The 70,323-nt window shown below is 49.7% G+C and overlaps 2 protein-coding genes across 6 annotated transcripts; both read right to left on the reverse strand.

The window, feature by feature from the left end:
* Window positions 1-534: 534 nt before the first annotated feature.
* On the reverse strand, window positions 535-46,446 carry CCDC13 (coiled-coil domain containing 13). 2 transcript variants are annotated; one of them, XM_016163339.2, is made up of 16 exons: window positions 46,368-46,446; window positions 38,611-38,837; window positions 36,610-36,758; window positions 32,903-33,045; window positions 31,234-31,323; window positions 27,391-27,507; window positions 26,090-26,194; window positions 23,927-24,088; window positions 21,164-21,340; window positions 19,448-19,654; window positions 17,201-17,340; window positions 16,660-16,743; window positions 14,399-14,521; window positions 6,266-6,420; window positions 3,674-3,788; window positions 539-3,113 (listed from the first exon to the last, which is right to left on the reverse strand). In XM_016163339.2, exons 2-16 carry the CDS (start codon window positions 38,829-38,831, stop codon window positions 2,954-2,956), a joined length of 2,148 nt encoding a protein of 715 aa, XP_016018825.2. In that variant the 5' UTR covers window positions 38,832-38,837; window positions 46,368-46,446; the 3' UTR covers window positions 539-2,953. The 2 variants fall into 2 exon arrangements, with proteins under 2 accessions (XP_016018826.2, XP_016018825.2); XM_016163340.2 differs by lacking the exons at window positions 38,611-38,837; window positions 46,368-46,446 and adding an exon at window positions 38,014-38,265 and having other exon boundaries at window positions 535-3,113.
* Window positions 46,447-53,606: 7,160 nt separating this feature from the next.
* On the reverse strand, window positions 53,607-61,215 carry HIGD1A (HIG1 hypoxia inducible domain family member 1A). Of its 4 annotated transcripts, none has more exons than XM_016163336.2 (4): window positions 61,127-61,215; window positions 56,042-56,156; window positions 55,260-55,394; window positions 53,607-54,592 (listed from the first exon to the last, which is right to left on the reverse strand). In XM_016163336.2, exons 2-4 carry the CDS (start codon window positions 56,136-56,138, stop codon window positions 54,543-54,545), a joined length of 282 nt encoding a protein of 93 aa, XP_016018822.2. In that variant the 5' UTR covers window positions 56,139-56,156; window positions 61,127-61,215; the 3' UTR covers window positions 53,607-54,542. The 4 variants fall into 4 exon arrangements, with proteins under 4 accessions (XP_016018822.2, XP_016018823.2, XP_016018821.2 ...); XM_016163337.2 differs by having other exon boundaries at window positions 56,042-56,152; window positions 61,127-61,209; XM_016163335.2 differs by lacking the exon at window positions 61,127-61,215 and adding an exon at window positions 60,940-60,959 and having other exon boundaries at window positions 56,042-56,152.
* Window positions 61,216-70,323: the final 9,108 nt, after the last annotated feature.

Here is a 70,323-nt window from a genome sequence, read left to right on the forward strand (position 1 = left end):
CCTGGGGGCCGGGAAGGTCATCTCAGGGCCCCAGGCACAGATGGTGCTGCTCTGGAGGGTCCCCGGGCATTGCCTCGAACAGACCAGGCTGCCCCCCTCCCCACTTGGCCCGCCCGGGCTAGCTCCTTCAGACACCCTGCCCTTCGATAACCCCTCCTTCCTTTAAAAATCCTGTTCCCAGGCTCACCTGGGCCTTCCCCTTCCACCCTCCCCCACTCACACCTTAGGGAGATGTGGACAGCCCCCTCCCCACCCAGATCTGGGCAAGGAGCCTGGGAGCTGAAGCAGGGGAGATGGGAGGCTCTGAGGTGCCACATTCTGTCTCGGCAACCCCTAACCCCACCCCCACCCTGTACCCTCCCACCCCACACAGCCCTCTGTTTCCCAGGCCTCTCCGACAGGACCAGGAGCTCATGAGAGAGAGAGCTGCAGCAAGTCAGGTTCACCCGGGGTCCCTCACAAGTCCCGAGAGGCTGGCGCGCAGTCGGCACTCGCCGATCCCGATGGCGGGCCGCTGGGTGGACGGGGGCCTGGGACTCACCCGGCACCCTGTGCCTGGGGCAGAGGAGCTGTTCGATAAGCACTTGTTGCACTAATAGAGGTAGTACTAAGGGCTAACATTTATTGAGCGCTTTCTGTGTGCCAGCTGCTACTCTAGCCCTTGGCACTTTTTCATTCAGTGACTCCTGAAGAGGTGGTCTGATCGGGGATGGAGCAGACCTGGTTTAAGCAAGCTGGGGCGCTGATGGCAGGTGCCAGCAGACGCGACAGGGACCCCTGGCCCATAGCTCCACAGCAAAGCTCCCAAGGTTGCCCGTAGGATCTGCAAACTGTTAACAGCTGTCTTTGTACCCACCTCTGGCCCAAGCGAGGACTGAATGCCCAGACCGATCTCCGCAAGATGCCAGCTGATCGGTTTACCCAAAAACGTGCAAACTAGATTTACTATGCCTCACTGAACTTTGCCCCCCTTTCTTTGACATAAATTCTGTTTTTATCTCTGTGGACCGAAATCAATCTGTCGATACATGTCCCTTGTACAGAAGTAAACAGCAAGCTAATAATCAGTTAAATGTCTTTGAGTTATTCTTTGACACCAATGGCAGCCCTGGAGGAAGGGGTCTATTATTGTCCCCATTTTACAGATGAGGACGTGGAGGCTCAGAGAACTTGCCCAAGGTCGCACAGTTGGTGAATGGGGAACGAACTCTGTCCCACTCACCCCCACCTGTTCGGACCCTGTGACGGGGTGCCCCTTGCTCTCTCAGATGCAGCCCCGAGACAGGAAGAACAGCATCTGAGGTGACCCTGAGGAAGGACGGCTGGTCCTATGCCTGTTTCCCTCCTTCAGGGACTCCACGGAGGGCCAGAGCCTGCACCCCCACAATCCCGGGGGTCCCCAGAGCCAGCCGGGGAAGGCGGGTGCCAGCTATCGTCCTGGTGTTGGGACTGCGCTGGGCCCACTCCTCACAATCACACAGTCTCCTCCCCGCACCGGCCCTCGCCCTCTCTCTCTCTGCTTGGCGGGAATCAGAGAAAAGCTCATCCCTCTCAGGGGCCTTGGGATCCATCAGAATCACGTCTTTGTCCTGACGGCCTTCCCTGGTCTGCCGGGCAGTGTCGACCCATGCAGGGTGAGGGGCTCCCTGACTGGGGGTTCGGCACGGAGTCCCTCCACAGCCCTGTCCCGAGGAAGGGCCTGAGCAGACAGGGTCCCAGGAGCCCCGGGGGGCTCCCCCCGGAGAGGGGTGTTGTCCCGGTATGTGCACCCCTGTTTGTGAGCCACTGCACCAGTGACATGGGGACTGTCATTCATGCGCGGGAATGCGCGTCTACAGCCACGCACCTGCTGCGTGCGCGTGGGCCTCCGTGGGGGGCCTGAGTGTGGGGTCGGCCCTGTCTGTGGGTGCACGTGCGTGTGCGTGTGCACGTGCCGTCGGTGCTCCCGGGCCTGGTGTTTGTGTACGTCCGTATCTGCATGTGCACAGGCGTGGTCAGGGTGTCTGGGTCATGCCTGGGGGCTCTCCGGCTGCAGCTCTCCCGGCTCACCCCTGCACTGCAGCGAGGGTGGTGCACGCACTGGCTCAAAAATCCTCCTGCCCGCAGCTCCAGCCCAGTCCCGCCTCTGCCCCCTGCCACCAGCCGCCACCGGCCGCGGCCTCTGGAAGCACGTGGCGGCGCCTCTTGGAGCAGCAGGCTGGGAGTGGAGCTGCCCTGGCTCATCTGCTCAACTGGAGGACCCGGCTTCTGGGGTCAGGGTTAAATATTAGCTCAGCTTCTTTCTGTGAGCCTCAGTTTCCTCATCTGTAAAATAGGGTGACAATCCCCTGGGTTACTAGAGGACTAGATGGGGTGAGGTCTCTACCGTAGATGCTCACTCACTGGGAGCTGCAGTGATCGTGAAAAGAATCATTATTATTACAAGTCCGAGGGTCTGCGTCTAAGGAAGAGGCCTGAGGCGTGGGCCGACAGGTGGCTTGGAGTGTGGTGCCCCAGGTCTGCAGAGCGTGGGGATGGCCACGGATGGAGCCACGAGGCCGGGAGAGGTATAGGGACGGGGCGGGGCTGGGTGGCCTGGGGGGTGCTCCCAGCCCCGAGCACAAGGGCTCTCCTGTGCACATGGAGCCACGTGGGCAGGCGGGGGCCCCCTGGCCCTAGGACAAGGGCGATAAGCACCTGCCCGGGGGACGGCATCAGTCCACAGCTGGCTTGTTGTCCCAGAGCTCTTGCTGGCCCTTCCCTGTCGCAGCCACATCTGCCCGGGGCTCCTCCCTTGGCCTCTTGGCCTGACATGTTGGCTCTGTCGCCCTTGCAGGGGGGCCTCTTCCAGGAGAAGGGGCGAGCGGGCCGCTCCAGGTTGGCTTCCGGGAGCGGGTGGCATCCTTCGACAGAGGCCTGTCCTTTCAGGGCCTGAGGCTGCCCAGTGTGGCCGGGATGACACTGGGCCACCGTCCTAGTGCTTGTCCGCCTTCTGCTGCCGCAGGGCCTGCAGGAAGACCCCTTTCACCTGGCCCAGGGTCTCGTGGTACATGCGGAAGTCCTCCTCCTTTCCCCGCAGGGCGCTGCCCAGGGCAGCCTTCAGCATCTCATTCTCCTCCACCTGGATGGCCAGCCTGGACCACATGGAGAGGGGGCTCAGTGCGGTCTGAGCTGGCACATGGATGTACGTGTGTGCCAAGGACCCTGTGTGTGGGGCTGACGGCATGGCTGCTCCTCGGGCCCAGGGTTCTCTCTGGCCTGTCCCCTCCTCCCACAGACCTTTGGGGGAATACCCTGTGGGATTCCTCTCCAGGCCTGCCCGCGGCCCTGCGGCCGGCACCTGTTTGCTCCCCAAATGTTGGCCGCCTCAAGGATGGCACAAGGAGAGGTTCCCCCTCCTTCCTTTCTCATCACTGCATTTGACCTTAAAAGATTTAACTGAGAAAAGTGGATTCAGCAACCCATGCTTAATAAAACTTCTCTTGGGACTTAGGGGTCACCAGTCACGGCTAAGTTTCTCTGCCCCCTGATGGCCAGAGGCTGAATTGCAGGCCTACAACCCGCGACGGAGAAGGATCAGCCTTCTGGGCAAACAGAAGTCCAGGGGCGCGGTGGTGGTGGACTTCATCCTTTTGCCCATCAAAGCACCTCTACCCAGACAACGCCACCCTCAGGAAGACGGGGCGGGGAGCACCTGGTGGTCAGCTCCTCCATCCGGGACTCCGCGGGCACGTTGGAGAGCTGGGCGACGGACGGGTCCTTCCTCTCGCTCCCATTCGGTTTGTGCCTGGCGTTAGAGGCGGGCAGACCTGTGGGGCAGGCAGCAGTGGCCGCGTTCTGTGACGGAGCCATAGCCCGGTGTTATCACTCTCCTTCCCCTCCCCCAGCTCCCCACTTCCGGCTTTTCCACTTGTTGAAACATTATACCTCCTCCAAGGTGCAGGACGAGGGCTGCCGCCCTCCGGAAGCCCTCCCTGATGTCTGCTCAGCTTTCCCCTGGACCCCGGCTTTGGCCTCTGCTGTAGCACACTGACTTTGGACCGGGGTAGTTCCTCTTGTTACTCTCTCCATCATTGTACCTCGTGCCTTTCCAGAAGGGGGCCGGGCCTGAGGTCTGGCCTTCGGTTGGGCCTGAGTCTAGGCTGTCACTTCATCTGATGCCCTCATACCACTGGGTCCTTCCCTCCAGTCCCTCAGATATACATACAGGGGGTCCAGGGGGGCTGGGGCCAGGGACCGTAGAATGATCAGGAAAAAAGATCAAAGCCAGCTGGCGGAGAACTTGGGCACGATCACGGCGTCAGAGAAACTCCACTGAAGACCCCCTCAGAGGTGGTGTAGCCCAGGGGGAATCACCTGGCATCAGCGGACCTGGCTCTCACCCCCTCCTGTGTGGCCTCAGGTAAATCATCAACCTCTCTGCGCTCTGAGGATAGAGGTTCTCGCCTCTGGAACGTTCTGAGACCTGAGTGCATTCGCACGCAGCCCCCGAGACCCCGCGTGTTTGGACCACCCCCTCGGCACCCCCTGACTCCTCAGACCCCCCTCGCTACGCCCCAGCTCCGCGGCCTCCTTGCGATTCCTCCGGCCTCTGGCCAGGCCCCCGGAGCGACGCCCTGGCCCACGCTCTCCCCTCGTGCCTCCGTACCTCTTCCCCCACCGCCACCATCCCTGCTCAGACGTCAACTCCTCGGCCCGCGAGGCCTGCACTGGTCGCCCTGGAGAAAACAGCTGCTCTCTCAGGCAGCGCGTCCCCTTCCTCCACTTCAAGCCACGGCGCCTGCCTCCATCGGACCTGTCGCGTCTCTTACCGGCTTATTTGTCTGTCATCTCCCTTCCCCGCTGGAGTGGAACTGCCGCGAGGGACCACGTTCCAGAATTGGGTCCTCCGCATCTTATAGATTGGGGGCCGGGGTGCGCTATGCTCCGCAGAGGAGTGTTGCTCTGCCTGTGTCACAGGCCAGCAGGTGGCAGAGGCCACATGGGCACTTTTGGACAGTTCCTCCTCACTGTTCAGGCAGGATCAAGGTGATTTTTCCCCGCCATGGCTTAGTCCTCCCTGGCGGGGAGTCTGGCTGCTGGGCGGGAGGTGAGCCCAGGGCCAGGAGACACCATATCCCTAGGGGACCTGCTCCTGATGGTCAGCAGGGCTGCGCCCCAGGACCTTCCTTAACTCGGCCCCTTAGCAGTGCCTGGAAGGCCCCTCGAGTCCTGGGCCCTGCTGGTGAGGAAGACGAGCACAACCCCCCCCTTTGTGTCTCTCTTCTGGAACGTTCTGCTCTCCTCTGGGTGGGAACAAAAGTCTGAGTGTCCTTTGCTGGGGAAGAGATGGGGGTAGTACTGGGGCGCTGAGAGGCAGGCCAGGGGGGGCAGCACCTCCACCCCAGGGTCTCGTGGGGGTTGGGTCGGGGATGTCAGACACTGGAGAGTCTTCCTCCCTGGGAGTTGGCCACCCCAGAAATGGCTTCTGGCTCTGGTGGTCTGCACCCCTAGCTTGCCCGAGCCCCACGAGATGCTAACACGGCTGGTCTGGCGACCAGACCTCGAGCACCACGGGGTCGGAGCAACAGACCTTTAGTTTTGGACGAGTAGACCTCCCCCTAGAACTGGGCATGGCCACACGACTGGGATGGGCCAAGGGGAGGGAAGCAGAAGTGAATGAGCGACTTCAGGGTCGTTTCCTCAAAAGGCAGGGAGCGGGTTGTCCCCTGCCCTCTGCCCTTCCTACTGCCGGTCTAAGCTGAAGCAGCCACCTGAGACCACGAGAGGGAAGCCGAGTGTTGAGGATGGCGGAGCACAAGACAGGGCAGCCCGGGTCCCCAAGCCTGTGGAGGGGCCCCTTCCTCCTTGCTTACGGCTGCTGCAGGGGCCAGAGAGGGGCCCCCTCTTGGTCAGCCACATCTCCTCTGGCCTCCCCGCAGGCCAGCTTTGCCCCAACACCAACTCTGAACAAAGTCGGCCCAGCACAGAGGGGCGAGTGTTAGGGTGGGGGGGGCGGCGGTGGCTGAAGGCATCCAGCGAGGGCGCTGCCACCGTTCACTAAGGGCCTGGGCCACCGGGGCCTATGCTGCTCTGGGACTCCTGGGTCTGACGAGGAGGCCAGAAGAGGACGTGCAGCAGCAGGGGCCGGCAGAGCCCCACCTGGAAGGAGGCCTCTGCTTCCCACCCTTCTCTCTCAAGGCGGAACGGTGCTGCTGACCGCTGACCGGCTGACCGGCGCCTCCATTAGGCCCAAGTCCCTCCTCCTCGCCCCCCGCAGCCACGGGGCCCCTGGTCCAGCCTTTACCTGTTTTGCTCCTGGAAGCCGCCCTCTGAGCGGCCGACGTCCTCCCCGGCTCCAGGCGCATCTTCTCCAGGTGCTGCTCCAGCAGCACGGCGCGCTGCCGCTCCTCCTGCAGCTTCCTCTCTGACTCCAGGAGCTTGCTGTTGCCGTCCTCCACCCTGGCGGGCAGAGAAGAAGGGCTGCCCTACTCCCCGGCAGGCAGGCGCGGCCCCCAGCCCACCTGCTCCGGCTCTCAAAGAGGTGGGCACACCTTGCGCTGGTGGTGGTGGGACTTGTTCTTTATTTTTATTGCGGCAACATAGGAACATGCATTTAAAGATCACGTTGTTCTCTCCAAGGCTTAAAATGAAAACTATCTGGGCCTCCCCACTCCTCCTCACTCCCCTTTCCTGCTTGCCAGAAGCGACCGCTTCTAACACTTTTAGCTGCTTCTGTGCCTATTTACTGCCTTATTTCCACAGATGCTTTTTTTTTTTTTCCCCATGCTGTTATTTTTTAAGGTTTAAATATAATCTTTTGACTTTCTGCCATGCAACATGAGAATTTAGTTTTATTTCTGTACTCTCTCCCCTTACCAGACAGAATTGCCCGTCCGCTTTCCAATGTGGTTATGCTACGATTTTTTTGGCTGAATTAATATTAGGTGGTGTAGTCGTTTTCTATTGCTGCTGTTAACAAATCACTCCAAACGTAACAGCTTCAAACGACACCAGCTTATTATCTCACAGTTCTGCGAGTTGGAGGTTCGGCAGGTTCTGGTGGTTTCTCGGCTCCGAGTTCCAGTGAGCCAGAATCAAGGTGCTCGCTGACCTAGGCTCTTACCTGCAGGTTCTGGGTGGGGGAGAATCCGCTTCCAGGCTCATTCAGGTTGTTGGAAGAATTCAGCTCCACATGAAAGACCGAGGTCCCTTTTTCCTGCTTCTTGTCGGCTGGGGCATTCTCATCTTTTATTTTTCAGTTGAGGCAACCCTTGGTTGACCTCACAGACTGCAAGGGCCTTGTCAGCTTACAAGCCCTTATTTATTTTTATTTTTTATTTTTTTATTGTTTACGCCTATAGCACCTGGTCTTCCTAGGTGGTAGCAATTCTCATCTTTTAGAGGCCACTTGGCCTCCTCCATCTTCCAAGCCAGCCGGGTACCCTTATGCTTTGACTCTCTCTGGCTTCGGCAGCATCTCCCTGACTGACCCCAGCTGGAGAAATTTCTCTGCTTTTAAGGGCTCAAGTGATTAGATCGGGCCCACCTGGTAATCCAGGATAATCTTCCTATTTTAGAGTCCATAAGGATAATTACATCTGCAAATTTGTTTTTGCCATTTAAAATAAAATATTCACAGTCACAACAGCAGAAAGCAAGAGTTAAGGGAGACAAAATCTTGTTTACCACAGAAGGTTACATTAGAAACCTAACGGTTCTATTTTATTTCTTTAATTGTTTGCTTTTTTTTTTTTTGTAGTTATTGCTTTCTGTGCATTACTATTATTACTTTCTATATGCCTGTCAAGAATTTACGGGCCTCGAAGGCCCTGTTCTTTGATTACTTTATGTGAAGGATTTGTTTAATCTCACTGGGGCTGGGGCTGACGTCCTTCCTGTGGCTAGGCGTGGCATGTGAGACTTCTGTGACACTTACGGCTCAGCCAGAAGGCCAGGACTCCCCGAGATTTACCACGGGCAAAGCTTACGTACTCGCACAGATCAGAGCAGCAGCCTGGAAATTCGGTGTTGGAGGAAGTGACCTTTCTGCCTCGGTAGAGAGTCAAGAAGAAACTGAATAGTGACAATTTTGAGCACTAATGACTACTGACACAGAACTGTATGCTCACACAGTGCACGCCACGGACTTCTTCGAGCACGCTCCTTGAAACTCTTTGCAAAAGCCAAAAAACTCCATCCGCAGGTCCTTCAACGGGGGAAGACAAAGTAAATTCCAAAGTCCTACTATGGAATACAATGGAAAATGAGAGAGTCGCACTATTCAACACAGGGGCCGCCGGCTTTGTGTCCACCAAGTAGCTATTTAAATTTAAACGCATGAAAATTAAATAAAATTTAAAATGCCGCCCCTCAGTCACACCAGCCACACTTCAAGTGCTAAACGGCTACTGCATTGGCCAGCACAGAGAGAGGACATCTCATCATCACAAAGTTCTGCTGGTCAGCACTGGTCTAGCGATGATAAAGGAAGAGGCTGTCTATACGCATGAACATGGATAGAGCTCTGAGTCACGGGACTGGAGAAAGGGAGCAAGTGCCGCAAGGATACATTTAATACCTTTTTGTAAATAAGTGATAAATAAAACAAAGTGGATTGACGCAATGAAATACTCTGTAACCGTGAAAAGAATACGTACTGATGCGAAGAGAATGTCTGCAATATATTACTAAGTGAAATATGTAGCCGATTAGGCAAAACATATGATCTGATTTTAAAATGTATGACAAGTTAAAAACTAAAAACAAATATTCATGCTGACATAATCTAGCTGATGAATTAAAGTTGAGGACTATGCAGCAGATATTGACTAGTTAGTTATCTGTGGGAGAGGGGCTTTGATTTTCCTATTACAGATTTCGGTAATGCTTGCATTTCGTTTAAGTTTGTACTCCCTTTGTGATGGGGGAAATAATAAGAGAAAATAACAGCAAACACCATATCATACGCTAAGGCACTTTATGAATTCTTGCAAAATTTAGGAACAGCCACACTCTGAATTTCTCCCCTTCTCCCCAGAACGTGCCTTCCCCATCTTGGTAACTGTCACTGTCACTCGTGCAGTACCTTGGCCAAAAAACGTGGAGTTGCTTGTCTCTTGCCTTTTCTTTCTTCCGGGCCGCTTCCTGCTTCTAATTCATCAGCGGGCCCTGCAGCTTTTCCTCCGAGCGCACACGGAGCCAGGTGCTTCTGGCTCCTCCCCCGCCGCAGCCTGCCCCTTCGATCTCAGGTCCTCCTCAAGACCTCTCGGACCCACTGGTGTTCCAATTGGTCTCTTTTGACCAGTCTTCGTTCTCTCAGATTTTTTTTCTTCTTCTTCAATCATTAACCGCGCTAACCAACACAGCCAGACCTTCGTTTGTCAATGGCTCTGGGTGCGATTCTAACAGCTCTCCGGCACAGTGTGCATCAACCTCATGAAATTCCAAATATTTTTAGAGATTTGCCTTTTTTACTTTGTAACTGATTTCCGTTCTATTTTAAGAGTTAGATCCAATGGCGGTGTGAAGGGATGCATATTAAGAGGTAAAGTCATCGGTAAATGTTTTGATGTTAAAAATTTGCTTTCATGGGGACTTATCATTGTTGGGATGTTGATGAAGAATACTCGGGTAAGGGGGGTCCCCCTACCCAGGAATTAATTTATACAAATGAGGCAAGATCTTTATGAAGACAAACGTACTCAGTATTATACATTACGTACATAAGACCATATACATAATTTGTAAGGAGCTCTTTACAAATGTAAAGAAAAACTAGAAAGAACTCACTAAAAATGTGCAATAGTATAAACAGGTAGTTAACAGAAACGAACATGTAAAAGGCCATAAACGTGAAAAATATGCTCATCCCCACTTTTGGTTATAGCAAGGTAGATAAAAACAACAATGAGATATTAGTGTTTCCTCATTGGTTTGGCAAAAATGTTAAAGATTGATAAAACTTAGTATGGGGAGGGTATGGGGAAATGGTCAATACTTCCTTCGCGTTATTGGTGGGAATGTAAATTGATTCGTTTTAAAAGTGCAATTGCCCATTCGTTATTTGTAAACATTTTAAATGTGCATGTTCTCTGATTCAGCAATTCTACTGTTAGAAATTCATGATACTGATACACTCCACAAAAATATAAAGACCTATTTAGTGCGGGTCCATCTTTTAAGAACAAGTGTGTTATTTTTATAACATGTGCACATATTTTTAATTTTAATTACATATATGTGCATATTTGTGTATATGCATATACACTTATATGCATGCATACTTTTGGATGTGCAAAGAAAACGTTTCGGAAGTTCTAACAGTTCTTTCCTGTGAGGAAAGAGCAATTGGGGGTGGAAAAAAGAGGCTTTTTTGCAATAAGTAAGTATACGTCTGTAGTAGTGAAACTCACAAAACTTCCAATAGCATGAGGCGGGGGTTTTAGTGCGGGTATGAGAGCAGAAGACATGAACTTGGGCTCATGTAAGGCAGCAAGGTGCAAGCGAGTTCTCTGTATAACTCTGGACGCCTCAAAAGCATGCCTTGCTTCTGATAAGAGGACTGAGACAGTGTCCATCTGTGAGCCAGGGAAATGGGAAGGAAGCTTGCAGCCTACCAGGGCCTCAGTGGCGGACAAAAAGTACAGATCATGAGAAAATCGAGCACAAACAAAGCGCTCATGTGTTAAGTAAATTCTAAACCAATAAATTAGCATAAAGCACCAACCAGAGACCATTGAAACCCCCAAAGGTCCATAGTAACAAAAGCAGACCCATTCTGTAGAGTATTATCATAACCTAAGAACTTCCACAAGTAAAAAAAATACACCAAAAACGAAAACACCACAAAACTACCAACCACCCGGGGAGATAATTCACCCAGAGGAGCAGTCAACAGATGCCACTTAGGATGCTAAGTGAAGAAGATAAAAGCAACTTTAAGGGACTAAGTAAGTTTAAAATTATTAAAAAGAGAAAGGCAAGAAATCTTAGTGAAAAAACAAATGCCATCAGGAAGAGAACAGGTGGTTTTACACAAAAAAGGAATGGCTAGCAATGAAAAGATACAGTTATTACAATGAGTTTCATGGCAACTGAAGAGATGGAATGAGCGGAAAATAGATCTGAAGAAACCATCCCGTGACCAACCCAAAATATTAAGAGAGTTTATGAGTAGGGAAAGAATAAGCAGTTCTAACGTATGTTGACTAGGAATTTTAGATGGGAACAAGCCAGAGACAATGGGGAGGGGCACTATATGGATGGACGTCCTCAGATCGGAAAGCACACTCAATTCCTCAAGAGGAAAAATAAGATAAAAAGACCTGGACACATCACAGTGAAACTTGGAACTATCAAGACAGAGAGAATATCTGAAAAAGCAGCCAGAAAGGACACAGGTACAAAGTGACGACCTCGAACTGATAGCACGTTCCTTTTGGCAGCAGTGGATGCTCCTCTGAGCGCTGAGAAAAAGGACCCATCTCTCTGGAACGCTGCGCTCGATTAAATTCTCACTCGAGAGAAAGGCACGACAAAGACCTTTAAAAATCAGCAAAGACTCAGAGCGGGCCATTCGTCTGGCCTCGCTGAAATAAAGGATGCGGTTCCGTTGAGAGAGAAAACGAGCCCAGAAGGAAGATTGAGAGGCAAGAAGCAACATGTTTTCCAAGCACGTTGGCAGAGGTACATGAATATTGACTATTTTTTTTTTTAAGAAGACAAATTTGTAGGGTTCATTTTGGAGGGTTTTAAAAAAATGTAGAAGAGAAATATTAGAAAACAGTCACACAAAAGACACAAGTAGGGACTTCGGAGTCAATGCATTGTCAATTCATTCTGTTGCTCGAGGTGATAATAAAGAAACCTGCCGGCTTCAGACTGGCTGAGTTTTATGTTAAAAGTTAAGGGCGAGCACTGAGAGGAAGACTAGGGATAGAATGGATAACCTTTAGCCTTGTAGAGAAGAGTGGGAAGTAAGACTTGATCCATCCAATCCTGTAACGGAGAAGAACTAAGGGACAAAAGAGCAACAGAAAAATCAAGGCGAATAGAAAACATTAGTTGAGATGACCAATTCCTTTGCAAATATTACAAGAAAGAAAATGGGTTAAACTTTACCGTTAAAATGCAAATTCCCAGATGGAACCTGAAAACAAAGCCAACTCTATGCTTTTTCAGGAGAGACCTAACTTAGCGACTTCCGTCGTGGCGGACTAACCAGACTAGTCCCTCCTACTGTAAACAACTAGAAAAATGGCCAGTAGAAGAGCAACGTTGTCCTCGGACACCGGACATTGGGTGCAGGACTCGAGAGGAGAGAAACAAATGACAGGAACTCTACCGCTGTTTTCAGCCTGTGGCCCCCGTTTGCATAAAGGGGAGCGAGAGGGGATCCCGAGCGGAGCACAAGAGTCTCCCTAGGATGCAGACCTGGGATGGGGGAGTCAGGGCAGGGGTGCTGAGGCAGCCGGGGTTTGTAGGCAGAGTCTGAGAGAGGGGGAAGCTACACAGATCTTTCCCTGGGCAGGGCTGGGACAGACCTTCCAGAGAAAGAAAGGAACAGAGAGTGTGGATCCCTGAGGAAAAAAGGTCCTGTTCTTTGGGGTGAGGAATCCAAGTAGGTTTGGAGGGATCTGAGTGCCGGGGGGCCTGGACCCCCTTTCCTTGTTGAAGTCCAGGGAGAGAGCAACGCCCCAGAAGAGGAAAGGCCAGTGGTCTTGGGGAAGCCTCATAGAGCTCCCCCGACCCCCAGAATGATGGAGCAGCAGGATGAACCCCAAAAGGTCAAGGGTGTCAGCTGAGAATCACATGCACACGAGGGTGAGCACCTCCTCAAATTCCGAGCCCTATGCCTTGCTTGCTCGCCTCACCCTAAGCCTAGGTCTGCGTGAAGAGGCCGTGGAAGGCGAGATACCACGTGGAGAGAGAGGCCATGTGAAGGAGAACCGAGGCACCCCGCAGAGCTTCCAGCTGGACAGGGCCATGTGAGTGTTCCTAGCTGGCGTTATGTGAGGCAGCATCACCCAGGGAACCCACAGAATCATGAGAAATAATAATCCGGCGTGTTTGGAACCACTACGTTTGGGGTGGTTTCTTTGGCAGCAATAGAGAACTGAGTCACCTTGGTTTACAGGGCCCTCGAAACTCAGGGGGCAACTCAAAGGACATGGGAGAGGAAGCCTGGCTAGAGTATGTTTCTTCCAGCTGCTAGACTGGAGGCTGGTACTATCTATTGTGTTCCAGTTAATAGGAAAAGAATTACTGTTAATTTTCTCATATACCTGAGTATGTCTGAAATTCAGATCCTCTACGTTCTATGGGAAAAGGAAAGAATTAAAGCTGACCGCTCTCGCGGCCGGGGAGCGGCCATCTGTTGACCACTCCCCAGTGGCCGTAACTCCTTCTGTGCTCACGGCGCTCCTTTCTCGTCTTTGGCAAACGGCCCCTCCTGCCTCTGTGAGCGCCTGGTGGTCCTTCCAGTCAAGGTGCCTGGCCCGTGTCCAGGGAGGGCCATATGGGCAACCCAGGCCGGCCAGACCTTCTCTCCCACAAACCAGGACTGAAAGCCGCTGGGCCTGCGCCATGCCGGCGACCCAAGGGAGACCCCCCAAGGGCTCCTGCTACCAAGATTCAGGCACCTGCTTGAGCTTCTCTCCTGCTCTGTGCCTCAGGGCCTGCCAGAACCTTCCAAAAATCCGCCCTTCCCTTCACGTAGCCAGAATCGGCTTCTATCGTCTATCACCAGAGAGCCCAGACGGACTTGTGCCATGGCCTGTCAGGGCAGAAACTCAGTGGCAGCCTTTGTATCTTCACTGTGGACGTCACGTGGTTAGGCCACGTGTTGGCCTGGGCACCTGCGTTTCTTGCCAAAAGGGTCACTTGAGTGAGGAGCGCTGACTTATCCCACTGGAAATCTGTCAACAACCCCTCGGAGAAAACTGTCCCTCCCGGTCTGCCGCCTCAGGCCTCACGCTCCCCTCCTCCACCCCAGAGACGTCTCAGCTTCCCAGCTGTCAGCTGCCCTCTTCATCTTGGTAACTCCGGACGACCCTCTAGCCCAGTCTTCCTCCCACCAAACCCTCCAGTGGCGCCGGGGCCGGGGCCATGCTCGCCGTAGACGTGCAGTATTGGTGGGTTAATCTGCCTGATTTAACTACTCCAGAGAGTCCCTCCTCCAGGACGCCCACCTCATGCCAACATGCATGCAGCGGTCCCACTGGGGGCACGTAGGACAGGGCAAACCACGAGTGTGACAATAGAGCCCCAACGTCGTGGGACGTGTGAGTGGGGACCTGGGCTGTGGGAGCCAAACTCTCCGTCAGGGGAGCCCGGGCACGGATGAGGCCTGGTCCCATCTCGGGGGGTGCCCCGTGCCAGGTGTCCGCCCGCAGCCTACGTGGGCCCACGGAGGGTTCCCCTGGACGCCATGTGTTACCGTTTCTGCAGGACGGTGACGAACTCGGTGAGCCGGTCGCGTTCCACCTTGGTGGCCTGCCACAGAGCCTTGAACTCTGTTACCTGCGCCTGCCAGCCTTTTTGTTCTGGGGAGTCCGCGAACCTGGGGGCCAGAGTGGGGGATCGGAGGTCATTCGAGGGGTTACCTGAAGACATTCTTATCCCTGTGATGGTGGGAGACACTGGAAGGACATTCGGGGGTCCTCAGAAGTGGCCGGAGAGAAGGAAGTCAATCTAGTCCCTCCTGGCTCCCCTCCGGCTCCTCCTCCGCCCACCATCCCTGTTCCTGCCAGAGTCTCTAGGCCTCATGCGGTGGCTCCAAAGCCGGACCTCCAAAGCAGGGCTAAAGCCACATCAGCGCCTCTGTCCAACCAATCCCTGTGGGGGCCTGGCCTTAGCCTGGCTGCCATAGCGGTTGGCTTTTGGGGACCTGGGGTGCCCTGACTACCAATGTGGCCCACTGCCCTGCCAATGCCAGCCCACCCCAGCCCTCCCGCCCCAAGCCCAGCCCACGCCAGGGGAACCTGGACACTTGGCTCTGGGACTCGTCTGTTTTCTGCAGCCCTGATGTGGCCCATTGCTGCTCCCCTCGTGACCACTGGGCTGCCTACCGGCCCCTCGCTCGCAGGCTGGGGGCAGGACCCCAGACACCCGGAGCCCACGTGCGAGTCCCAGGCTGCTCTCTGCTTTGCCTTCACCTTTCCCTGCAAGACCCCGGAGACCCTGGCCTTGCTCTTCCAGCACTGGAGGACACAGGCGCACGAGCCCAGAGGCTGACTGGCTCCGTGGTCCGGGGCGGGTCTCCTCCCCTCTGCACAGGGATGGGGCTGGTTGAGATGGGCCCTCAGGACTGCAGGCTCCGAGATGCACTACTCTAAGGCCTTGCTGCTCAGAGTGTGGTCTCTGAGTCGGCGGCTGGGGCATCGCCTTCAAGCTTGTTGAAAACGCGGGACCCCAGTCTTCGGTCCAGAGCTGCCAAATCAGAACCCGCATCTAACCTGGAGATCCCAGGCGATCTGCGTGTGCACTGCAGTTGGAAAAACCCCACTCTAGTTAGCCCTGTGCTCTCGTGTGTGGGGGAGGAGCCTCGGGAGGAGGAAGCCGACCCCCTCACTCCGCCCTTCTCCCCGCTCCCCATCAGAGTCCCCATGCCAGCCCTGATAGACCCGCTCTCCGGGGTCACTCCCACCCTACGGGGCCTGTCCTGTCACCGATGAGATGGAGCTGTGGGCTCCGTGAGGTCAGGGCCTGCACGGTGTTGGGCTCAGTAAATATCTGTGTGTTGTGCAAGAAACAAGCTTGAGAACTAGTAGTCTGCGCAGCCCAGGAGGACACCAGTTCCCGCAACCCTGTGGAGTGCGAAGGTCACAGACACAGAGGCCTGCGAGGGACCTGGAGGGGTCACCTTGTCCACCTCCCTGCTCCTGCTACCGTGACTAAAACCTCGCACAGACAGAGCCGGTCCACCTTCCCTTCGTTGTGAGGACAAGTGTGCCACCGGCTCAGAGTTGGCCCACAACCTCCGTGCCTTTTGCCCCTGGGCTGATGGGGATGGCAACTGCGGGGCTGGCGTCGGCCCGTGACCCCGTGCTGCCGGAAGTTTCTCAGGCACGGAGAGGACCGATTTGCCGGAGCCGCACAGCAAGTCAAAGGTGGGGCTGGTCCCACTCAGAGGCCCCGACCGGAACCTGAGCCGATCTGCCTGAGAGGTCGGCGGGGAGGGGTGGGGGGGCTGGCAGCGGGAGCACGGCTCCGGTGGACAGTGAGCAGGGCTCCGAGGCAGGACAAAGCCGCCCTTTGTCTGTGAGCTGGCAGGAAGAACAAAGGGCCCATTTGAGCCCGAACGCTTCACTGGGGCCAGAGAGCTGAGGGATATCAGTGCCTTAAAACGGGAACGCATATGACGTGAAATTCTCCCCCTAGAGACTGATTCCTGAGGGGCGAGGAGAGATGGGGGAAGGCGCTGGGCTCCGGGCCCTGGGAGGCTCCTCACGTGACCTCTGCAGTAGCCGGAACACCAGACCGTGAGTCAGCGGCCGAGGCCCTAGTTCTGAAGCCACCTGCTCTGTTGCCTTGGACAAGGCATTGGGTCTCCCTCACCCTCCATGTCCTGATGGAACTTCAAAAGAAGCCGTGGACTTGGCCTGGCCTAGGTTTTCCCTCCTTTCCATGGGATGGCAACATGGGCTGAGTGCTCGAGGATGGGCGGGCTGGGGGGCCCGTGCTGACCCGAGTTCTTACCTGGGTGAGGCCCCTTGAGGGCTGGGCAGGGAAGGCCATGTGAGAGCAGACTCCACGAGCGTGTGGCCCAGGCTGGTCACAGAGCTGTGTGAAGGCAGAAGAGGCATGTCACCATAGGGAGGCGGCTGGGAGGGAGGCCAGGGCCAGCAGGGATCGGGGGGAGGCCGAGGAGGGGGCCAGCAGCCCTATGGATGTGCTGCCCTTCTCCCCAGAGCTCTTGCTCAAAACGAGACGGAACCAGGAGCTATCGGGGCCTCAAACAATCCAACACAGGACTGTTAGTAGATCCTGGAAGCAGGTGAGTTCCGAGAGGATTTTATGGGAAGCTGCAACCAGACACTCTTGAAGTAATATCCGGGCCTAACTGCTTCGTCTCAGAGCTGCAGGGCTGATGGAATAGTCCAGGCTCACATATTAGAAGGACAGGCCACGATCATCTTAAAATTGTGCTCTGGCTTCCCACCAGAGGCGACGGGAAACATCCTGTCTTCTGAATAGTTAACATTCGTGCTCCAACCCCCCCAGCCCATTTCCTTCTCACCGAGAAGAGCCGAGCCTGCCACTGTGATCGCCTGCTGAGGCCGGGGGCTTGGTCAGGCCAGGGTCCTCCAGGAACTTGGCGTAGGCGGGGCTGACCTCGGGCTCACTGGACCCCTCGCCCACTCCTTTGTTCCGATGATACTGCAGGGAACAGATGTGGGTTTGATTCTCGGGCCTTTGGCTCAGAGGCCTGGACAAGGCAGGAGGCGGGGGGGGGGGGGGGCCCTGGCTTGATTTGGGGGCTTTCAGGGGATATGAAAGAGGCTTCTTTTCAGGAGCGAAAAGCGAGGCCTGTTTGGGGAAGGCACTCCTTGCATGATAATGGCATCCAATAATGCCTCTCTTCAGAGAGGGAGCTCCATGCCATGAGGATGGTGACTGGGCCAGGAAGCTGTTCTACATTCAGGTCCCAAAGGGAAGTGCAGAGCAGATCAGGGACTGACTCTTGAGCGGGCCCACCCATCTGGGCAGGCCTGCCCCTACGTGGATGAAAGCCAGGTGTGACCTGAGGCCAGCTGCCTTCGTCAGCTGGAGACACTTGGATCTTCCACACACGGGGCGCCGGGGCGCCGGAGAGGCCAGCAGGGCCTCAGCAAGGGCCAGCAGCCTTGGGGGGAGGCTGGGCTCCCCGGGACCCCTTCCCTTCCCCACCCTTCCCCCTTCTGGACAGGCTTGGGTGAAGAAGGGACATTGGAGGATCCCGGCATGCGCTCAGGCTGCCATGAAGGGGTTGGCAGTTGATATGAGCCCTCAACATCCTGGTACATCCCCTAGCCCCAATCATTCTGAGAAGACTCGCGGCGTACACAAACTTGTCTGGTGGGCATTTGGCCCCCATCTGGCTGGTGACCTCTGAAGTGAGGATCAGTCCTCTTTCGTGTGCCTGGGGCCAGGGGAGCGGTGGGGTGAAGATGGTGGAATGGCCCCGGGAGCCCCTTTACACTTCGCGCCCTGGGGCGGGAGGCGGGTGAGAACTGCAAGGCAATGCCCCTGCTCACTGCTACACACGCTCTGTCCCCAGGCCTTCCCCATGCCCCCGGCTGGTGCTCCCTCGGCCTCTGGAGGTGGAGGGCTGCAGGACCAACTGCCAACACCAGCCGACACCAGGCGGGAGCTGGGGCTGGGGGTGCCTGGGCTCCCACGCCCTGTGCTGGACCACGGAACCCTGGGAACAGAGGACGGGGATGCTCTGTGACCCGCCTTTGGCTGTACCAGCCGACCTGGCTGTGAGGCTCCTCCATCACTGGGAAACTGGTATGAATGGCAAGGAATCCTCCCCAGAGGCACCCCCCCCCCAGCATCACCACCACCCCCATGGGGAGGGGCCACAGATCCCATGGCGCCTGACTCCTGGCAGCCCAGGCTGGACCGCTTCAGGAGCTCACGCAGTAGACAAGCCTTTCCTGAGCCTCTGCCGTGTGCTCGGTCCTGCGCCGGGCACTGAGGCACCACGGTTTGCGCCCCCTCGAGGGGAGTTCAAGGGGGAAAATGGGACACGATCGCACGATGTGACAGAAGCTTGGCTCGGGGACGCACAGGGAGTTCGGGGTGCCCAGGAGGGGCACGTGATGCAGAACGGGGCCCCGGAGCTCTCTGGAGGCACTCGCACTAGGTAAGACCTAAAGTCTGAGGAACACCTGGCGGGGCGGGGGCGGTGGGGGAGGAGAGGGAAGGCAGGTACACGGGCCGGGAGTGGGGAGGAAGCAGGGCCAGGTGAGGAGCAAAATGACATCCGTGCGGCCAGAGTGTGCGCGAAAAAGGGAGGGGCGAAGAGAAGATGCAGGCGGAGTGGCAGCGAGGCCTAGTCAGCGGGGGCCCTGCGAGCCGGATGACCAAGTGCGGCCTCGCTACTGCCATCCCGCTGCCTGGAATGTGCATGCGAAGGCTGGCATCGTAGCTGCCATCTTGGGTCATGAGGGCGAAGGCCACAGCTGGGGAGAGAGAAGGGGAGCTGGAGGGAGCCTGGACCCGTGAGGACCGGGCGAGGCTGAGGGGGACGGGGAGCCACAGACGAGTTTTATGCAGCGCAGGGAGACAATCAGGTTTGTGCTGTAGGGAGGAAAGGAGTGGGCAGAACGGGCTGGGGAGCCAGAAGGAAGCAAGGAGCCGAAGTGGGACCGGGTAGGACGTAGTGCGGCCGCATAAAGGCAGGTAGAGAGACGTGGACACGGCCGAGATTTCTCTGGATGGTGGAGGGACTTGTCAGGACCTAGAAATGGATGTTGGGCCGAGCCAGTGCGCTACCCACCTGCACACTGAGCTGCCCGATCTCCAGCTCCAGCTGCCGCACCTTGGCCTCCCGCTCGGCCACCATGGCCCGCAGCTGGGCGATGAGGCTGCTGCTCTGCTGAGCCTCGTTGTTGAGCTGCTGGTCCAGGCGGTGATGGGATGCTCTTGTCTTTTCTTCCTGCAGACTCAGGCTGCCCAGAATCTCCTGTAGCTGCTTCAGCTGGTCCTGGGGGGCCACGCAGGAGGGCAGACGTAGATCAGCCACGGCCGCTGGGTAAGGAAGGACAAGGGGAGAACCCCACCTCCCTGCCACCCCCAGCAACCTGGCCCATTCCCTGCTCCTGCAGTCACCTAACAGTGGGACCCAATGCTCCTGACGCAGGAGGAACAAGCCTCTTGCCTGCCCTCGGGGCGTTTCACCAGGCAGGTGGGGGCCATGCCCTTTCCCTGCCCTCGATTTCTTTCTTCCTGAGATGGGGGCCGAGGACATCCAAAGGGCTTTCAGGACAATGGAAAGCAGCTCGGATGGTGGCTCCTCAGCCAGTGGGGGAGGTATTTGGGTAAAATGGAATTCTGTCCCACTCTGCTGGAAGACCACCCTTGGAGGCAGTCCTGAGACCCCTCGTCAGGGATCCTGCAGTACCTGACTGAGGCCCTGTCCCCTGAAGATGCCCCCCCCAGGACACTCCTGGGCTGGAGACTTCCTGCCCGGGGGTCAGAAGGACCATGATGGTGACTTGGAACAGGTGTGGGCTATTGTCTCACTTCGTAGTGGAGGAAACTGAGGTCCAGAGCCCAGGGAGAGAGACGCTGGTGAACGGCGGGGCTGGGGCTGGTGCGCAGCTCTCGAGTCCTCTTCAGTGACAAGGAATGGGACCTCAGAGGACATCCAGCCCCGCGCCTTATTTAAAAACTGGGAGCTGAGGCTCAGAGAGGAGATGCAACTGGCCTAGGGTCACACAGTGAGGTATCAACAGAGGGAGGCCCAGATTCAGGTCTTCCGTGCCCCGCCCGCCACCCCCCCCTGGTGACATCATTATGGAACAAGGAGGTGTCAAGCCAGGCACGACCGCCCCAGGAGCCTGTGGGCACCACCTGGAGTCCAGAGACAACACTCCGAGGTGCCGGAGGCCCCGGAGAGAAGAGACCAGGCCAAAGTGAAGATGGTTTCGTCACGTTGCTCATCAAAGGTTTCACAGTCCGATGAACCTGGTTTGGACTCAGTCGTGTGGTCTTGGATGACTTATCTAACTAACTGGCGTCTTAGTTTCCTCATCTACGAAATGGGATTATAATATTTGACCCCAGGAGTTACCTTGGTGACGAGCTATTATAAAGCGGACCCCAAGGGCCCAGAAGGGGAGGGGCCCGGTGTTATCACACAGACAAGACTTTGTTCCGGTCCCTCAGTCGTCCCTTCCATTCCTTGATGAAAAATAACCCGGGATGTGATCCCGGATCCTTCGCCCACACCCATGTCTCTCTCCTTTCGAGCGCACAGGCCCAGAGGCTCGTGTGCTCTGGTAGCCTCTGAGCTGCTCCTGGTCCTGGGGTGTGGCTTTGGGGCTGGGGCCCATCGGGTGGCCACGGTGGCCACGGTGGCATCTGGGGACGAGCGAGAGCTCACTGCAGCTGAGCCGAGGCGGAGGCGCAGGTTTCTGGGCCAGGTGGGGGCCCCTTCCGAGTTGGGAGCCGGGCCCCTGGCTAGTGCCCTGCCCGGGCGGCTGGGCCGTACCATGAGGGCATCGATGAGCTCATCGTCGTGCCTGCCCTTCTCCACGAGGGTCCCCATTTGGCTCCTGAGGGTCTTCACTTCACTCGACAGCACTTTGTTTCGGGACCGCAGGCCCTCGGACTTCTTTTTTAGGTCTTCCAGCTCTCTCTGGAGGGCATCGCGCTCGCCGGCAAGTTTCTGGAAACAGAAAGTGAGGTCCCGGGTAGCAGGGCGGTGTGGGACCTCGGCCACAACTGGCCCCTCTCTCCCCCTCACTGGCGAGACCCACGACAGGAAGGGGACTTGTCTAAGGCCACAGAGCATGTCAGTAGAGCCAGGGCCGTGACTCCCAGCCCTTGCCGGAGCACGTGACAGATGCCACCAATGGACGACAGCAATCCCCTCGGCCTAAGAACACAGGTGTCCAGGCAGCTGCCCCTGCCCTGCCAGAGGCAGATATGGGAGGAAACCCACTGGCCAGCCCTGGGCTGTCTCGCCCCCCCTGAACCCCCCGCCGGAGCTGGAGGAAAAGAGAAAAGCCACGCTTTAGCGAGCAGTGCTGAGTCTCGGGCTCAGATGGAAGTGCCTCGCCCCGCCAAGTGGTCGGATGAGAAGGGAGGCCCCGCCTGCCACTCCGCCTGTCACGTCACCCCAGAATGCACCTCGCCTTGGTCAGCCACAACCTGGCCACTCATGTGCTGCGCACCCCTTTGGAATCTCTCATTCATTCATTCCTTCTCGAATATTTCCCGAGGGCCTAATATATGCCCGGCCTTGTTACAGGTGCTGCGGATACAGCTGAGAACGAAACGGACAGAGCCCTTGTCCTCAGGGAACCGACGTCCCCGTGGAGGAGACAGATCATGCCAATTAGCGACAGATGCTCACTGAAAAGTGGAGGAAGGGCCTGGGGGGACAGGCTTCTCTGGACAGGTGGCATCTGAGTAGAGACCGAAGGAGAACGGGGTAAGTGCAAAGGCCCTGGGGTGGAATGTGGGTGGCTGGAGTTCGGTGAGCGAGAGGGCATCAGGGGCAAGGTCGGAGCGGGCAGAGGCCAGATCGGGTAAAACCTCAGAGCCAGCGCTGAGCGACACCGAGGTGGCTTTTGGGCAGCGAGTGATAGAATCCGATTTGGTCTTGAGGGTTAATTATCACCGGAAAAGTGTTTTCAGATCCTGGATGAGGATTAGAGAGAGGAAGGGCAGTGAAACGGGGCGCGCCCGCGAGGCCACGGCTCCCTGTGGGGAGGCCGCCATCGTTCCCCGGCTGCCTGCCCCCTGCGCACGCCGGTGCTGGAAGACGCACACACAGGAAATCGTTTCCTGCCACTCACGCCGTGGCCGGCGGGTGGCCCAACGAGTCCCTGAAATTCCGTGGTGTGTGAATGTGCGAGTCTGAGCCGGGTGCGCCTCAAACCCACACTCCCGTCTCCCCGGAACCCAGTCCCTCTCTCCCCCACCCACCTGCTACGCTCGCCGCAAGTCCTCCAAACGCTTCCTGCTCCTCCCTTCCACGTCTGGTCACTGAGTCCTATACAATCAACCCTCAACGTCCTAGGTGCCTGGCCCTTCTGCTAGGATCCTACTGTTGCGGTGTGGGTCCTTGGTCACGTCTCCCGTGGATTATGGCTTCGGCCTCCCATGCCTCCTCTGACCCAGATCCCATGCCTGACTACCTACATGACCTTTCCAAAATGCACGCGGACCATGTCCCTCCACTACTTAAGCTCTTTGCTGGTTCTCCACTGCCTTCGAGATGAAAGCTCCGATCCCAGGCCAGCACGCAAGGTCCAGCAGGGTCTGCCCAGCTCTCCGGTCTGTTTGCCTCCTTACACCTGATGGTCTAGGATGCTGGGAAGTCCCGTGTGGCGCTGGGCACAGCCTTCTGAGTATAGGGTCTAGCACGGGGCACTCACGCCTGGAAGCCTCCCCGCTAGGCCTCGCAGCCAGGAAGCCCAGGGCCAGGGTTACTGCAGTGCGCCCTCGTGGGCTGCCAGCACCTCCTCCTGCTTCTTCCTCTGCTCTCTCTTTGAGGGAACCCCCATTCCCTACTCTCAGGCCAAGTTTGGGGAGACCGATCCACTCCCCAGACCCGGGGGCCAGTACCTAAAGCTTGACCAATCAAAGGTCCCTGTACCCTGGCTCAGGGAGGGGCATGTGGCCTACGCCAGCCAATGACAATTCTGGGACTTTGTCGGTATCTTTGTGGGGGTCGGCTTGAAGGATAGAAGCTGAGACCCCCAGGAGTCCCCGTGGGAGAGAGTGAAGCTAATCCAGGAGAAAGTGGTGCTGAGACCCAGGCCCCACAACCCCGCTTCCCCCTGGAGCTAGGCCACCTCTGGCCTGTTTCCCTACCCGGGCCTTTCGTCTTAGCCTGGCAGAGTTTGGCTCCCGACACTCCCAATTCAGCCAGCGAGACGCAGGCCCTGGAAGGGCTACCAGCCTCCCACCTCTCTCATCAGCCGGGCGTGCTCCTCCTTCAAGGTCCGTCTAACCCTGGCACACCTCGGGGACTGTGGCACTCTCCCTATCTGCTCACAATGAGCGCTTCAGGTCCAACATCTCCAAAGCGGCCATGACGAGGACGCCCGAAGTCCACGCAACGGGCTCTGGGCGAGGACCCACTCAGGCGGCTCAAGCTCGATCGATGGGCCATAAGGGACATGCTCAGGGGTGACCCCGCCCCCCAGCCCCAGGGGGTCCCCCGCTTCTAAGGCGTCCCTCGAGTCCTTGCAGGGGCGGTCATGGCCCCCGGGGCCCGTGTGTCCCCCCAGGCGTGCCTTACCTCCCAGCCTTCCTGTTTCTCCCTCTCCAGGTTGCGGATCCTCAGCAGGTTTCTCTCCTGCACCGACAGCTTCCTTGGGTCTGGACAGACAGACAGCTCGTCACCGGCTGTCCCCACAGACCGGCTCTGGGTCTGTCCCAACTGTTTCTCAAGCTCTCGGACCTGAGGGCGGTAAAACAACCTCATGGATTGTTCCACATCCCGTCTGCAGTCGGCCTCGACCACCTGGAGGGGCCGCCCTGAGGTGCGGTGGGAGAGCTCACTGGGCAGAGGGCACCACAGTTCCGGATGGATGCGGAAGCCCCACAGCAGAGGGACTGGCGTGCCGAGGGATGTGGCATCTTGAGCAAAACAGGGGCAGAGAAACTTCCGAGTAAATGAGACAAATCTGCCCGTCCCTGAGGGGCTGTTTGAGGCCAAGAAACACATGTGTGGCCCCGGGGACCTGCGAGGGAAAGGAGGTGGAGGGTCTCAGTATAAGGAACAGCTGTCTAAGGGACGGGCCGCTGAGAGGGGTAGTCCGCTCGGGAGGCAGGAGATGCTGCAGACAGACAGCAGGGTTTGCAGGCCGAGAGGCCAGCTCAGGCCTCACTGGCTGTGTGACTGCACACAGATTACTCAGGGTCTCGGGTCCCCCGCCTGTGAGGTGGGCGTAAGGGCAAGCCCTGATTAATGTGGTTAGCAGCATTCAGGACCACCAACTTGCCTGGGCCAGGGAATTCCCAAGCCACTTCCTGAAAGGACAAATCGTGGAGCCCACTCCAGACCAACAAATCAGAGCTCCGGCAGGGGGGTGGGGGGGCGGGGAGGCTGGGAACCCGCATTTTAAACAAGTGGCAGGTCGGTGGCATCCACACAGAACGATGGCTTTACCACACTGGGGTTCAAGTGGGCAGCTTCTAGGGTCCTTCTAACCCTGGTTTCTAGGTCGACAAAATACAAATGATAGAACGAAGGTGGGTAAACCCGAGCCCCGGCAAAATTCACTACCATCTCTGGTAAACGGCCGCAGGGCGGCTGTGAAAGCGCACAGCAGCGCCCTCGTGTGGCGCCGTGTGGTAATGCCACCCAGCGCTAAGTAAAGAACACACGGTTACTTTCAATCATTTATTTTCCCAGCTTAACAACAGCAGTAACTAATGTGCTGCGCGTTTATTACGTCCAGGCGCTGTGCTAGGCGCTGTGCAAACGCCCCATTTCACATACAGCAGCCCCCAGGGGAAGTATTATCGTCTCCGTTTTACAGGTGAGGAGACTGAGGCACGGAGGGGTGATTTGCCCCAGGTCACGGAACTGGTAGATTAGTGTGGCTCAGGCCAGGCTCAAACCCAGGTCTCTTGAACTCCAGGGCCACACACTGGTCACTGAATACAGTCTTTTTGAAACCTTTCCCCTTCATGGGGGCTTCAAGGATGTCACAGGAGACCCGGAGGATAAAAGCCACCCTAGGGCCGTGACCCTGAAGTCCATGAGGTGAAGGCAAAGTGCTTAGCAAGAACCACCTGCTCCTGTGTTTCTTGGTTCGAAGACAAAAAAGAGAAAAACCACCACAGCGAGACTTGGGGTGGTGTTTCCCCATGCCAGGCACTGTGTGGAGAGTTTTACACACATCGAGTCCTTCAGGCCCCCCGACGGCCCTGTGAGGTAGGGACTATCATTATCCGCAGTATACAGATGAAGCACAGAGAGAGGGAGCGTCATGCCCGAGGCCACGGGGCGTGCGCTCGCGGAGAGCTGGGGTTCGAGTCCAAGCCGCTGGGCTCCACAGCACCCCGGGGAGTCTCCACACATTTAGAACACAAAGCGGGAGACAAGGCTAAGTTTTTACTGAGTCAATAAAACTGTCAAAAGCCTACAAGCATCTGGATGAAGCTGGAAAAAGCCTACAAGCACAATAGTCGAGCGAATTTACGTAAACTAGGGGAAAAACATGCCTGGAGTCAAATAAACTGAGCGCGTTGGCATTCGTTAAGTGCCAGTGCCTGGCACATGGTAAGTGTTACATAAGAGCTTGCTCGTTAAATAACAAATTAAATTCAGGCTGGCTGGGGAGAACGCAGAACAATAAAAGTTCTGTGTGTCCGATGCGGGTCAGTGTGGGTCTTCCCTGGGGCACCTCGAGCCCTCCGTTCGAGGCCAGGAGAAGTCTGGCGACTCACTCACCTTGCTCTGCAAAACGAGAATGTGTTGCGCGCGACCCCTCCAGGTGCCTGGTGAGGCCAGGAGCTGCTGAACGCTCACGTCTTCTCCAACCTCGCTGGCCAACACCTGCAGAGGGGCGGGGGGGCCTTCAGTGTGGCCAGGACAGAGCGCCCTCTCCCCCTACCACCCCAGAGCCCCAGTGCTGCCATGTGGTCAGAAGCCGTGCTGGGTGCATGGGGCTCTCAGAAGGCCTGGCCTCTGGTGACCCCGCTCCAAAAGCAGTCACGCCCTCGTCCCCAGCACCGCTTGGCAATGCTTAGTGTAGACGAGGAAGTGCCGGCCACGCCCGGATGGGGCCCCTTGCTCTTGACATTCTGGGATGAGTGGACCACGGAGTTGACCAAAACCTGCTTCCTTAATTCGTTCACGGCCCCCTAGAAACTGAGCTCGTTCTAGATGGCTACAGGAAGGGCATGGCCACAGGGCCTCGCCCTCTGTGAAAAGCCACCGACGAGGGGCCATGTCTGACAGCGGCGCGGGGGCGGGCCTCTGAATGCCGTTCGGGGATGTCCGGTTCCAGAAGGGCCCGGCTTCGCGGCTGGTGAGGAAAGATGCGCGGGTCCCTCCTCATGGCTCTGAGGTGGAAACGACAGGCTGGGCGTGCGCCCCGGGCCTCTCTGCAGCCTGTCATGGAAACTGGATCTGGGAACAAGCCTCTGATGCTTGTTTCCACAATAGAACACTGTTTTGGAAATCTTGGCTGGTCCGAGGGGTTCCAGCAGGGAGGACAAACGCCAGAGAATTCGCTATGTAAATAAAAATAAATAAGGAACTAGCTGGGCCTGCATCCCAAGTCTGAGTATTTTCCTTTGAAAGGGGCCTTTAATGCGCAAACAACCAATTCATTTTCTAATGTTACAGACAGCAGAGGACAGGAGGCGGGTCTTGGCAGGCTCCCAAGTCCAAGGTGGCTTGTGAAGGAAAGACCCAGGATCTACCGTGGTTTACACAGCACGAGGACAGCTCAAGGACCCTCCCTGGGAGGACAGCACTGTCCTCCGCCGGCCCATGGTTGGCCGGGCACCACAGGGCATGTACGCAGGGTCCCTCAGCCAGCCAGCGACCCCGCTCACCACATGGGTCTGCTTCAAGAGCTGCTGGAAGGAAGTTTCTGGATCTGGAGCCTGACCCAGAGGAAGCAGCATGATGCTCACGGGGCTCAGCACTCGCTGGTCCTGAATGGAACCCTTTGTCCCTGCCAGTCCCCGTTCCGATCCCAGCCCCGGCCCTACAAGCAGGCTCGGAGCCTGGCTCTGGAATACCTTCTGGGCCATTCGGAGCTCCTGCTTCACAGATTGCATCTGGTTGCGAAGGTCGGTCATCTTCAGGTTCATGGCTGCCAGCCTGTCCTGCAAGGCCTTCACCTCTGGGGTCTCCGGCTAGTTGGGAAAGATGGCAGGATCAGTCGCTTTTCGCCTAAATGATAGTCATAATCATAGCCCCCATTTGTCCGAGCATGTGCTAGGTGCTGTGCTAAGTGCTCCACGTGGAGCAACTCGTTTAATCCTCAGCCCCTTAGAGATGCAAAGCAGAGGCCCCTGGAGAGTAAGTCCCCACAGAGGGGGAGCCTTTGGAGGAGGCCTGCAGGCTCCATCCGTCCCAAGTACTCTCTGGGTACGGACTCTCTCTGTTGTGCTCAGCAAATGGCATCATAGCTGATCCCTCTTCACTCAGAATAAAGAGAGAACCAGGTTCTTCACAGGTGACCCCAGCTCGGCAGGAGGGCCGCGCCATCCTAACCCGGGGCCTTCCTCTCCTGAAACTGTCGGCTCAGGCCTTGGGCTTCCTTTCCTGGCAATGAGATCACTGAACAGAAATAAGGACCCCATTTAATTCCCAAATGCTCAATTTTTTGCGGCTCGAGGAACTGCAGCGACCAGGAAAACTTCCTGCTGGAACTGTCTTATTATTATTATTTTTTTAAATTCTATTTTAAACTATTTGGATGTAACATTTCCTTGAATGCGCTGCCTGTTTCTCTGTCTTCAACAGAAGTTCCTGAGACTCGCGGCAGTTTGGCATGAGAGGGAGCCCAAGAGTTCAGCCCGTTCAAACCTTTCCACACGTGATGGAAACAAGGTCCGGAGAAGGGAAGTGAGCCGCCTTCAAGTCCACAGCCGGTTGGCCGCGACAGCAGTGGGATCGGAAGCCCCGCTCGTTCCCCTGCAATGAATGGTTGATTCTCCCAATCAAAGCTGTTGCTGACGCCCAGGCATCGTGGCAGCAGGAATGTCGGGGGGCCGGCCGAGCGCCCCGCTGCGCAGCGATGCTGGGGCCGTGTGCTCCTGCCTCAGCGGGGCAGGCGGGCTGGACTTCAGGGAAGCAGGGTGGGGACAGCGGTGGCTTCCCGATCTTTCCTGAGCACAGACAAGGTCCCCCGCGAAGACCGGTGTGGAAGACGGATCCAGGTAGACTGGGTCTGGGGAGTTCCATGGACCCCAAAGGCTCTAGGTAGCCCCGCCAAATAGACCTCGACAGGTGCAGAGAGCATGGCCTCGTCTGGTTTCCTCGTCCCTAAAACACCGCCCTGACCCGCACCACCAGGAGGCTAAATAGAATAGCTAATGTGATCAGAATTTGCAAAGTGGGAACTTACAGGAGATGCAAATGTATCTTTTTTTTTACCCATTTTTTCTGCCTGTCCTTCGCCCACCTGGCTGCCTGCCATCCCTTCCCGTTGCTGCTGGGCACTGTCTTCCCCCTGCTACTTGTGCTGCTTGGACTCTGCACGGGGGTGGGCGGCTACACCCCCGCCTGGGGGATCCCAGGAGTCACGCGCCCCGCCGGCCCTGCCGGGCTCAGAAGCTGTGAGTGTGCCTGAGCCTCCCGCACGCACGTCTGCCGTGACCCCGGTCGGAGTGCGGGAAGAGCACACGGGTGGGGTCTGGCCCGAGAACCCAGGCGGTGACACCCCCTCCGAGCCTCATTTCCTCATCTGTGAAACGCGGGTATTTAAGACCAGCCTCCAGGGGGCCCGTGTGTGTTGACTGCATAACGGATGTGAATGGAGCTGCCCGGGCAGCCTCCGGCAGGGCGTAAGTCGGGGGCCTGGCCTGGCCGGGCTGCGCTGGGCTGGGCTGAGGGTCAGAGGGTGTTCTGGTCAGGGCTGAGCCCACGCACACGAGCCGCCATCACCCCTCTGCTCCCCGCCTCCCGGGCAGCTGGGCCGACCCTGCCTCCCCGCCATTTCAGAGCTGTTTCTGCCCAGAGTGAAATTCCACAGGCTCTGTGGGGGACTCGGGCACGGGCTGTTTTCTCTGAGGGAATGACTGAACCTCATCCGTGGGAGCAGACCTCGCCAGCACCCCTCACGCCGCCGCCCCCCGCAGCCCCACGCGGAGGGCGGCCCGCCCCGCGCCGAAATGAGCCTGCAGCTCCGGCCGGCTGGAGCGTGGGGTGGCCTGCCGGCCTCTGGGCTGCGGCGTGGGCCGCCGGAGCAGCCCGATGAGAGGCAACATCGCTCCGGTTCTCTCTCTGCTCAGAAGGCCCCTCTTCTGGGGGAGGGGCACGTGGTACTGATGAACCGGGACTTGCCGCCCACCCCCCGCCCCTCCGTCAGAAACCCGCCATGCTCCCTGCACCCGCCGCAGAAAGTTGAAACTCCTCCTCCAGCTGCCATCCAAGGCCCCCCTCCATGGGGGAGCCCACCCAGCTTCTCTTGCCTCACGTCCCCCCTTTTCCTCTCATGGGCCCTGAGCTGCAGACACACGTTACCCAGATGACGCCCGGCTAGCAAGCGGAACAGGAATAGCGGGGGCTGCTCCCCGGCGCCCGAGCCTGGGCGGGCACCACTCCTGCCGGATGGCCCTCCCGCGCGGCCCTTCTCCGGCAAGGCGCACCTCAGGAACCGCTCCCCACCCTGCCTCCTAGCCGCCTCGGGCGGAGGGTGTGCTCCCCCTGTGACCTGAGAGCCCCGGCCTCTCTCTGAGGGCCTCGTCTCCCTCCTTCCTTCGGTATGGCTACTCAGCTTCCCTCTTGGACTTCCCCGTGGACAGAGGCCCTGTCTTTGAATCTTCGTGTCACAGGGCTCAGAAAAACCCATCGGGCTCAACAAGTGACTCGATAAGCGGTGTCCCGTCCAGGGTGGCTCTAGCCAGGGGCGTGCAGCTGCTCGATGCTCTGGACAAACCAGGGACAGCTTAGCAGTGTCCCTCGGAGCCAGGAAAGGCCTGGAACACTCAGTCCAGCCCCTGCTGAGGGTGGGACCCCTCCTCTGTCTCCCCAGCAGTGAGACCGGCCTTTGGGAGACACACCCACCCCTGGGATTGGAGGGGCCTGTCGCCTAGCGCTGAGGACCGAATTCTCCTCAGGACAGGCATGAGGCAGCCGGACCCTGGGCTGTAGGCAACAGGGGAGGTGTGGCTGGAGAAGGAGCACTGAGCTGGGAGTCCTGGAGGCTTGAACCCTGGGATCATCCACTGGTCTGGCTTCCCCCGGGGAGGCCTCCTGGGATGTTCTTGAGACTCTGATGCTACTGATTGTCTGGCGTGGGCTCTGTGCCCGCCCCCCCAGTAGCCCACTGAGTCAGATGGTCTTCCTTTCAGGCAGCTGCAATTCCTGCCTCCTGCATTTCATTGGCTTAGTCAAACGGAATCTTGGGGATGAGCCCCCATTCCCAAGAGTCGTTTTTACTCTACAGACTTGCAGCTGCACAAAGGGAAGACTCCTCACAATATGAACTGAACCCCCTCTAAAAGCAAGGGTCCCATTGGGAGCTCCCTGTCCCTGGGTTAGGTAGAGGCCGATGTCTCCCAGTGCAGACGCTATAAGGAGCTGCTTCACAGCCGGGCCGAGAGCAGGCAGCCACGTGGACCAGGCCTCCCCTCCAGGGCCTTGAAATTCGAGGGCTCCAGGGTCCTCAGGCCCCTCCTGACCTCCCTCTCCGGGGGACTGAATCAGAGTTAGAGCCTCACTGGCCTCCACTGGGGCGTTCCAGGCTTGGGGACTGCTCCCTGGTGCCTGCCCTGCAGCTGCTGCGGTGGTCGCACTGGCTCAGCGGTGGGGTGCAGGCGGACCCCGACAGAGGCGCCTACACTCCCACGGCGAAGGGGAGGCCCGGCCCGTGGCTGCCTCGCGGAGTCCCCAGCACAGAAGAGAATGCATACCAAGGCTCCGACTCCCGTCTGGGTCCTGGGCGGCTTGGCTCCTGCGTCGGCGGCCCCCTTGGCCGGCAGCCTGGCTAGGGCCGTCTGCAGCTGAAAAAGCAAATCTCGCACTTAATGCTGAAGCTGCTCAGCAACTGCCGTGCCCGAGGGACACGCTCTGGTGCCTCCGTTGGCCCATCTTGGTGGTGGCCTTTCATCTCACGCTAGGATAATCGGGGGAAGAGCTCTCCTTTACCAACTGCCCTGACGTGGGGGACGGTTTAACGTCTTGTCTGCCGAGTACCCCAGCTGCCCAGAAGGGCACCCCCCAGGATTCCCTAACGGCTTGATAAATAATAACACTGCACCAGGGTCTGCGTTCTAACGACAGCCCCGGCGGGGAGGGCACGGGGGTCGTGCTCTTCACGTTACAGACGAGGAGGCAGCGGCAGAGACACTGAGAAACTTGCCGTGTGGTCTCACGCCCGGCAGCCAAGGCCGCCACTGTGTCCAGCCAGCCAGCCCGCCCTTCACTGGTTTCCCCATTGTTCTTCCCGCAAAGACCCCGCCCTGCCTGACAAGGCGGGGCAGGACCCGCCCCCCCCAGCCCTCGGACCTGATCCTGTTCCATGCTGGCCACATGGCTGTCCTTTCAGGCCTTCTGCCCCAGTCAGGGCTTTAGCCCCTACTGGGCCCTGGATAGAAGCCCCTCCGAATCTGGCCCCTTCCCGTCCTCTAGGGACCCAGTGGGCATGCTCCCTCCTACAGGAAGCCCTGGGGGCTGGTCGGTCCCCCAGGAGGGCAAGGACGGGGTCCGCTTTGCTCCCTGCAGCCTCCCCAGGGCCTGGCACAGAGCCTGCGATGATTCTCAAAATCTCTGTTATAGAATAAAGCAGCTCTGAGTCCATGCCAGGTACGGCGACTGGAGAGGATTTTGGAGAGCAAGAGAATTGGACTGGAAAACCCGGCATCACCACACGCTGCGTGGCTTGAGGGAGCCTCGTAACTGACCTCTTCCAGCCTCGGCTTCTTCAGCCATATAAGGGGAAGCAGTGCAGGTTCTGGCACATGGATTCCGTTCTGGCTCCTCAGGGACCGTGAACCGCTGGGGCGGCTGAGGGGTTTGTGATTAGCAGTCGGGGGGCAGGGAGCAGCAGCAAGAGGAAGATGGACTAGCGGGACACCCGCCGGTGGATCGCTCCTGGCTCCGGCTTCGAATCGGCAAGGGCCCCCTTTAATGTATTTAACCAACGTTTATCCAGTGCTCACTACATGCTCAACCCTGTTCTAAGCACTTTACAAGATTAAGCCATTTAATGCTCAGTAAACCTAGGGTTAGTATTTATTCCTGCACGTGATGGATGGAGGAAACTGAGGCGCGGAAAGCTGATGACTCCCTCGAAGTCACAGAGTGAGTGGGGAATGGAGTTGAGGTTCGCACCCGGGCAGCCAGGCTCCAGGTCCGTGTCCTAACCACGCTACCAGGCCTCCTCTCCGTGACCTGTGTCCCCCTGGCTTCCGGACACACCTTCCCCTCTCAGGATGCGACAAAGACTGAGGAACTCACTGCAAACACTGACCCACGAGCCCTTCAGAAGGACCCCAAGCATCTAAGTGTGGCTCCCTCTCGGGAGGACGGGCCCGGGGTGCTGGGGTCCCCTCCGGAGGGAGGAATGACCAAGGGCCTCACTTCCCGCTCCAGCTCCTGGATGCGATGGCTCAGCTGCTTCACTCTGGTTTTTCCGCCCTCCGACTCTGCCATCAGCACCCGGTTCTTCTTGGACAGCTCGACGATTTTGGTGGCGATGGCATCCCCCGCCATCCCGGCCGTCCCTAAAAACGAAAATGGTGAGATCAGTTAAAAACACAGGCCCACTCCTCAAACTCACTGCACAAAACTAACAGCCTTCACAAGCCCGAGCTGCTTGGTGTGAATGCCCGGGGAGGGGCAGAGGCTCGGGGCAGTGACCGCACACGCAGGCACCCCGAAACCCAGCTCCAGTGAGTGGAGACACAGCCACTTGGAGGTTCAGCACATTCTAGGAAAATTACAAAATCAGGAAGTGGGGTTTCAATTCCACGGGAGATAAGTTTATTGTGCCAGGTTTTCATGCCCTCCTCACTGACAGGGTTACACACCCACACCCTGGGCTCCGCAGCTCTGCTGTGCCCTCCAGTGAGAAGGGCGAACCCCCTCCATCCCTCTTCGCCTGCCTGACTTTGAGATCGGCCAATGGGATGCTGCCAGCTGAGGTGCAGGTGGAAGCCTGAAAGGCACTTGTGTACTTCGATGCTCTCTTTTCGCTTATGCCTTGCCCACGGGAACTCAGCCGGGCCAACCGCCTGGTCCCAGGACAAGGGAGAGAGACAAAGCCGAACGACCCGGGCCAGGCCCCGGCCTAGATCAGCTCCTCCCCAGCTAAGCCCCAGATGTTTGAGCCAAAACAACGCTTATTGCCGAATGCTGCCGAAAGTGTGTGGCTGTTTCTTACACAGAATTTTGGGGTCACACCTAAAAATACAAATGTGTATGTTCATTTAGTAAATATCTATTGAGTTTCTACCAAGCGTTGAATGCTCTGGGTGTTAGGGATTCAATGGCGAGTAAAAAAAAGACTGATTGAATTTACATCCTAGCAGGAGAGACATATAATAAAAGCCAGACGCGTAAACACGTATTGTGATGCCTGGGAGTAATAAGTGCCACAAAATAAACTGAGGCTGAGCTAGGAGCCGAGAGGGTTGGGGGCGATGCTGTTTTACATGCGGTGACCGTCAGGAGAGGCCTCTCTGGGGCGGTGACCGAGCGAACAGAGACTTGGACGAATGGAGCGAGGGGTCGGCCGTGAAGCAGAGTGTTCCCAGCTCGGAACGGCGTTCTGAGCGCAGGCGGTGGCAAGCGCGAGGTCCCAGAGGCAGGAAGGGGCTTGGCGGGTCCGAGGAAGCAGCCAAGGCAGCGGGCAAGGGCGGGAGGCTGGACGAGGGGCCACGGAAGGGATGTAAACAGGGGGCGGGCGCGCGGTGTGGGGCCGGCTGGGTAGCCTTGCCGTCCGTCCATCCGTCCATCCGTCCATCCCCGCCCTCGCCGGAGGGCCGTTTCCCCATGCGAGCAACAGCGGTTTTGGCCAGAGGGTCACCAAGTCCCCCGAACGCTGCTGTCACTCCAAGCGGAGGGTAAGCGGCAGAGATACCTTCTTGGAACTACTTTTCTGACTGGGATGTGCCTCAGAACAAGAGTGAGAGTGACAACCGGTGGCAGGTGAACGAAGGTGCTCGGTGGTTTTCAAATCACTTCCGCCCAGCCTTGCGGAGCTGGCCTGAGCCAGGCAGTGAATAGGTTGCCCTTGGCAACCTCCTGTCCGCTGAATAGGATGAGGACACCTCAGGAGCAAGGGCCTAGGATGCTGGGATGGGCACCAGGTCTGGGGGACGAACAGGCCAGTGGTGGATTCTCTGGGTTATGTCTTCCTCCCAGAACCGGGGAGCATTACAAATCCTGGAACCAGACCTCAGGAAGAGGTCTAGAGAAGCCCCCTCTAGTCCAACGGGCAGGAAGGGGCGCTCAGAGAGAATGGGGAGAACCCTCTGGGTTTTTCCCTCTCGTCTCCCAAACCTGTCTACAGACAAGCTCCACCCTTGAGCTGCCAACCCCTAAGGGAGGGGGCGGGGATGGGGGGGGTCGGGCAGGAGTGAATGAACAAGCGCAGAGATGCTGAACGTCTGGGTAAGTAGAGTAGACCATTTTCGTCTCCTTAAGTTCTTTAAAATATATATAATGGTTGAAAGCAAACACGGTAATACCGTCTGATGGGACCTCTCAATATATATAGAAATAATACAGACAAAACTAACTACGTGGTGGCAAAGTGTCTTCATTCCACTCGAAGTGATAAAATAGCAATTCTAAGTAGACTGTAAAAAGTTAAGTCTGTACACTGTAATCACTAGAGTGATCACTAAAAACTAGTACCACGCCTACGGCCGTACCATCCTAAATAGAGTTAAAAAAAAAAAAAATCCGCTCAACTATAGCAACCATTAAAAACCCAGACTATTGCCTGCCCCGCAGCCTGTCACTCATGGCCTGGTTTAAAAACATGAACCAGGCCAGTCAGACTTTTCTCTTTAAAGCCCGAAGCCAGAAATCAGAAACGGTGACTTCAGAGTGAGGACTGGATTTAAGAGGAGGGGAATGTAAGAGAGATTTGGGGCTGGCGATCAGAGGCCATGAGCAAACTGGCAGAGACGGATAAGAGAGAGAGAGAACTCTCCTGGGGCAGGAGGGAGTAGCCCGGTCTCCCAGGTCACCTGGGGCGGGGAGGGTGTCTACTCTCCTGCCGGAGCCCAATCATCTTCTCTGCAGCCTTGCAAAAGGGCAAGCGGCCCCCTCACTTGGGAACCCTGAGCCAGGTTGAGAGTGTTTCTCTCCCTTACAACACAAAGTCTTCTCTTTGGTGTGTTTTTGTTCTAGACAGAAAAAGCCAAAGGATGGAGGGAGGCACACTTAGCTGTCGAGGGCCTTTGAGACGCCAGATTCCCTTGTTTTTTAATTCAGCGCTGGTCCTCTGCGTGGACCCACCCTCAAAGGCCTTTAAGATCAAAGGCAGGGAGGGATGCTCTGACAGATGTCTGGTGAGGCCTGTTGCTCTCTGGTGACACTGACTTTGTGGTTTATTAGTCAGACACTTGGGAATTGCTCACCGGGCATACGTGGAGCAGAGGCCAAAGATCTCACCAGCTCTGCAGGGCCAAGGTCTAGCTCATAAGTGCAGAGCTAATGTCCAGCCCACACCCAAAAGGCTAAGGTCATCTTAATCGCACAAAGCGAAGGTCCCCACCAGACCCACAGGGCCAGTGTCTCCACTGACAGAGCCAAGGTCTGGCCCGGACCTGAAGGGCCAAGGTCCACTAAAGCTGTGAGTTCTAGGAAGTCCCGTGTCAGCCACCTTTCTGGAGAAGCAACAGCGAATGCTAGAGAGTAAACGCCTGTTCCTACCAGCACTTTTCACGTCCGCAATACACCAGTGAGCCAGAGCACCACGGTTAAGTGGATCCTGCTGGCCCAGTGAACACGCAGCGAGCGTCGTGGAGTGATGAGTCCCAGCGGAGTCGCCAACACTGCCCAGAACGCCCGCCTGCCGTTCTGGGCCTCCACTTCCTGGAGTGCGGGCGTCCTTGGCCTGGTCTTCCCCTCTATCCTCTCTCTCATTCCCAGGACTTGTCTGGACAGCTTGACCGCGCCCGACCCCTTGGCACTCTCTCTGGGGCACCTGCCCTCTGGAACCCGCTGCTTGCTGCGCCGGGAAGGCCCCGCGGCTGCAGGGCCTGGCCCTCAGCACACCCAGGGGCTTCGGGGCGGGGGGGGGGGGGGTGCTGCTCTGACAATGGCGGCGCTACCTGTGAAGGCGAATCTGTCCTCGTCTATTTTCTTCTTGAGGTGTTTGATCTCAAAGTCCCTCTCCTTCAACAGCTTGTACAGTCGCCCGTTCTCATCCGCTGTTTCCCTGAGCTGATGGCGAAGCTGTTCGATCTCATCTTCCAGCACCCTGCAAGGCAAAGGCACCCGGGGTTACTGTTTCTTCCCGGCGACCCACGGGCAGGGATCGGGGCTTCGCTGCCCAGGGCTGTGGTACCTCGTTGGGCACTGGGTGGTGATCAGAACTGGTCTGTACAAAACAGGAAAGCAAAATTGGAAACATCTCAATGAGCAGATTTTAATCTACTGTCCTCAAAACTGAGTGCGTGATTCGGCACACACATGCACACTCTCGCACACGCGCATTTGAAAGGAGAAAGAAGTTTTCAATAACATGGTTTACTATGTTTTCAACAGAGAGATATAAAACCCCCGCTCAGAGAATTCATATTCCTTTTAAGCATCCACAGAACATGCATAAAAAGTGTATTAATATAAGCTACAAATAATAGACCTCATACAGGCCATTTTCTATGATGGCAATTGACTGTAATTAGAAATCAATACTAAAAACATAGCAAAAATACCATAAAAAACAAAACCCTAAACCCATCATATGTTAGAACTTAAAAAGAAAACAAAATAAAACACACATCTAAATTAGTTATGGGTTAAGAAGTAATCAAAATATGTATTATGAAGCATTTAGAATGACTCGACTGCAGAATCAATACATAGCCAAACGTGGGATACTTAGAAGGACATTTATAGTCTTAATTGCATACACGTATTGGAAGAGCAAAGAGGAATGGTCTAAGCCGTAAGTCTTAAGCAGTCGTTCCGCAGGCTTTTTTCAGAACATGAGAAGCATGTGACTGATGCATCTGTGATCACTTCTATTATTACGCACACGACAGGTTCCCCAGAACAGTTGCTCGGGAAGTAAGTCAATCATAGAAGGTACAGGTAACGGTAAGTATGGGGTAACAGCTATTATTATTGTTGTCGTTTTTCTACCAATAGCTCAGGTCTCCACCAATTAGTTTCTCTAATTTGGGGAAAGATCATTTGGAAATGGATCCGGGGTTAATGTTGAGCTAATGTTTAAGAGCCATGTGAATTTTTTCAATGATTGAGAAATCTTTGTTTTCAATATTATTTTTTTCAATTTTTTCCCCAATTAGCATTTTTTAGTAGAACATTTTGAAAACTGAGAAATCATAAGAAGTGGAATTTAAAGATGGAAAAAAAAGATTCTAGGTGAAACCAGAAGCAAAGAGAGAGTTTCCCAACTGTTGGGATTTTTTCGTAATAAATTAACTAGCAGAGAATTTTGTAGCAATACAGACTCCCACTTCTAATAACCGGTATAGATCAATATGCACCTGTGTTGTTGAATTTAGAGCAAAATGAGAAGATTCTGGACTCTTTCCAACTTTTTCACCACCTGTAAAATAGTGAGGAACCCGCAGAGTGTTCCCTTAGGACAGGCAGGCTTGTGCGTTGCTATGCGTCAGGGAAGTGAGATTGGCAGGGACAATGACCTCAGATGAGATCCACGAACCATCGGAGTCAGCCAACCAGCTCCTCAGAAAACCAAACACACTTGCCATGAGAGATGGCATAAGAAAATTCATGTGATTGCTGTACCCTTGAAACTAATATAATATTGTAGGTCAACAGTATTTGCAAAAAAAAAAAAAAAAAAAATTTCTAATTCAAGTGAATATACCGTACGCTTCTGAGTTTCAAGATTTCAACTTGACTTTAAATGGTTTTTAAGCACATTTCTTATCGAATTATTTTCTCAGGAGCACAGATCTATCGGATGCAAGTCTTCAATAACATCCTCCATGTCAAAACCTCTTCGTCTCAGTTTATAAACACGCATCTAATCGACCTTGTTATGAGTCTGTAATCACTTCTCCCCCACCGCCCTACCTCCCTGCAGTGCTCCTGAGAGAGTTCAGATTTGCATTTACCTCTGCTCAAAGTTGTTTTTCAAGTTTTGCTCCCCAGCTTGGAGAAAACTGAGGCCATCGGAGATCTCCAAGGGTTCTTTTTGGTCATCAACTTTGCTGTTGAGACTCAGTTCCTTTTCCTTCTTTTTCTGCATCTGCTTCTGTAACCTTTTGTGCTGCATCTCCTGCATGGCCTTGAACTGGAGCCGCAAGGTGTCCTCAGAGGCTTCGTCTTCTGCCATCTTGCCCTAGAAATAGAAAAAGAAATCTAAGCCGAAGCAACCTCCACAAAGCGCACAATTCCCAAGAACGCTCAGCACACAGCCAGCCCTGTCCGTAGCCGCCAAACCCTGGAGTTTCCTGCTTACCTTTACACGTGTCCTTGCGGAAGCTTAGAGACCCACCTTAACCTCAAATCCCCCAAAAGCCAAAGCTGAGCATCCATCCCTGGTCCTGACTGTGCCACCAGACTTCAAATGGCATCAGAATATTCCTCTATCACTCACATTCAACACTTCACCCCTTCCTATTCTAAAACAGTTCCCCTCAACTCTGGCTGACCATTAGAATCTCGTAGGAGCTCCTAAAACATAACAGTGCTTAGATATATCCCTGAACCAAGGAAATCCCAATTTCTAGGAATGGGCTTGGATGTCATTATTTTTTTAATCGAGGTATAATCGATATATAGTAAACTGCATAAATCCTGAGTGAACAGCTCAACGAATCTTCACATAAGTATACATCCCTGTGGTGACCCCGGATCAAGGTGCAGGGTACTTCTGGCCCCTGCTTGGATTATCTTGTGCCTCTGCAGTCAGTGCAGTCCCCCAAAGTAACCACTGTTCTGGCTTCTGCCACCGAAGATGAGTTTTGTCTATTTTTTTTTTAACATCAATTCCACCGAAGTATGATTTGCACAGAATACAATACACTGATTTTATGTGTGCAACTGCGTTTTGACAAATACATACACCTGTGTAAACCACCGCCACCATCATGATCAAACATTTCTATTACACCAAAAAGCTCCTTTACACACACCCCTCTGCAGTCGATCCCCCAGGGAGTCCCGATCCCAGGCAAACTCTCATCTGCTTTTGGTCACTATAGTTTTGCCTTTTCTAGAATTTCATATAACTGGCATCATACAGTAGGTAGTCTTTGTGTTTGATTTGTTTTTCCTTAACACTATCTTTTAGAGAGTCACCCATGTTGTTGCATCCATCATTAGTTCATTCCTTTTTATTGCTGGGTAGTATTCCATTGTACAGATATATCATAATTTGTTCATACATTCACCTGTTATGGGACACCTAAGCTGTTTCCATTATGGGCTATTATGAATAAAGCCATTATGAATATTTATATCCAAGAAAGTCCTCATGGGGACATATGTGTTTATTTCTTCTATTTGGTAAATACCTGGAAGTAAAAAAATGCTGGGCTGTATGGTAAATTTTTGTTAGCTTTATAAGAAACTGCCAAATTGTTTTCCAGAATCTCTGCACCATTTACATGCCCACCAGCAGTGCGTGAGAGTTCCAGTTGCTCCACATCCTTGCCAACACTTAGTATGGTCGGTCTAAATTTTAGTCTTTCTAGAGGGTATACAGTGGTATCTCAATGTGGTCTCAATTTGCATGTTCATGATTGAGCATCTTTTCATGTACTTACCGGCCATTTGCATATCTTCTTCTGTGACATGTCCATTCACATTATTTTGCCCATTTAAAAAATCGTGTTGTCTTCTTACTGAGTTCCCTATGCATTCTGGATGTCTGCCTACTTTTGAACTTCACATAAATAGAATAACAGAGCATGAAGACTGGAATTTTGAAACGCTCCCCTCGTGCTTTTAAAGCGTAGCCAGTTAAGCATCCCTGACTTAAACCAAACTCAAGTTGCGTCATCCACCCGCAAACCAATTAGCCGTGTCTTGTTGATTCTCCACGAATGTTTTCAGTTCTGCCCCCACATCTCCATTCCCGCTGAGACCCCCATCACTGTCATGCTCGTGGCCACCTCAGGGCATTTGCAGTTGCTGTTCCCTCCCCTGGATTGCTTTTCCCCAGATGTCCACCTTGCTCACTTCTCTCAAATGTCACCTTATCAGAAAGGCCTTCCTCCCCAACCATATTGGAGAAAGCATTTCTACCCTCACTCCCCATGCCCATCACCCTGTCTTGTCTTTCTCCATCACACTTAGCTTCACCTGACACCTTATATATTTGTCTGTCGATGGCTTGTCTCCCTCCCAGGCAGCTGTGTGATTTTCACCACTGGATCCTCAGTGCCTGTACCGGGGCCTTGTGTGTAGCATTTGGTGAATGAGTATTTGGTGAATGAATGAATGATGGATGGTTTTGTCCCCGGGACTGCCAGAACAGGTCCCCACTGCCCTCGCTGCCCTTCTCCCTCTCCCCTCTTCCCTTGCAGTCTAGGCTGCATTCGCTGATGGGATACCTTCTCTAGAGCACAGCCCTGAGCCTGGCAGGCCCCCGTTCTGAAAGCTTCAGTAGATGCCCATCCCAGACTATTTCCCCCTTCATGATGCCAAGTTCTAATGTCACCGTGCTCCTCTGTCCCTATACCTCACTGGAAAAGTCTGATTTGCCTAATTTTGCAAAACTGAGCCAAATTTACTTTTTCTGTAAATATTTTAGACTTTGTGGGCCGTTTGGCTTCTGTTGCAACTACTGGACTCTGCCCATCGCAGTGCAAAGCAGCCGCAGACAAGATGTAAATGAGCGTGTGTGGCTGTCCTCCCTTAAAACTTCACTGCAAAAACAGTGCGCGCGACTGGGGACCTTAGTCTGCCAACCTGACACAGAGGCACTTGACCTGAAAAGGTGTCTAGAGATTGAAGAAAACCCTACTGAGCCCATTATTTGAAAATCTAACTAATAGCATTTAAAAATAAGTTTATCCTGTGATTCCCTATTTTTGCAGATTATAAGAAGGGACCACAGACTTCGTTTTCCAAACCGGGTCACTTTGGAGAGTGAAAGCGAGAGCTATTCATAACCATTTTGGGTGAGCGGCGAGTCGGGAGAGCAGCTGGAAGGCCGCGGCCAGCATGAAAAGCAGTGGTGGACTTGGCTCTGTACTGGCCGTGTGAGTCTAAAACATTCCTCCACCTCTGCAGGCCTCAGTACTCCCTTCAGTAAGCAGAAGGTGATGACGCAGAGGCCGTTGATGTGGTGAGAGGCAAAGGCAAAGGCGTGTGTGTTCATACATTCACCCGTTAGGGGACACCCAAGCTGTTTCCATTACGAGCTATGCTATTACGGATAAAGCCACTATGAATATTTGTATACAAGAAAGTCTTTTGTCAGCTATGCGTTGGTAAGAACGACATGTTGTTATCGTCTGCCCTCCTGGTGGTCGCTCTCGAAGAGTCCTTTCCTCCTCCTCTTGCCCCACATCCAGGCACCCGCTGCCCCTCACAGTGATTCTTACGACCCATCCGCAAAAAGCCTTCCCTGGCTGCTGCGCCCACAGTGGCCAAGCCCCACGACACAGCTGCCTCCGGCGTCCACAGCCACGGTTCCACATCACGAGGTCAGTCACTTCCTCTGCACCTCATCTCCTGCTTACTGCAGAAGTCGGGTGGCATCAGGCTCACCCCAGTATCCCCCCAGTGCCTTCTCATCTCTCTGGCTACCTGCTCCCCATCTTAGCTCCCTGGGTCTCGTCTTTGTCTCTTTAATCTGTACTGCACGTGAGCTTTCTAAAACCAGATCTAACTGGCTCCTGCTTCTGCAAGGCCTTGCCAAGACGCACAGAGGGGACTCTGGCTGGCCCAAGGGCTGCATCGGTCCATAGGTATTTTTGTTTGACTCTCACGGGATGCTATGTTAAGATTTTACTTTGTTTCCAATATTCAAAGATCTGTAGGTTTCAATCAAATCCAGATTTCCAGCTTCTTTTATAAAAGTTCACAGATCTGGCTATTCTGGGCCCATCGTCCCACATGGACGGCAGCTGCTGACAGAGGGCGTTCCCTTTGGGCAGAGTATGTTCTCACCGCTCAGCCATGGTCCCTACCACTCCCAGATGCTGCAGCAGGCACATCAGCTGCCTGTTACCAGTGCCGTAAAGGCTGTTCTCTCTCTTAGACCTGCTGGATTCATCCACTTTCATTTCCCATCGGCCCCTGCAGGTATTTGGGTTGGTGACCCTCATCAGCCACTTGACCTATCTGGGATGTCTTGTTCCCCAGGCATCCCTTCTCCTTCCCACAAACTCCCATCTAGCATTTAGTGCCCTGGTGGCACTCTGTGGACTCCTAGAATCCCCCAGGTATCCATTGATCACTAAACTTACTTCAACATATTATAATTATCTGTGACTCTCTTCATATTCCTTCCTTTCACTAAGAGGCCTCTTAAGGGCTGGGGTCTAATGTCTTATCCATTGTTTAATTTTCGGCATCTCGCCTAGAATAGACCTTCAATTAATATTCATAGAACTGTCATCGAATGAATATAACAGGTGCTCAAAGATGAGAGAGGAATAAATGAATGGGTAAATAAATAAATGAACACAGTAACTTTGTAAAACCTTTTTCCTTTTCTATTTTCAACGTGCACTTGGAGTCACTAGGGAACAAGTACTTCTGAATATACACTGTTTCTTGGGCAAATTACTTAATCTCTCTGTGCTTTAGTTTCCTTATCTGTAAAATGGGATGATAATCATTTTATACTTCACAGGGTGGTTGTAAGGATTAAATGAAAGAATAAATGGAATAAAACGGAGTATCCTTGTCCCAATAAGCCTCTGGGAGAGAGACAGCATGCCCGCGCTGACAGGACATTTGCGGTTTGACTCAGCCCCTGGTGCGTCGGCATCTACTCATGCAGCCAGTGGAGATTTGCATTTCACTTATCTGGGCTATGGCCTGGGCATCTATTTTTTAAAGCTTCCCAGGTGAGTCTAATGATGAGCCAGAACTGAGGATGAAGGGTGGTAAGTGCTTTGAGAGACTGGCTGGGAAGACCCATGTACATGGATAAGAAGGCTCAACATTGTTAACATGTTAATTATTCTCAACCTGATCTATAGATTCAATGCAATCACAATAACAATAAAAAAATCTCACCAAATTACTTTGTAGATATTAACAAACTGATTTTAAACTTTATATGAAGTGGCAAAACACCCAGAATAGTCAATGCAACATTGAAGGAGAAGAACAAAGTTTCAAGGTTGATGCTATTGGATTCAAGACTTACTATAAGGCCACAGTAATCAAGACAGCGTGGTATCTGTGAAATAACAGACCAATAGATTACAAGAACAGAATAGAATAGCCCGGAAATCGACCCATACAAAAAGAGTCAACTGATCTTTTACAAAGAAGTAAAGATAATCCAGTGAAGAAAAAATAGTCTTTTCAACAAAGGGTGATGGGAAAATTGGTCATCCACATGCAAAAAAAAGAAAAAAAAAAGAAAAATTAGACACAGGTTTTTACACTTCACAAGAAATAACTCAAAATGGATCATAAACCTATGTCTAAAATGCAAAGTTAAAAAACTTTTAGAAGATAATATGGAAGAAAATCTAGATGACCTTGGATTTTGGCAATGAATTTTTAGATACAATAGCAAAAGCATGATCCATGTAAGAAAAATTTGACAAGTTGGATTTCATTAAAATTAAAAACTTCTGCTCTGCGAAGGCACTGTTAAGAGAATGAAAAGACAAGCCAGAGTCTGGAAGAAACCCCGTAAAACAAATGTCTGATAAAGGACTGTATCCAAAATACACAAAGAACTTTTAAAACTTAAAAATATTAAAGCAACCCAATTAAAAAGTGGGCTAAAGATCAGAACACAACTCACCAAAGAAGATATACAGACAGCAGATAAGCACATGAAAAATTTAAAATCACATGTAATTAGAAATCACGAATTAAAACAACAATGGCATATCACTACACACCTATCGGAATGGCTAAAATCCAAAATACTGACACCACCAAATGCTGGCGAGGATGTGAAGCAACAGGAATGCTCGTTCATTACTGGTGGAAATGCAAAAACAGTGCAGCTGCTTTGGAAGGCAGTCCGAAAGTTCCTTTCAAAGTTAAACACAGTCCTTCTACGTGATTCAGCAATCATATTTACCCAAATGAGTTGAAAACACATCTACACAAAAACCCGTAAGCAAATGTTTATAGCAGCTATATTCATAATTATCGAAAATCAGAAGCAATCAAGATGTCCTGCAATAGCTGAACAGATAAACTGGTACATCCATACAGGAGAATATTAATCATCAATGAAAAGAAATGGGCTTCAAGCCACAAAAAGACATAAAGGAAACAAATACATATTGCTAAGTGAAGAAGCCAGTATGAAAAGGCTGCTGTATGCCATATGATTCCAACTATATGACATTCTGGAAAAGGCAAAACCACAGAGAGAGTAGAAAGATCAGTGGTTGCAGGGGTTAGGGAAATGGAAGAAAGGATGAACAGTGGAGCACACGGGGATTTTTAGGGCAGTGAAACTATTCTGCATGAAACTCTAATGGTGGATACCTGACATAACCCATAGAACTGTACAGTACAAAAAGTGAACCCTAATGTAAACTCTAAACCTATAACGTTAATAACAACATACAGGATTATCGGTGGTAACAAATGTACCAGATGTTAATAATGGGGGAATGGGGAGAGGAATATGTGGGGACTCTCTGTATTTTCTGTCCGGTGTTCTGTAAATCTAAAACCGCTCAAAGACAGAAAACCTATTAACTTTATTTATTTATTTATTTATTTATTTATTTATTTATTTATTTATTTTTGACATAACGCTAAGGCTGCATGGAAGGAACTCTCGGCTCAGGAAAGACTTAGAACCATGGGACGGGGAGAGTGGCACCCGCCCACCGTCACTTCCTGTGGCCCAGCCAAGATTCCAGAGGCAGTCGAGTGCATAGGGGACAGAGGACAGGGACCAGTGAGGAGGGCTGAGGCCCCATCCGGACATGAGCCTCCCTTGCCCCTAGCAGCCTGACACTTTGTCTTTCTTTTCTTCTTTCTTTCTTCCTCCTTCTCCTTGCCTTTGTTTTGTTTTGGGTGCTCCCCCCCCCCCCCCCGCCCCCGGCCATGTTCTCGTCAAGTATTCCCAGCAACTATGTGGAGTCCTGGGGGTGGAGAGGGAATGGCCCTGCGAAGCCTAGTTGAGCGGCCTGCACAAGGCAGCAGAACAGGGCTCACCTACTGCCAGCCGGGCCAGCGTCAGCGCAGGGGTGGGTTTGGGCTGGGAATGGGGTGAAGATGACTGGTCCTCCCGGCGGGAGTCCCGTTCTGAGGGGCACTCCCACCTTCGTGTCCCCGGTCCCGCGAGGGCTGGCCCTGGGGAGGGAGAATGGGGGAAGCGGGTGCCCCCAGGTCGCGCAGTTTCGGCCCCACCTCTAGGCGCGGTGCGGAGCTCAGTGGCAGAGACCAGAAGAGGGCGCTGGTCAGGCGGACCCGAGGTGGCGTTCCGACTGTGCCACCTACCGACTGTGTGACTTTGGGCAGGTGATCCACCCTTTGAGCCTCACTGATCTCTGAACCGCGCAGAAAATAAGTGTCTGCCTAGAGAGGGGAGGGGGCTGCGTGGAGACCCACGGAAAGAGGCCAGAGAGCCCTCGCTCTGCGTGCGGCCAGAGGCAGCGCGCTCGGCCGAGCGTGTGCGCTCCCGCTCCAGGCCGGGGTCCCCCGCAGTCCCAGGTTCCCCCGCTCCAGCCCGCGCCCTCCCGCACCTCTCTGCACTTACAGCGCTCACTCGGCTCCTGCCTTCTGGCAGCGGCAGCTCTAGCACCTCTTCCCGACGCCTTCTCGCGCTGCCCCGGCAACGGTCACCAGGGAAACCAGCATCGCCGCCCGCGAAACGTCACCACGAGTCTACGGCGGCCTAGAGGGCGCGGGGAGTTCGGAAAGAGAGAGGCTCGGAGGGTCCAGGGCACGACAGTGTGGACATAGGCGCGGCGGGCTGGAAGGGAGCATCTGGTGCCTAAAGTTCGGCCAGTGGTCCGCTTGTGGAACAAGTGTTTTACAAGTTTTGTGGACCGAAGTTCTGCACAGAGATGCACAGTGCGCAGTCCTGCAGGGGGAGCTGAAAAGCGAATGAGCCCATTCAGAAGGTCTTTGAAAGATGTAAACATTGTGAGGACAAGGTCGTGGTGATGAGTGGGGGGGGGGGGGAGGACACAAAATAGTAACTGCTAAATAAATAAAGTTGTATTTTTTTAAAACCAGGCTCAGAAACAAGACTGGGATGGATGCATAGAAATATTAAAAGTTACTATATTTAGGTGCTGGAGTTGCAGTGCTGGGTTTTGATTTTTGCACTTTAGAGGATTTAAAATATAATAAACATGATTCATTGTCATAGTGGAAAACACTTGTATGTTTTTGTTTTTTTTTTTAAAGACACTTACCGATTTTAGTCAGTACTATATTCAGGGCTGTATGGGTGTGGGAGACAAATTTCTGGGAAAGGCTATCCATGGAAGGTTTCCAAAATCTAGCCAGGACTTTGTAATTTGAAAAGCTTCGCGTATCTCATAGTTGATTTTCTTTCGTTTTTTTTTCCCTTATAAGGCATTTACCTATAGATATGCATGAAGATGCCGTATCAAACCGTATTTGGTGAAACTCTAGTACATCATGACCAGAATGTCAACATTGACACAATCCATCTATTTTATTCAGATTTCCCCAATTTTACTTGTATTCGTTTTTGTTAATTTAATTTTATACAATTTTATTACATGCGTACATTCGACCATCAAAGTCAAATCACAAGGACCCCCGCCTGGTCAGACTTTTATAACCACACCTGCTTCCCTTTTTGTCCCACCCCCACCCCAAGTCCCTAACCCTTCATGACTGCCAATCTGTTCTCCATTTCTAAAATTCTGTCATTTCAAAATGTTATGAAAATGAAATAATATAGTATGTAACCTTTGGGGATTGACTTTTTGACTCAGAATAATTCTCTGGAGATTCATGCAAATTGTTGCGTGGCTCAATAATGTGTTCTTTTTTTTACTGCCGAGTGGTTTTCCATTGTATGGAGGTACCAGAGTTTATTTAACCATCTACCCATTGAAGGACGTCTGGGCTGCTTCTAGTTTGAGGCTATTACAAATAAAACTGATATGAACATTCATCTACAGGTTTTTATATGAACCTGTTTTCATTTTTTCTGGAACAAATGTCTAAGAGTACAGTTGTATGTAATTGTGTGTTTAGTTTTATAAGAAATTGAGAAACCGTTCTGCAGAGTGCCTGTACCATTTTGCGAATATTCCCACCAGTGATGTGTATGAGTGATCTAGTTTCTCCACGTCTTTGCCAGTGTTTGATGTTGTTACTATATTTTATTTTAGCCCTTGTAATAGGTATATAGTAACATGTCGTTGTGGTTCTAATGCACATGATAAATATATCGAACATTTTTTTCATGTGCTTTTTGCTGTCTATATATCCTCCTCGGTGAAGTGTCTGTTCATCTCTTGCCCAGTTTCTAACTGTTGAGTTTTCAGAATTCTTTATAGTCTAGGTACTAGTACTTTGTTGGGTAGGTAGTCTGCAAATATCTTATCCCAGTTTATAGCTTGTCTTTAAATTCTCTTGACATGGACTTTCACAGAATAAAAATTTTAAATTATGATTAGGTCCAATTTATCTATTTTTCTTTTATGAATCATGCTTTTGGTGTTCTGTAAGAATTCCTTGCCTAGTCCTGGATCCCAAAGATTTTCCCCTATGATTTCCTAAAAGTGTTAGAGTTTAATGTTTATGATTTACTTTAATGTAATTTTTGTATAAGATTTAGGTCAAAGTTTGTTTTTTTCCCCTATGGATGTCCAATTGCTCCAGTACCATTTGTTGAAAGGTATCCTTTCTCCATTGAATCGCTTTTGAATCTTTGTCAAAAATCAGTTGAGCAAACTCAACAATAAAACCCAATTCAAAAATAGGCAAAGGTCTTGAATAGACATCCCTCCAACAAAGATAGACGGATGGGCAATAAGCACATGAAAAGATGCTCCACACCAATAGCCATTAGGGAAAAGCAAATGAAAACCACAATGTGATACCACTCCATACCCATTGGACGGCTATTATAAAAAAAGAAAGGACAATAACAAGTGTTGGCCAGGATGTGGAAAACCTGGAATTCTTATACATGGCTGGTCAGAGTGTAAAATGATGCAGCCACTGTAAGAAGTCCTGCAGTTCTGCAATAAGTTAAACATAGAATTATCATATGACCCAGCAAATTCACTTCTGAATACTTGCCCAAAATATTAAAGCAGGGGCTCAAATACTTGTACACCCAGCAAATTCACTTCTGAATACTTGCCCAAAATATTAAAGCAGGGGCTCAAATACTTGTACACCAATGTTCATAGCAGCATTATTCATAGTAGTCAAAAGGTGGAAACAACCCAAGTGCCCATCAACAGATGAGTGGGTAAACAAAATGTGGCATATCCACACAATGGAATAATATTTGTCCATATAATGAAATTGATACAGGCTATAGCATGGATGAACCTTGAAAACACCATGCTAAGTGAAATAAACCAGACAGGACAGATATTGTATGATTCCACTTATATATGATTCCACCTAGAACAGGTGAATTCAGAGACAGGAAGTAGAATAGAGATTGCCAGGGGTGGGGTGGAGCAGGAAGGGAAATGGATGGTTATTGTTAAGGGTGTCAAGTTTCTGTTTAGGTGGAAAAAATGGTTCCGGAGGCAGATGGTGGCAATGGTCGCGCAGCATTATAAGTGTACTTAATGCTACTGAAGTGCACATTTAAAAATGGTCAAATGGTAAATTTTGTTGTGTATATTTTACAATAAATTTTTTTTTTAAATTAGTTGAGCATATTTGTGTGGGTCTAACTGTTCTTTTTTCTAATTCCCAGATTAGATCCTTTCTATAGTTCATTGTAGCTCCAATTTTAAAGTGGGACCTTTATCCATGCTTATTTTTCTTTTTAAAGTTAAGGTCAACAGATTTCCCAACTGAAATTATATTCCCTCTCCCACACATAAGTAAATATAAGTGGTTAGCGATTCTGCTCTTACTGAGAAGCAAAACTGAATTAACTGTCAGAAGTAAGAATATCTGGGATTTAATTCTGTGACATTAGTCAAGTCACAAACCCCAACTTTCTTCTTAAGATATCGATAGTACCCGTATGACCATGATAATAAAATGGGTCATGAAAATGTTTTGTAAACCGAAATGCTCTTCAGTTGTCATGTATTATTATACATTTAGATGTTTTGCCTCAAAATGGAAGCAAGCTTTGCTGCAGCTTAAAACCAAGGTTCCATTTGGCAATTTCAGTTCAGAGCTCTTCATTTAATGAACCTCGGCTTTGCAGGTCCAAAATCTAATTTGGTCATTGTACCAAAGTAGGGCTAGACCTACACCAATCATAGCATTAAATGATTGACATGTAAACCAGAACACAAAGCCACCAGTTTACTTTAGGGGATTGTGAAGCCAGGAGTCATCATAAAGATATTTTGGGCGTGGATATAGAGCAAACAGAGGCAAAGTGCCTTGAGATATTTTTGACCCAGGGTTAAGCCTTATTATTCCTCTTCCTAGTCGAGAGCCCTCACGTAGATTTAAAAAATTTTCATTTCCTCCAGGTTTAAGTTCCTTCTTGTTGGAAGGAGTTGTACACACACTGGCCAGTTCCACCTCTTCGACTTGCCGTAGATTTGAGCTTGCTTTATTGCCCACCAGCCTCATAGATTACCCCTCCAGTACACGTCGTTTAATGCCGTTTTGGTCTTAAGTCATCTTATTTTATCCATGTTTGTATATATGGTGATCCCATTCATCATGTTGACTGAGGATTTTCATATATGAAAAAAAATCTGAGATAAAGATTTATAATGTGTGGGGGAAAATACTGGACTTGGGACCTTGATGGGGAGTATGTACGTGTGGTAGAGATAAACATGAAGAAGTATTTCTAAACAGGTATGACTTTATATACCTGCCCTTCCTTCTGGCATGCAGTCTCTCCACGTGACCAAGGGTCTCAAGTCCTGGTTTGTGCCCCCAGCTCCATCACTTTTCACTTGTATGGCCTTGAATAAATTATAGCTTTCCTCATTGAAAAAGTCAGGATGATATGTACTTCAGAGTTTTCGTGAGGAACTAATGGAAGACTATTAAAGCTTTTTACATACAGCAAAGCATTGTACGTTAAGTATTATGATAGTGGAGAATGTGGCAAAATTTAGAAAAAGGTAAAGTCCACCGTGGCCTGGACGAGTACAAAATATCTTTATCAGAAGCAGGATTTGGGGTAGGTCTTTAAGGAGAGCACTGAATTCCCTGGGCGTGGGGGAGGGAAACATTCGGGAACGGAGTAGAGCATAAGCAAAGGTGTCAGGCAGCGGTGAGCACAGGGCCCTGGCATCAGTCACTGCTGGAGCTGGGTGGCAGAACAGGAGGCAAAGGGCTTGGGTCTAGTGGTGGCAACAGGCAGAGGAAAAGGACAAATCTGAGCGATGAGAGACTTTGCTTATGAGGAAGTGGCAGGATTCGGTCCCTGGTTTAGTAGTGATAAGCGACAGGATAAAGGAAAGGGGGTCCTAAGATTTGGAGCCCAGAGTATGACAGTGAGAGATGGAGCACATCACTGACAGAAATGTGTGTTAGTTGGGGGGTTGGGAGGGCGGGGGGGGCATGGAGACCAGCGAGGAAGACACTAAGTATGGTTGCACATGAGCTGGCTTTAGGTCACATAGCTCTGGCTACAAGATACGATGGCATTTCCACCTCACTTTACAAAATTTTAGTCACTGCGACACTTCAGTTACATGGCGGACAGGAAAAAAACCTAACACCTATGTTATAAGAAGCTCAGAATACTAGAGAGGATCTACTCCTAAGTTCCTCTGAGGGGACCAGACGCTGGTGTCCACTCTAGAACCATTATCACTACTGAATTTAGAAGTTCCCTAACTTTCATCTTGCTAAAAGCAAATTCTTTTGCTTCATTTTAGTGACTAAGAGGAAAGCAGGCTCTGCATGTTTGGTTTCCTTTCTCAAATTTCCTCATTCTAAGCGAAGAATTTTCAAACAGGATCACATTTGCAGTTGCACTATGGGACACATGACTTTAAAAGACCTTATTTATGTTTCTTTAGTTTTGTTTTAGTTGAGTAGATATGTTGCCACGGGCTGTAGACTTATACGGGGATTGATCCTAAATTTCAAATCCCTGAAACTCTCTGAACAGCCTTTCCTCGTCTGAGGCAAGAGGCACGGCCTGCACAACAAATCCTCTACTCCAAAATTCTGACAGAGAAGTGGAGGGAACTTAGGGGAAAGTTAAATTCCAACTCTCACCACCAGATGTCACTGTTGCTAACGAGGTGATTTTTTTCTCTGGGGACATCAGGATCCTGAATGTGAAAAAAATGTAAAGTCTACTTATTCTACTTAATTCAACAAAGACTTTTTGAACATTTATACGAACCAGGTACTAATGCCAGGTGCTTTGGACGAAAAAGATCATCATGCCCTCAATCAGACGAGTGGAGAAAGGCTTGGAAGTAATCATTCGCCAGTGTTCCAAGAACATGCAACATTAAACCGAGGAATGTAAACTATCTCAGTGAAATACCAGCGTATCATCTCCTTAAGGCAGAACATCACTTCCTCAGGGATACCTTCTCTGACTCCATCTCAGGGTTAGGCCTCCCAGCCGGATGTTCCTGCTGCATCCTGTACCTACTCTTCATCACGCCTTTTGTAATCACTTATTTAATGCCAGCCTTCCCTGCTCGACTGAAAGTTGTGAGGGCAGGGCTCATGCATCTCCTGTGCTGTTGCATTCCCGGCTTAGCACAGTAACAGGAGAACAGCAACCATTTACTGAGTTTACTAATCTATCAGGTGCTACGCTAAGCTCTTGACATTCACTATTGCATTTCATCTTCCCAACAACCCTAGACCACTAATACTGTCTCCATTTTACAGATGAGGAAACCACGGCCACTCGGCTAGTGGGTGGCAGAACCTAGGTCTGATTCAGTAAAACATAGTGCCAGCCTATTCACCCACTCTAACTTCTCGTTCTTATCTTCAGGCAAGCAATCCCACTGATGATCACTGTCATCTTAACACTTCACTTCGTTCTTCTCTCTATCCTCTGGCATTTGTCTAGACCAATTTCTCTCAAATTAGTATTTATTTAGTAATATACTCATCTATTAGAATGATGATTTTCTGAAACTTGTTCTCAAATTTGTTCTTCTACAGGTGGCTTAGCCTTCAGGAAACAATTGTTAGGACTGCCTACAAGCATCTCCTATAATGTCTATTGGAAGCTGATTTAAGTTCCTAATAATAGCTTATATTTTTAAGCACTTTCTCATAGACTCACATAATGATCTAGCACATAAATAGGACCATAGAAATTACCTAGACTAATCTCTCATTTCATAGCTAGGAAAAGAGTGAGAAAATCCTGATTTGGTCCAGGTTACAAAGTCAGTGGTGAGTCAAGACCATGCGATGACCTCCCGTCTAATTTTATAACTGCTGCCACTCCGGCATTTAACTTCACAAAGGCCAACATTTCAAGTTTCTTTAACACCTGTTGGCATCTACCATTTGATTACTCAGGTTCCAGTCCCAAATCCACAACCTTTTCTAGCGAACTTGGGTTACCTAGATTGTTCATGTCTCAGATTCCTCCTATGAAATGAGGATTGTAGCTCCTACTTCTTAGGGTTGTTAAGAAACGTAAATGACATACGTGAAAAGTGCTTAGAGCAGTGTGTGCCACATAGTTAATGCTCAATAAATGTTAGCCATTATTCCTATTTGGTAATTATTCTTTTAATTTTGGTTCCTACCAAAGGCACAAAACATTCTCTCTTCTGGGAACTTAATTTTTATGCTGCTTTGAGAAATGATTAATTTTTCCAAATTGAAATAAATGCCAAGACATTCGGTATGTTCACTTACTTTAATAACACTACATTTACCATGTTGTCACCATGGAATGTGAATTCAGGTTAGACAAGAGAACTTCACAAGTGCAGAAAAGCCTTATTTGTGTATAGTGTCTGACCAGCTTGTTCATAATTCATTAATCACTTCCATTATAGGTAATTTTTTGGTTTAACATTTGATTCTTACAGAGAAAATAAACATACTGCACACATTCAAAAAGTGTTTTTCATTGCCTTTGCATTAGCACTTAAAATGCATATTTCTATTTCAAGATGACATTTAAAAGTGCTAAACTGGGATCCATAATTAAGTTATTCTCATATGTACAAGTACGATTCTGTGAAATAAATACTATATCTTCCAGCAGCTCTGCTTCAGCATTTCAGATTTGGCTTAAGCGCACAGAACACACAGTTAGTTGTGGAGAAGCTTGTAATGTTATGTGCCATGCACTGTTCTGAAAGGTTCTTCAGGAGCCAACCGGCCCTAAAAACTGAAGTACTCATCCAGTCCAGGAGGCAGGCAGAAAAAAGTTACATTAACTGTAGCAAACAGGATTCCTACACAACATCAAAAGCGTGTGATCTGCAGCAACTGGGAATACTTCAGGACTGCCATGTTGTCTTCTTTAGAACTAATTTCATGAGGAGAATTTAACACAAAGTGGACATTTTACCTCTACCAAGTGCATTTAAAAGTGACATGTTTCTTGTATGCTAATTTGACTCCCCTGAATGACCTAGTTAGTGAACTAGTCATTAGTAATTTAGTCACAAGGCAAAACAAGCCTGCAAGAAAGGAAGCTAATATTCAAATTACCATGTTATTGTCAGATCTGCTCAAAGGATTTATTTTCCACAAAAACATATAACCTCAATATGAGATGTCTAACTATATAGCAAGTACCACGAAGACCAAGGCTGCATCTCTTCTTCTAAGGTTTAGGTTTTGACCAGAATTCCCGATACATGGAATAGGCCATACCTAAAAAAAAAAAAGAATGCTAGTTAAACATTTAGATATAAAGAAAATTAAAAATGGATCATAAAATAGATAAAAGTAGCACCTTTGCTAGCATGCAATATTTATAAGAGGAACAAGACCTTAGGCTGCTTACACTATTGCCTTCTTAAACAATGTAAATTTCTAAAATTCTTTTCAGTTTTCCAAGTAGCTTGTGGCTAACATGACTAGCTCAGACTATTAAACTATTTGTTTTAAAGGACAATCAACATTTATTTGGCACCTTTAAAAGGAGTCACTTTTGCTATACAATACCAGATAAAGTCGATGAATTATAAAGCTAATAAAAACATTAAGATAATCTTTTCCACTTTCAAAAACACAATAAAATAGCAACCATGTCTCTTCCAGATAGTATTTCCAACCCTCTGTGCATGTCTAGACTCCTCAATGAAATTATAAATCAGTGATGGACAGGACTATCTTTGCTTTCTTTTAAACTTTAGTAAGATATATCATAAACAGTACAATTATGTCTATTTTTATTAATTCACTTTTTCCATGAAAATAAATATAAGTGATATTTGCAAACTGCTTCAAAGTTAGCTTAAAGTATCTACTTTGTTTTATGTACAAAGAAATGCATTAATAAGAACCACGAATTTGAAAATTTCCTGTAGGAACCTACCAACAGTCATTGCTCCCACGACAAAGCCTTGGGCTGCCACACGCATGTGGATCAGGTGGATGGACATTTTAGTATTTCCTCTGCTCTTCAACTTATATAATCCATATGCAACGATTGCTGCAAAACCTGCCATTCCTGTAAAACAAATAGTCACGAGTACGTCAGATACACAGGGACAGGGAACGAAGATGATTTCACCATCAATCAACGTAGTTTCTATTATTTTTTATAAGTATACTTTATGAGACCATTAATTAGTTAACATACACACTGAGTTTTTAATTCCTGCCCCCACTCAGAACCAAAAATCCAAAATTGGCAGCAAAGAGTAGGAGATCCAGAAAGTTAAGAGTTAAGATCTTCAAAATGTGGGCTTGTGAAGCAGTAGACAAATTCCTTTAAGAGCGCCAGGGGAATGCTTCCTTTCCATCCTACTTTCCGCTCTGAAGAGAATCAGTGAATATAAGAGAATGTAATAAACGATAACTGTGAGTATATCAGCTTTTTAAAAAATCTTGTGAGTCCTTCTAGCAAATCATGGAAACACGGTGGTCTTAGAGTCCCCTCAACACATTCACAGAAATATGAGTCGATAAAGCAAGAAGTCTAAATACACACAGAATTTTTATAATGAGAGTTATAGCGTGTCAATCTCAACATATTTCGACAACATATAAAAAAATTTTGAAAATAAATGCTTTATAGATGTACTTGATGAATGATCATACCTCGATTGTGTTAAAACATAAAACAGATTATTAGAACGTCAAAGTTAAACTTACCAATGGGGACAAACGGTGCCTCTTTAGCTTTTCGGATAAATTTAGATCCCTGACCTTCATCATACGAAGAAAGAGAAACATCTGTATTGGATGACATAGTGATTGAAGAATCTGTCTGAAAGAGAATTCCCATGAGGTTCTGCAGTGAAAACCAACTAGAACATTAAGTGATTGGATGTACTTCAAATAATCCTAGTTTCCATAAAAATCTGGCATATGCTATCCACGAACTTTAAAACATATTCTTAGAAATCAACTTTATTTGTAATCCATGGCCACCTTTAGGGAGGGTTGTATGTTTTTATACCCCCTACTGTTTTGACGTTTCTCCCATACAACCGATTCCTTTTTAGTCTCACACTGTTAATAAAAGCAAACTAAAAAATTTAAAATTTTTGTCAATTAAAATAGCAGTTATTAATTTTCTATCTTGATCCTTAATCAACTTCAATTGACATTTTTAAATTACTCAAACCAAACTAATACTCCTTATTGCATCTTCAATACCATGCTGAAAATCCTACTAACTACTTAGTAGGATTTAGTTAAGTGTAGTCTTTATTGCTTTCAACTGCAACTGACTTATTTATTCCAACATGTTACCTGGCTTCAGCTCTCACCTCTGAATAGTTTCAAATCTATTCCATTAATCTCTATTATTGATGATGGCTGTCTTTGGGGAAGATTACAGTTAGTCTGAATAGTGAAAATTTCTACTTAGCTCATTATTTACTTCTTTTAAGGACAAAGTTTTTATTTTAAATCTTATTGCTAGAAATGTCTCTTTTTAAACATAATTTATGTTCATTTGAACTTTTAGTTTTTTATGACTTGGGGTTATCGTTTTAACTTCACCTTAGCATAAAATTGAACTACCCCTCAGGGTCTTCTTAATGAATATCTTCTAACCTTTACCTTTCTTCCTTCACACACTTTACATTCCCTGGGCTTCCCTCTTAAAATTCTTTACATCCTTTAATAATAGTATTCCTTTAAGTGGTCCCAAAAGGGGCAAGATACTGGCCCAATCATTATATGAATAAGGGGACAGGAAAAAAATTCCATTTCCATTATCACAAGGACCAAAGTCTTCATTCTCCCTTTTCAGTCATCTTCCTTTACACGCAGCAAAGTTAATGGGTGATTCATCACAATGAGGTAACAACGACTTCAATTTCACCTTAGTCACAGTAACTATGTAAATACTTCCTTCTTCACTAAGCTGATTTTAACTGCCTATAAAATTTACCTACAGATAAAATAAGGGAGTCAAATACAGTATGTAAGTGTACAAGTCTCCGATGTCAATTACAATTAACTCAAGTCAATCGCCCATTCAACTCAACTACCCATGTAAAAGCTTACCTTCACTACTGAGTTTTTCATGTGGATCATACTCGCTTCTCTAACAATAGCTCTCATTCAAAACCTTGCTATTCAAGGGCTGTTAGTAGTGGTTAAGGCTCTCAAATAAAATCCGACTGAGGTGAGGTTTAGGACTTAGTTTAAAAGTAAAATCATCCCTCCAAATCGACATCCCCATTGGGAAGAGTCTAATTCTGTAATTTAACAGAGAAAACAATCTTAATCCAGAGGAGTTGTGCAGTATCACACTAGATAGGAGAAAACTCAGATTAGAACTAGACTTTCTCTCTCTCTCATTCTGTTTTTACTCTATTACCTGCTAATTGAATAAAACCCTACTTAATAAGCTTTTATTATATACAAGATTCGACAAGCTCAAGGTTCAGAATGCTCACTATATATTTACAAAGACATAAATATTGAAATAATTAAATGGTTCAAAAATTATATTTTTAAAAGAAGAGATATGACAGAGTAGATTACTTGCTAGTAGCATAATAGAGACAATGAGAACTGAATTTAGTGTGATGTCTTTTAGCTAAAGTAGGTTAGCAAGTTTCATAGAGAAATATTTGAAATCGGCTCTCAAAAAACTACATAGACAGACTAGATGGAGATTAAGTATATGTCTATTAGTTGTCCTCATAACTAATCATAAACTTCTCAAAGGCACAACTTTTATCAACAATTCTCTTTCCACCTCCCTTGCCAAACCCACATGAGAATCACATTAAACTTTTCATAGCTACCCTGTAGAGCTCCAAGCCTTCGCACAAGCTGGATTCCCTTTACACTTTTCTTCCTTTCCATCTCCTTTATATACTCTCTTTCCTGGCTAACTCTTCTGATTTTTCAGGTTCTTATCTTAATTGATCTTCTCTGAGTTTACGATAAGTATCTTGGTTATGCAGTCCCATAGAACCTTATGTTTTTTCTGTAATAACTTTCTTATAAATGCCTGTTTAACTGTTTTTCTTGTTAGAATCGGTAAAGTCAGGAGGCTGCACTTGCTATAAGATTTTGATAATGTGCCCTGCTTGTTTCTCTCTCCAGTGCCTGGCAAAGTGCTTTGCATATAGTAAGTACGCCACAAAATGCTTGTTGAATAAATTTAAAAGTAATATTTTTCAATAATTAAAATTATTCTCAGGTAATTTATTTAGAAATATTTAGTGAAAACCATAACAATGATATACATTTGTAGAGTTTAATCAGTTAAAAAAATGCCAAACTGTATGGCCTAAGTACTTGTTTGTCTTTTATTCTTATACTGTACCCATGAAAGAAGAAATGATAACCTGAGTAGGTCTCAATTTCTTGCAACCACTAAAGACAAAACTATTATATATCACAATTCATTTTTAAAAATTAGCACCTTCTTTGGGAGATATAAAAGCATGTTTTCTTCTTTTGCCTTAATTTGGGAATTGTCTTTAAAAACAAGAGAGTAGGTAGGTTTTCCTCTGACTCTCATTCTGGATCACTGTAATTGTCTAAGAGGTCTATAAATCAAGTTTTTTCTTCCATTCCTTTCAGAAGGGAGGGGAATGGCGGTCTCTGCCATGTATATGAAAGAACAGGAGCAAATCCATCGATCTCCATTTGTCATCTATGATACAAAATCTAAAGTTTCTATGGGTTGGACATTTGATCTGGCTTTCAGAAAGCAGTACCTGGGGTTAAAAATCAGGGCATGGGGGCATCATGTGGTCATTATTTGCTTTAAGTGACTAATGATAATTTATCTCTGAACCAGGACACTTTGTGTGAACATTTCAAGATAAAGAGGCATATTAAAAATCCAACACATATCAAATTGATCACCTTGAAGTTTCCCAAGCATTCATGATTTCCAGCTGCCTAAACTGCAAATGGTTAGCTTTTAAAGAATCAGAGTCAGTAACTATAAACCAAATAATTTAAGAATAACAACCCAGATGATTAATTCATGCCAACAGCCTTATTTTAGACGGAAAAAAGGGTTAGGAAGGGTTATATAAATTGTTTGACAACAGGAATTCATTTCTGGCAAGGTAGGACTGGAACCCAGCTCTCCTGATACACAGTCCAGCATTTTTTTGATTGATAATATATTGCCAACTGATCAATCTTATGATGTTGGTACATTTTTAATCTGAAAAATATTAAAGTCCATTCCTTAACAGAGGCCAGAATTTATTTTAATTAAATTTACTGTGGTTAATAAAATTATATAGGTTTCAAGTGTACAATTCAATGTCATTGTTTAGATTTATTGGGGAGGCATCTCTTTCTTTGAAGTGTAAAAAATATGTTAAGTCATGCCTAAAATTAGAGTTTCTTCTCGGAGAGAACTATGCAACAATTTTAAAATATTTTTTTTTCACTAGCACCACTTGTAGATTTTTCCTTTATTATCATTTCTTCATCCACCCACAGCAATTGATCCAGACTCTATCAGAAAGTCCAACAAATGCAAAAAAAGGCACCAGTAACCAGATATTCAAAGTCAGTTTGGAATACACAAATTACTCTGTACACCAAGTAAGATACTACTGAAGACCTTTCCAAATGCATAGGAACCTACCAAGAAGATGCATAAGGGAAGATGAGCATCGGGTGACGCAACCGACTGAAGGCTCATCACGGCCTGTCATTTTGGTATACGAAACTATCTAACAACATCCGCGTCAAATTCGCATCGGTCACCTGTCGGCTAGTTTAAAAATGGCTGCCAAGGCTCCTCCCTGAAGATTCTCATTCATATGGTCTGGGACAGGGCCCAAGGAATGTGTATTTTAAGAAGCCCCCTTCGAGTGATTCTGGTGCACACGAAGTAAGAGAAGCTCTGGTATACAGCATTCTAACAGGTTTTCATGCTGGGACCTGGTATGGCTTCAATCTGTCAGAACTTTTCATCCTAACTCGAAAGTGCCTGGATACCTCTGGAAGCACAGATGCCTTTGGCGCGGATTACCCCAAAAAGGGAAACAACCGCTTCCCACACCGGTAATAAAAGGCAAGGGCGAGTTACACTGCGGACTCGTTTGCTATGTTTTGTAATCTCTAACCGGAAGAAATTTAAATTCCGTCACTGAGGCCTTCTTACCTTCCTAGGGAGGGGAAGAAAGGGTGGCGGTGGGTGGGTGGAAACATGGGGTCGGGAAGAAGAGGAAGGTCGTGTGGTTTGACGCCCTCCCCTCAACCTTCCCACCCTCCTCCCCTCTCTCTTCCTGTGACCTTGTCGGGACTGCCTGGCGGAGCGCTCGCCGTCCCAATCAGTCCTCACCCACCGCTCGGCCCCACGCTCCGGGTACAGTCCGTGCTACGGGTTTCCTGGCGCCGGCCCAGCCCCAGCCCCAGCCCCAGCCCCAGCCCCAGCCCCAGCCCCAGCCCCAGCCCCAGCCCCTTCCATCGGTCACTCATGACGCCCCTAACCGCCAGTCTTCCCTTGGCCACGATTCGCTCCACAAGAGTCGGCTTCATCTTCTCGTCGGCTCCGTATCCCCTCACCCGACAGGGCATCAGGCCTTGTCTTTGGATCCCCCACCTACCTGAACCACGAGGTCCAGCAGAGGCCCGCCAGTGATACTTTGCCCACTTCATTCCAGGCCTCGCTCCACTCCCAGGCCCGCGATCCCCAACCCTAAGTGCTCTCAGCTCAGCCGTGCGCGGCCCCACTTCCTCCTGTCCCACTGTCGGGCATCCACAGCTCCCGATATTCCTCCATACTTCACTTACCGAAGACAGGTAGGGCTCCACAAAACTCCAGGCTTCAGGATCCCTCCGCCGCTCGCAGTCTGGCCTGCTTTCCCCGTCCCGCCCACAGCCGGCTCCAGCCAATCAGAAGCCGGGGCCGGCCCGCTCGGTGTGTGCGTGTGCGCGGTGGGTGGGGCGGCCCGAGCGGGCTCCGGATTGGCTGGGGCGACGCGTGGCGGCCCCGTCTCCCGGGCTCTCGCAAAGGGCTTGCGTCGGAGGTGAGCGTTAGGGTTTGAGTGAGGTGCGGTTGTTTGGCTTCTGTCCAGGAGGTCGCTCAGGTTTCTCTCGCCTTTTTCCGCTCGGGCGGCGGAGACCGCGGCGGCCGGCGCCGCGAACGCCGTGTCCCGAGCGCGGGCGGGGCAGAGCCGGGGGTGCGGTTTTGACAGCGGCCAGGCCGTGGAAGGCTGCAGGTGAAGTGACGGCGGTGGCTCGATCCGTTCCGCTCCCGTGGTGGACATCCGCCACGAACGCGCGCTGTCGGCCTTGCGATGGAGCCATGGGGCTTACACTGTAATGAGGGGCAGCCATGAATTGCGGGTCGCTGGAGCCGTGACCTCACTCAGATCAGGGGAGGCAAGTGTCAGAGCCCCCTCGTAACAGTGAACTAACGGGAACAAAGCCCCTGATTTGTTCGTAGAGTAGATAATCAGTAACTATTGGGCGAATTTATGCAAAGCATCAACGACTGTCCCGTGGGGACTATATCTGGGACTAAATTAGAATCTCATAACCACAAAACGAAGTAGATTGGCAGGTGCTCTGTCATACAGGTAGGAGGAACTATGTGCCGTGGACGTAGGATTTTGAAAAGCTTTTGTCTCATAATCGAGTTAAAACGCGTGGAGGAAAATTCACGCTATGTTTGATAAATGAAGAACCTCATCCCTTGATTATGTGTAATGCTTTCAGTTCCTTGAAGGCACATATTTTGTCTGTTTCATCCTTGAACACCGTTTCTGAGTTCAGTAGGAACCAAATAATGTTAAATGAAGAAAAGACATAACAGATGCAGTAACTGGAAGGCTTCAGAAATAAGTAGGGATAACCACGGACTCATTTAAGATCATTAAAACGTTGAAAGAAACTGACACACTTGAATCTGAAAATAAATCAGAAGTCCGTCTCTTTATTCTGTAAATACGAAGGCTACTAGCAGCAGTGACCAAAGCATATTCATTCCGGAAGGGGATTTTTATAAATAAAAATGTTAGCTAATTTGCCGATTTCTAGAGAATGAAATTTAGGGTCAGGCTGACCTTAGTCCCAGGTTGACCACATACTAGCTATGACCTTGGGCTGTACCTCTCAAAAGCACTTTCTGCATTTGTAAAATGAGAATTATAGTAGTGATGGTTAGTTAACGAGATACATGTAGGGTATTAGCCCAGTGCCTGGCATGAAAAATGTTAGCTATTGCTTTAAAAATTCCTGTGCTATACATCACATGGAAAGAGCCAGACCCTGCCCTATTTGTTTGAGAAACGATCTCTTTCTGATCAGTATATAAAAACCGAAGTCTTGATAAACGATGTTAAATATCTGAAACAATCAGATAATGCGGGTTATTCTTTTTTGAAGATCGTTCTGCTACATCTTTATTCTGCATCATGTTGTAAGATGCAGCAGTGACAACTGACAAACTATTATTACATCTTTCATAATATAGACATAATTGGTAACAAATATACAACACATATTATTCCATTCTCCATACTTTGTGTCATTTTGAAGTATAGTTGATGCAGAAGAGTTAAAATTACTTGGGTTCTCGTGTATTAAATTAACCCAACAGTAGTTTATAGAAAGAAAGGCAGCACAAGAAGTATTTATCTGTCTGCTTTGCTAACTTCCCCTCTTTAAAGAGCCTTTGGAACTTAACACATTCAAGTAGGGGTCTTCGCATAATCATATCTACTATAAGAGAAACGGACTTCTAAATTCAGATGTCTCTGTAGGTAGAGCCCCAGCTTAAAACTGCATTACCCTATTTTTTATATCCTTTAAAATACCGTGATCTTTGTGGAATTTTGTTTAAAATATTAAACCTTTTGAGAAAATTGGCAATATCTATGAATATTTTAAAACCAGAGTTCAGAGTCACCTTCAGCAATAACTGATCATGTATACTGTGCTCCCTACTGTACTGGACTCAGAAGTTAAAGACTTCCCTACGGTAATTTATAATCTGATTAGATAGAAGGAACAGGTATAGAAAAACATCAGAGACAGTCTGATAAGTACTTTGAATGGAAATTCAGGTAGATATCATAGCAGTTTCAAAGAAGGCTTCTAGGAGCTGACACTTGAGTTGAGTGGGCTTTGAAGGATGATTAGCATGTAAATAAATTGGGAGACTGTTACAGGAAGGAAACTGGGCAGAGGAATATAGATAAACTCTGGGATTGTAGTTCTGGCATGGAGGGCAGTGACCAGGGAAAAGGAAAAAATGTATAACTAAAGCAGAGTAAGAGAGCAATGGAAAGTAGATTTAAGCTACACTGGAGAGAACTTTAAATGCTAATTATAGAACGAACAGTATTCTGTTAGGCGGCCCTTGAAGGTTTTGGAGCAGGGTGTTGACAAGAGCAGAATGCCTTTGAGGTACTTGATAGTGATTAGAAAGGGAATATCAGTATTACTCAGCCAGAGGATTACAAACTGTTCTTTGTATTGAGGCCACATCCTTGGTCTTAAGGGTGGCTGCTACATGCAGTAGTGTCATCCCTCTACCACCGTGACAAGGACCACTGCTTTGAAGCAGCAGTAGTCCTTACAGGCCAGTCCCCAGCGAGAATTGACTAGGGTCCAGACCGTCATAAAGTACTGCTCTGAAGGGCTACTCATAATGTTACAACTCTATACCTTTTACACTTTGCAGAACCATGGCATAGTATTTACGCTGTTTGTTAACTTCCCAAGCACATTAATTGTGTGTTTTAAGCAGACAAAAAAGTCTCTCTTGGCAAAAAGTAATTGGGCTCCTCCCTGGACTGCTTGTTTAAGTGTTTTATAAGAAACGCTATTGGTTTTTTCCCCTAGATGGAACAACTGATAATCATATCAGACCACCATGTCCCTCTTCTCAGATTTAAGACGGTTTCTGTCTTTCACAATTTTTACATGCCAGAACATTAAGTCTGAAGGTATCTGGTCCATTCCTCTGCCCTTTAGGAAGAATAGTTCTTAAACACAATCTCAAAACTCTTCAGATGGGGAGAAGTCACGACCACTTTTTAAATTGTATAAGAGGCAGTACAGGAATGTTTAAGACCACAGACTCTGGCTTGCGTTGCTGCTTACTACCTCTGTGATAATGAGCAAGCTACTTAATCATTCTGCGCCTCAGTTTCTTCAGTTGTACAGTCATAGGACCTACCCATTAGGCTCTTGGGAGGGTTAAATGATGTGTAAAACCCCAACATTGCATGGCATAAAGTAAGTGATATGTATTTTAATAATTAAGAATAACTGGGTTTTTTTTTTGGTGAATTCCTATAGGTCCTACTTAGCTAACTTATAAACACAATTGATAGTTTCACGTGTGTGTGTGTGTGTGTGTGTGTGTGTGTGTGTGTGTATGCTTTGCATTTTTAAAAGTCTTTTTTTACAGAGGATTTCCATTAAAAAAATCATACATATAATATGCTTACAACAAATATAGAGAAGCACGGAGCTATCAGCACCTTCATTACTTTAGTTTACACTGTCTCTTACATCGTCGGTTTCAGTCAGCCATGTAAAATGTTTCACCTTTTAGTAACCAATGCGGCAGTAGGATTTGTGTTTATGTAGTGATATTTTCTGCAGTGAACAAAAACATTATACTTTAAATATTTAATCTTGAATTGATTTTTCCACTGATGCATTTAGTGTTATTTATTATTGTTCGGGGCAGCATCATTCTTTTTAACAAGTGCCAAGGAGAAAAAATATGGTCGAGTGGGAAGGGGACTGGCTTGGGGCCCCAGGATTGCAACCATGCATGGAGCCAAAAGATGGATATGAATGTGTATTAGTATTATGACCTTGAACAAGTTATTTAACCTCTTGGAACCTCATTTTTTTTAATCAGTAATATTAATAAGTACCTTATTGGGTTGCACTGTGTGATCTAAATAACCTTATATAAGACACCAAGGACAGTGCTTGGGACATACTAGACACTCAGTACATGTCAGCTCCCAGCCCCCTTCCTCTTACTGCTATGTTCCTAAGCAGTAACAGCAACATGACTATAAACAAATCACTTTTCTTCTCTAGACCTCCAAGTTTCCTGACCCCGCTGTCACTCACCCTTTTATTTATCTTTGCTCCGCCTCACCTTCCTTCCCCTGCCATCCGCACTAACCCTTTTCACTGAGAGCATTGAGAAATTCTGTCACCTTCTTCCCTTCTCGTTCCCACCTCTAGACTTACCTGCGTTCATAGTCGTTTCTTCTGGTCTTGAGTACCCTGTTCCCGTTGAACACCAATCAGCCTCTGTGCTCTGGATTTCTTCATTTCTCTCCACCTAATCCACCAGCCGTTTGCTCTCCCATCTGTAATTTTGTGCTCTTTCTCTTGCTATAGGCCTCTCATACTCAAGACTCTTCTGCTTATAAAAAGTCCCTTCCTAGCCTCTTTGTTCTTCCTCTAGTTGTTGCTCTATTTTCTCTCTCCCTGACTTAGGAGGAAAAGTGTACATATTATCTCCACATCCGCCCCACCCCACCTCCCGTTCACCCACTGTTTCTGTTCCTGTCGCGCTACAGAAACTACAATAGTGAAGGACATAATTCGATGGACATAACCCAGTTTCTCAGCCCATACCTTGAGTCCTCTATCTTATTTGACACCATGAATCTTCCCTTGACACCTTTCATTAGGTTCTCCCTTCAATTTGGCCGGTCTTCCTTACTGTCACTGAATTTACTTCCTCTGTCCCTTAAATATTGGTGTTTTCCAGGAGTCTATGCTTACTCTTTCCTTCTGCTTCTCGTCCCTTCTGTTGGGGTAATCTCATGTACCTTTATGACTTTTTACTCATCCGTACTTAGGTTCTCTTCTCTCTGTCATATTTCTTGCCTGAGCTCCGGAACCGTATATTCAGTGATGTTTTGGACATCTCCACAGATTGCACAACAGTGTCCATCAGTGAGCTGAATTAGTCATCTCTCTCCTCTCCATCCCCCTCTCCTTGCCCCACCTCCCCATAAGCCTGCAATTTCTCCTGACTTGGTTGGTGGAACTGTTGTCCATCCCATTAGCCAAATATGAAACCTGGGCAAATCCCCGATATGACTCCCTCCTTTGTCCACATCCAACCGGTACATCTGAGCAGAGGACTGAATGGTGAGGGGCCAGCCCTGTGATCTAGGAGAAAATCTGTGGCAGAGATGAGATTTCATTCTCTTCATACCATGCTCATCGTTCCATGCTCTGACCAAACTGTCCCAGATTTGCCTGATTCCTTTATGCAGTGATGTTGAGAGGATCATTTATACAGGAAAGCATTCAAACAGAACAAATAAGACCTGACACAAGACTGTTTTCACTGATAATATTTTCAAACCAAAAACTATGAGATTGTCACTGAAAAATGAATCTTGGACTTATTGCAGCTCAAAATTCCTTTTTGTTCTTGCTCTTAGTTATCTGGGGAGGGTCGTTGGGGAGATGGGTGTATGGGGTGGTGGGCACAGAACTTCCCTAACTTAGCTGAAGCCTTCCTGCCTCTTTGCCTAGTATGGAAGGCAGTTAGTTTTGGGATTAACAAAACAACCATCTCTTCTTAAAAATTTATATAATTTTGTATCCCATAAATGTTGTTACTAAATCTGTCTTTCAGTAGAGAATGAGTAGGGCAAATTTAGTCTTTTTAATATTCAGTTTTATGTGGTTTATATCCCGATTTTAAAAATAAGAAAATTTGTTATCTTATATAATCTATATAACTAAAAAGGTTGACTTATTTTTATAATCTGTCTTTATGCAGGTATAAGACTAGATTACATAGAAACAGAATCGATGACTGAAAGCAAAAGCTGTCTGCTTATCGCAGGTGAACAGCTTTTTCCTCGGGAAAGGGTAAACACGATTTTCCGGGCTCCCTAGCTGGTTCCTGACACTTGGTTTGATGTCGAGTACTGTGGCTGTGCATGAACGTTGTGTTACAAGCACCCTGGCAGCAGAACCTCCGTTCGATTTTCACCCATAGCACGTGGTGTCATTCTGCACACAGGAGGCCTCCAATAATACTGGTTGAATGGCTCTGGCTATCTCTTTGCAGAGGTGAGTACTTGAGTTCAGTGACATTGGCTGCATTTCAGCTACTGAAGCCACAGCCTGTGGGCTCCTGTGGCAGTTTAATTTTCTTGATCGCGTACCATTTAGACACTTTCAAAAAGAACCTCCCTCACTTCTCCTCCACTGCTTTGGGATTGCCTCTCTGCTTTCTCCCACTCTGTCTCAACAATGAGTTAAGGCTATTTTTATAGTCTGTTGATTCTCTGAGAATGAGGCGCCTCCTCTGGGAGGCAATGGCATGCTCAATGGCACTGCAAATAGGTTTTTATTGACTGATCTCCAGGCTCTACAAGTCACTTTGACCTCACGCTGAGTGTAAGGCACCATCTGTTTACTTGATAGCATAATGAATTGAGCGCTCATAAATGTAGTTGACATCTAAATTAGATCACATTAAGGACAGGATAATGGTCTCTTTTGCCAGAGATGGATAGATAAATTACTTTTATAGTTCTGGGAGAAACCTGCCTGCCCTGTTTCAGGGAAAACTGGAAAAGAAAGATTATCTACCTGACCAAGCTCACTCAGTGAATCAGCAGTCAAGTGCTAGCCATCAAAGTGCTTCTGCTATTTCCCTTTATAAGGGTCAGAAAAGTCTTTCAAGGATGTTTAGTATTAAAGTACCCATTACAAATGTCTGCCTAGTAACCTGGGCCTGTTGCCCAGTGCAGTATGGCTGATCAGAGGGAAATCACAAGCAGTGAGGTAGCCAAGTGTTATGTGTACTGTGCCCATTGTGATTTCTCTAGATACCGGTCTGGCTGTTCCCTCTCTCTGCTTGCTTTTCCCTGCCAGTGCCTGTTCTCGCTCTTACCTTCTACTTCCCCTGTCAGAATCCTTATCGACCTCAACTTTTGTTTTGAAATAGACATACATACATCTGGATGTATGTGTATATATCCACAAACACATGCACTTTCATATCTGTATATCTATTGATATTGATAGACATATTTTTAGGTAGATATAGATATAAATAAATACAATGAACAAAGATATACTCTTCAAATGTTAACGGTGGTTTTATTAGAGTAGTAGAATAATTTGTGACTTTCATTTTTTGTGTGTTTCTGTACTTTTCAAACTAAATTTATACTATTATCGTGATTAGAAAACAATTTTTTAAATCTTTTGCATTCTTTGAAGTTATACGCCACTATGTGAATAAAATTTTTCCTGATCTCCAAGCTGATGCTACCTTTTTCTTTTTTGAAACACACTCCATTTTCCCAGAACTTTGTATTTTCCTCGGTCATTTCTAGCATGTCGCTTTGTAGTCTGTGTAACCTTGGTTACCCAGGGCCTACAGATTCAGAGGGAAAGAGTCTGGGAGGCACAGCTAATAATAAACATGGTCACAGAATAATTGTTATTCTAATCTGCCCCTATCACAAAAACTGGGTTCTTCCTACTGTGTCCACCATATCCCAGACTTATGTCTCTTCCCATCCTTGCGGTCTTGGCTGTGTCTCCTCCACATGGCTGTTCCCACGACATGGGTGAACCGTCATGCTCTGGTGTTTGTGCAAGATGCCGTCCTTTCCTATCACTTGGTACTAAGCTAGGCCCCGTTACCCATCAGGGCCCACGCGGTCCAGGCTGTGCCTCTCTCTGCTCTTCTTTACTTTACTGAAGTGGAACAAGGACCATCTCCTCCCATGCAGGTCGTACTTGTAAAAAGTTTTGCCTTCTTCTTGTTTTCTTAATCTCTGATAAAACCTGTTATGTGACAATTCTTATGTTTGAGTTTTTCTGTTTCTTACAGCATCCCCACCCGTGTCCCCATTGCCTAGAGGAACCTGTATTAAGCTAGGTCAGGAGTCAGAGGAATCTGGCCCAGTCCTTCCCTTTTCTTTGTCAAGGGCCTCAGACAGAGGGTGCACGACTTTGTGCTCCCTCATGTGCTTGCACACACCTTCCCCGGCCCCGGTCTGGGAGACCAAGGTGTGATTTCATTCTGTAACTTATTCAAGTGCCCTTCTTCTAGGCAGCCTGTTAGCCTCATCTCTCCAAGTCATTCTCTTTCCAGGGAGGCTTGTCTTGGGTACCCAGAACTGGAAGCCTGGTGGCTGCTCTGGCATACCCAATGCTTTGGTACACAGCGGAGCCAACCCTCTTGGGGCTGTCAGTCCACTGTGTCCTCTTCTAGGCCTCCCCATTAGCTTCTAAGACCCTCGGAGTGGAGCTGAGCACCATTCAGCTTTTACGCGCTGAAGCAACTGGCCCAGTTGAATAGGATGGCAAGAACTCCGTAAACTTTTGCAGAATGTATTTCTAAAATCTACTGAGTTTCATGCTCTGCTTTTCTCCAATAACATTATTGCAGGAAACAATCAAATAAAGGTAATAAGTCCCACTCTGTTCTGCACTGTATATATCACACTGATTCCATGACTTGCCGGGGTTTTAAAACATTGCGATATAATTCACTTACCCCTTCAAAGTGTACAATTCAGTGGTTTTTAATATGTTACCAAAGTTGTACAACCATTACCACTGTCTAATTCCAGAACGTTTTCATCATGCCAAATATGGGCGGCACCCATTAACTATCCCTCCCTGTTCTCCTCCACTCTGGCCTCATCCCCGCCTACCAGCAGTCACTGATCTCTTTTCTTCCTCTATGATTTTGCTTATTCTGGACATTTCATAAAAATGGAAGCATATAATATGTGGACTTTTGTATCTGGTTTCTTTCACTTAGCACAATGTTTTAAGTTTCATCCATGTTGTAGCATGTATAGGTGTTTCGTTCATTTTAAATGGCTAAATAATGTTCCACTGCATGGAAATACCGCATTTTATTTATTCACCAAGTGATGGACATATGGATTGTTTCTGCCTCTCGACTGTTATGAATATAATTATTGGGAGCAGTCATGTACCTGTTTTCT

Source organism: Rousettus aegyptiacus, unplaced genomic scaffold, assembly GCF_014176215.1.
Source record: "Rousettus aegyptiacus isolate mRouAeg1 unplaced genomic scaffold, mRouAeg1.p scaffold_m13_p_4, whole genome shotgun sequence".
In the NCBI taxonomy this organism is placed as follows: Eukaryota; Metazoa; Chordata; class Mammalia; order Chiroptera; family Pteropodidae; genus Rousettus; species Rousettus aegyptiacus.

Excerpts from the sequence above, each read along its gene's own strand:
- CCDC13 (XM_016163339.2), bottom strand. The coding sequence starts at position 38,831 with ATGGCAGAAGACGAAGCCTCTGAGGACACCTTGCGGCTCCAGTTCAAG. Across the intron at positions 31,324-32,902 it reads TCCAGGAGCTGGAGCGGGAA|CTGCAGACGGCCCTAGCCAG; the intron begins GTGAGGCCCTTG and ends TTGCTTTTTCAG. Across the intron at positions 14,522-16,659 it reads CCTCAAGGGGCCTCACCCAG|GTTCGCGGACTCCCCAGAAC; the intron begins GTAAGAACTCGG and ends TCTGGCCCCCAG.
- HIGD1A (XM_016163336.2), bottom strand. The coding sequence starts at position 56,138 with ATGTCATCCAATACAGATGTTTCTCTTTCTTCGTATGATGAAGGTCAG. Across the intron at positions 55,395-56,041 it reads GGCACCGTTTGTCCCCATTG|GAATGGCAGGTTTTGCAGCA; the intron begins GTAAGTTTAACT and ends TTTGTTTTACAG. Across the intron at positions 54,593-55,259 it reads CGTGGGAGCAATGACTGTTG|GTATGGCCTATTCCATGTAT; the intron begins GTAGGTTCCTAC and ends TTTTTTTTTTAG.